Below are 72089 nucleotides of genomic sequence, written 5' to 3' on the forward strand. Positions count from 1 at the left end.
TATTTAGCTCAAGTTTCTTGAACATCTCTAAAAACTTTTCGAAGTTCTTCTCATGTTGTTCTTTCTTCTTATTCCTTGTGGGGAAAGGAAGTTTAACAGCTAGTTTAGGTGTAGCAACTTTTTCTTTGACTACTCCTTCTTCGCCTATGACCTCTTTTCTTACCACCTCATTTTCTTTAATCTCGACATCCACTTCAATCAACATATCCTCATCCTCGGAATTCCTCTCCGGTTTGTCATTGGATTTATTGCTTCTGGTAATTACAGCGTTCACATGATTGTTGTCTCTGGGATTTGTAACCGTGGCACTCGGGAGAGCGCCTTGTGGTTGAGTGTTGGTCATTTGTTGGGCAATCTGACTCATTTGAATCTCTAAGTTCTTGATTGATGCCCCTGTGTTTCTCAAGTTGCTCCTAGTTTCTTCCTGAAATTGAGAGTTTTGAGCTGCCATCTTTTCAATAGCTATCTCCCATTCTGCCTTCTTCGGTACCTGTTGCTGCAATTGTTGAGGTGCTTGAGATTGGAACTGTTGCGGGTGGTGTTGAAATTGCTGCTGATAGGGAACTTGTTGTTGAGGAGGTCTGTATTGTTGTGATTGAGCTGGAGATTGATATTGGGTTGGTCCTTGCTTTTGAAAATTTCCTTGTTGGTCCTTCCATGCAAAATTTGGATGATTTTTCCAACCCGGATTATATGTATTGGCATAAGGATTATTTTGCCTCAACATATGAATCTGTTCCACCTGTTCCTGCGTTGCCACACAATGCATGGCAAAATGCGGTCCACTACATATTTCACATATAACTGAGGCGGTTGGCTCAACCTGTGCTACCTTCTGTTCACTGAGATTCATTTTCTTCAATCTTCTTTCTACTTCAGCTGCAATTTGTTCTTCCATTTTAACCACCTGATCAGCAAGCTTCAAATCAATTTTCCCTTCTGGTTGACTCATAGCGCGGTCATATAACTCAATGTGTTCATTAGCGGCAATCGCTTCTATGATTCTCTTGATACCAGTGGCTGTTGCAAAGTTAGTTGAGCCACCGGCAGCAGTGTCGATAAGCTGTTTTGTCTTGAGTCGGAGACCACTAACAAAAGTCTGCATTTGCTCGGTTGGGTCCATGTTATAAGTAGGACAAGCAACCAAACACCTCTTGAACCTCTTGTATGCATCACCCAGTGATTCTCCTTCTTTCTGCTTGAAATTAACAATATCATATCTTTTTCGAATAAAGACTGATGCAGGGAAATATTCATTAAGGAAAGCCGTTTCCATTTGTTGCCATGTTGTGATGCTTCCAGCTGGAAGTGAGTAAAACCACTCTTCCGCGTCTTCGGATAAAGTGAATGGGAACATCACGAGTCTCTTGGCTTCTTCAGAATGACCTTCAATCTTCAATGATGTTGTTGTGGTGAGGAATCTTTGTAGATGCTTATTTGCATCTTCATTGATTCTTCCCGCAAACGGCTTGCTCTCCAACTGTCGGATAGTTAAAGGATGGAGTTGGAAGTGTGCCACATTGACCGGTTGGTTTACGATGGTCATTCTTCCAAGCGGGGCATTATCCCTTCCATAGTCTCCTAAAAGCCTCTATGGGGGAGGTGGATCAGCTGCCATAGTTTCAGGCTCAGATTCTGACTGCTCGGATGAAATAGATATTCTTTCTTCGTCTTCTGATTCTGAGACTATAGGAGATTCTTCTTTTGAAGCCAGTCTTTTCCGTTTAACTTCGCGGAGTCTTGCTCGCAATAGCCTTTCTGGTTCTGCGTCAAAAAGAAGTTCAGCTGAGGCCTTACCTCGCATACAAGATTAGAGTTGATTAGTTTGAATTAAATAAAATAAAAATAAAATTACACAAATATAAATTCAGCAAAAATAAAATTTTAATTGCAGAGCAATAAAATTTTAATTGACTAGTTAACAATTTATATTTTGGCAATCCCCGGCAACGGCGCCAAAAACTTGATCGGAAAAATAGCAAGTGTACTATTTTCACCGATGTAGTAATAATGGGTTTTACCCCAAGTATCGATCACGAGGATTGCGTGGGAAATACAAATTATTATAAGGAGTCAATTAAACAAAATATCATGGGGGTATTGTTTTTATATTAAAGTATTAGGGTTAAAATAAATCAACTGAAAATAGAGATGAGATTTTCTGAGTATAAAGGTAGAAGAATGCTAGGGTAGGTGTATGATTTCCCTTACAATGACTTTGTAACAACAGATCTCTTCAACAAGTTCATGAAGTGCACTATTTGTTCTTAAGGATGTTTTCCTAAGTCCTTAGTGAAAACCTTTTGGTTTGCAATCCTATTGCCTAAGTCCTTAGAAACAAAGGTTTGTGAACCAAAGATATCAATGATCAAGAATATTCAAATAACCTTACGGTATCCCTAGTCCTAGGTGATAACCCTAAAATCTAATTGTTTAAAAACCTTAACAATTGTAGTCCTACAAATCGTTAACCATAGATCAAACCTTGTTTGTCCGACAAAGCAAGCATAATACTCATTAAACAATTAAGTTTCAAAACATGAATTCTTGATTAAAGAAATGCGTAGATCATAGTCATTACAATAAAAATCAGGGACACCCCCTGGCATTGGGGGGTTTAGCCTCTCATAATATTCAAGAAAACACAATCAGAAAGTTTAGACATTTACAAAAGATTAGGAGAACTCTGATCTTCAATGGTGTCCACCGTTGAATCTCTTAGCCTTCCAAAACCTTGATAAAGCTATCTCGCTCTCTTCTGGAATTCTTCCGTACGATCAAAAGTGTCTCAAAATAACTTAAAACATAAACCTAAATAGTCTCCATACAAGCCTTTAGTAGTACAAAGTCAAAAGTGCCCCTGGAATAAGTTGGAATGTCCCAAGACCCAAATAATGATCATCAATGCGCCTACCAACACGGGCCGTGTTGGTCCCCTGGTTGCTTCCATTGGCAGATGCTGAATACCAACACGGGCCGTGCTCAGGCACACGGGCGGCCGTGTTGGTCCCCTGGAATTTCTATGGCATTGATTCTGTGCTCTAACACGGGCCGTGTGCTGAAGCACGGCCGGCCGTGTTTGCCCCCAGACTTGTGATTTTTCATCTTTTTCTTGCTCTTCATTCTTCCTTGATGCTTTGACACTCAAGATGCTTTGTTCAAACCTGCAACTTGTACACAACTAAACAAAAGGCATAAAAACATCTAGAATTTAACTAAATAAATAAAACCAACAATGAAAAAGATCAAACAAACAAAAAGCAAAAACTTAACAATTTTCTACGAAACTCACACCAAAGTGTTACCAAATTGATAGATATTGACCGAATGCATGATGCAAATTATATGAAAATGGTGACCGATCAATCACTGAACATCTCAAAGTGAACGCCATACAGGTAATGTCGCCACACTTTGAGTGCAAAAACTATTGCAGCAAGCTCAAGATCGTGGGTCGGGTAATTCTCTTCATAAGGTCTCAACTGCTGAGACGCATAAGCTACCACTTGACCATCTTGCATCAATACTCCGCCTAAACCTTTCTTAGAAGCGTCGTAGAACACTTCATAGGATTGGTTTGGATCCGGAATCACTAACACAGGTGCAGTAGTCAGCTTCTTCTTAAGTTTCTAAAAACTCTGCTCACACTCGGAATTCCATTCAAAAGCAACTTCCTTCCGTGTAAGCTTCGTCAACGGTAAGGCTAACTTAGCAAAACCCATAATAAATCTCCGGTAATAACCTGCCAAACCTAGGAAGCTTCTGACTTCAGTCACACTCTTTGGTCGATCCCAATTCACCACCGCTTCTACTTTAGAAGGATCTACTGCCACGCCTCCTCCTGAGATGACGTGACCGAGGAAACTTACTTCGGATAGCCAAAATTCACACTTACTGAACTTGGCATACAATTGCTTCTCTCGAAGAGTAGACAACACAATCCGCAAATGCTCTTCATGATCTTCGGGAGTACGAGAATACACAAGAATATCATCAATGAAGATCACTACAAACTGGTCCAGATATGGTTGAAAAATTCGATTCATGTAATCCATGAAAACTGCCGGAGCATTAGTCACACCAAACGGCATAACTAAAAACTCGTAATGACCATATCGGGTCCTGAATGCAGTCTTAGGTACATCTGAGCTCGTCACTCGGATTTGATGGTATCCTGACCTAAGATCAATCTTCGAGAACACACTGGCTCCTTTCAACTGATCTAGGAGGTCATCAATCTGTGGTAATGGATATTTGTTCTTTATGGTAACTTTGTTCAGCTGACGATAATCGATGCACAAGCTTATACTTCTGTCTTTCTTCTTTACCAAAAGAACAGGAGTTCCCCATAGAGAAACACTGGGTTGAATAAAATGTTTAGCGAGAAGCTCTTCTAACTGACTCTTTAGTTCTCTGAGTTCAATAAGAGACATCCTATAAGGAGTGATAGAAACTGGGGCAGTTCCAGGAACAAGATCAATTGGGAATTCTGCTTCCCTCTCCAGAGGAAGAGAAGTGATATCCTCAGGAAACACATCAGGAAATTCGCACACCACCGGAATCTCAGACAATTCCCCCCTTACAGAAGGTTCCTTAGAAAGAACTAGAAGAAAGGATCTTTCTTGAGAAAAGAGATAATTAACCGCGCTGATCGTACCTTCTATCAACTTGGTAATTGCATCATCGGAAGAAGTCTCTTCTGCAGGAATGAATATGGCCTTCTCTTTGTAACCAATATATACTGAATTAAGAGACAACCAATCCATCCCCAGAATAACATCAAGCCGCTTGAGGGGTAAGCAAATTAGATCAATCGGGAAGTCACGACCATTAAAAGACACCGAACAACCCTTACAAATTAGTCTAGCTTCCACGGTATCATCCGTTGCCGAAGAAATAATCATAGTATTGGGTAATGGAGTAACTTCCAAACCAAGTCAGTTAACACACTCGGTAGAGATAAAAGAATGAGTAGCTCCGCAATCAACTAAAACACACAAAGGTTGGTTGTTAACATAACACGTACCCGCAATTAGATTGTGGTTCCCTTTTGCCTTTCTTGAATCCAAGGTGTAGACACGACCTGCAGTCTTCTCAGTAATCTTCTTCTGTGGACATTGTGGGGCTATGTGGCCCTGCTCGCCACATCCAAAACAAGTCACTGAGGCGTACTTGCACTCCCCGGTATGCTTCTTCTTACACTTGTGACAATAAGGCGGTTGAGCTGATTGGTCACCATAAACCTGCTTCTTATTTGATGGAGGGTTACGGGGCCTCAAGTGTTGAGTAGATCTTCCTTGCTCCCTAAAATTAGTCCTGTTCTGGTTCCTCTCTTCTTGAACCCTCTTCAAATTGTTTTCAGCAACATAGCATTGCCTTAAACATCCAGCATAAGTAGTGAACTCTCTTTGGGATACACTATGAGCAATGTCGGCCCTTAAACCCATCATGAACTGGTCAATCTTCCATAGTTCATCCGGAGCATAAACAGCTTGTCGGAAATAATCAGCTAAGTCCTCGAACTTTTCTGCATATTCTGCAACAAACATGTTGCCTTGCTTGAAGTTCTAGAATTCTCGCTCCTTCTGAGTCCTCACACTGTTAGGGAAATACTTCTCCAAGAATGTTACTTTGAAATGTTGCCAATCCTTAGGAATCTCTTGTGTGGTGAAATAAGTAGATGCAGTGTTCCACCACCTAAGAGTCGGTCCCTTCATCTTCTGAGTAGCAAAAATCACCTTTTCTTCTTCAGTACACTGAATAGCTTGAAACACTCTTTCCATACCAGCTAACCAGTCATGAGCAAATAGAGAATCAAGACCACCAACAAACTCTGGAGGATCCATCCTGAAGAAAGCACGAAAATCTGGTCCAGTTGCAGCTTGAGGAACGGGAACTTGAGTAGGAGGTTGTTGTCCCTGCATGCCTTGCATCATTTGAGCCATCATCTGATTTTGCTACATGGCCACATAACCCCACCATACCGAGCACGCAAGTGTGTCAACGCCAAGTGAGTAAAAGCCCTGTACGGCACTCACGAGCACACTGCTACGGTAGCTCAGATGCACGCCTTATCGAGCAATACACATGATCGTGCTATTCCATTGGACCGCACAGTCCGAGAAGACTCATTGACCACATAGTCGGAGTAGCATCCCAACCTAGCCCTCCGGCCACTTCGACTCAAGCATACGGAAATATGACATAATGTAAGAATCACACACAATACAATCAATTCCAATTGTTTAACCAAAACGACGGTGTCCATAGATTTTATTATTTTGTGTATAACACATAATGGCATAACATAGCAGTTAAGAATAATGAAGTAAATTCAGTCTAACTTATATATAATCCACATGCTATCAGTGTCGCACTTAACTGAAGCTGGGTCATATATATCGAGAAATATTATTTAAACATCAAGGCTAATTTTCCTAGATAGTACACTTTATTAGCTTTCTAACGGTATATGGCACGCGTCAAACGGACACGAAACGAGAGTTACGAATTTTTAAAGATTGCTGATTTTTCCCTTTTGCACCCAGGGTAATCGGTTACTCTGGGACCAGTAACCGATTACTGGCATGAAAAATGCCCAGCCACACAAATTTACACTAGGTAACCGGTTACCCAAATGCCAGTAACCGATTACCCTGAAGCATAATCAACTTTCTGCGTTCTAAGAGCTCTAAACCAGTCCCAAACATCCTATAATTGATTCCCTGCACTCTCAATGCAGTCCCAACGAAATTGCATCATATAAACACATTTAGGAACATCAACATGAAAGGATTATAGCAGAATAAACATAGTTAGCATCATTGATTCCTAATTTACTCACAATCCCTAAACCCCAATTAAATTCCCACATGCAAAACCCCATGGTTCCTAACTAGGGACTCACCTTAAAGCTGAAGATGATGATGATGATGGAGCTGAGAGCAAGATGAAGATTATGACAGGATCAAAGCTTGGACAGATTCTTGTGCATGCAAGTAGGGAGCTTGGACCAAGTTGGAGACTTTCTCCTCTTCCTCTCCCTTTCCACGTTTTCCTTCTTCTTCTACTACTAAAATTCTGGTTTTTGTTCCAAAGTTAGTGACATGAATATCCAAACAATGCCCTAACTTTTATTTAAGAGAGGAAAATATTTTAATTCCCTTAATACACATACACTTAGTTTTGTTTCTCAATGTCACTAAATATATGGTTAATATTAATATAATTCCAAAAGTCCTCCACTTTATAAAGAGTAATAGAGTTTTAGGAAATATTAATACCGGGTATTATAATAGAATTTTTTAATGCACCCTAGAATCTTCTAACGCACTGCACAAAAATACTGTAATACTTTTAGATTTCGAAGATGTATCTTCGGAGGAACTAAATTTCAATTCAAACATAAATTATTTCAGTAATGTATATCCATAACACCTTCAAAGGTATAATTTGGGAAATTTGCGAGGATAAAACAGAACGGAAAAACATTTTTAGGTCGTATTTCATTGCAATTTTTTGTACAAGGAGCATTAGCTTTGGTTAGGATGAGAATTCAACAATTCTCAGTTGCCTCTCTAAATTTTTTCTTTTTATGTATTGTTTACTTCTCTTTAAAATAGGAATAAAACTTTGTATATTTTCTTTGGCTGATTCACTTTTTATTGCATGAGATTTCAGATTTAGTTCCAAAATGCATACTCATACCGTAACAAGATTCCGGGATTGGAGAATTAGTGGTGATTTAAAACTAGTTAAAAATCAAAAGAAAGGAGGTAGTTTTCCGTGCCAAATTTAATTTTTTATTGATATATACTTATCTTTAATTTGAAATAAAGTTGAACTATATTCAACAGTGCAGACTCTTGTTTTGCTTTTGCATCATGTGCGGCAGTCGAATTTCTATATCACCGCCACCTAGATTTTAGACAAAGACTGTTGCTTTCCCCTCAAGATATTTGGAACAATTTAGTTTATATTAATCGAGTAATGGCAGGGGATGATGAGGAAGAGGATGATGGTGGCCGTAACATTGACGTGGCTTTATCCTGGATAAGAGATCATGGCTGTGTATTGGAAGTAGACTCTCCATCCTTGGAAATACTTCAACAACATGTACCATTAAATGAGCGCCAGGTAAAGATATTTTCTATGCTTTCTAATTTAGTTACACTTTCAACATTTTTATATGTTTGTAGCTAATGATTTTTAGTTTAAATATACTTAAATTATGTTTCTAGGTTAAGATGAGAATTGAGACAGTTATACCAGTCCTAAGAAAGAATATGGAGCATGATGTATATCATTAGGGTCCTATAACCGTGGATGTCGATTGGATTGATGAAATGAATAACATAATTGGGGTAAAAAATACATGCAATATATGTTTTAAAGAAAATTCAATTTATTATTTTATTCAATCTTTATTTTTTATAATAACAGGATGTGATATATTGTGGACCTCGTCTTGCATCCGCCGCCTTTGACCTAGAAGTAGTATTAATCCATGTCGTGCTTGTTATAGGTTGTGGAACTAAAAAAAAGTTGGAAATGAACTAGTTTAATATTGGATAATTCAGAATTCTTACGGAACTGAATGTGGCGTAATGGATACGCCAATTTTAGTAAGGCTAAGATACACAATTGGAAAAAAATGTCATTTCAGATATGCATATCCGAAACTTGTTTCATTGCATTTTTTTGTACAAGGAGCATTAGCTTTGGTTAGGATGAGTGTCATACCCCAAAATTTGCCCATACTATTTCTCCTATTCAAATTCAAATCAATATACAAAGTTCCAAGACACACTCTCCGATGCAAGGCTCTGAAACTAGGGTTTGGTCTACTCAAAGGAAAATCAATGAATCAATGGCTCCAAGGCATCTCATGTGGCTCAATATATCTCACACTATCTCTATGACAAGTTTCAAGTTTCAATTCAATGGAATGGTCACTTAAATGTTCAGAAAGTCAACAGTCGACTAAGTTAACCTAAAAGTCAACTGTGGTCAAAGTAAAGTCAAAACTCCTGATTTTTTATCAAGATCCTCATATTGAAGTATCATTCACCATTTGATCAATTATTGATCATGGTTCATCAAGGAAAGATCAAAAATCAACAAATCAAAAAGTTTACAAATTAGGGTTTTTATAAGAGAAAGCCAACTGAACTTTGACCAGCCATAACTCCTACATGGAACATCAGAAATTTTCCATCCAAAGCTCATTTTGAAGGAAATTTAATTCTCTACAATTTTGTCTCTCACATGCCAAGTCTAAAAATGCTTCATTTGGGAGATATGGACCAAAATATTATAGGTCCTTTTCAAAAGTCAACAAAAAGTCACTTTTTTCAAAAGGACACACAAGGAGCATGGAAAATAATTTTGATATGAGACCAAAAACACTGGTTAGAGGACTCTTTAAGGTTTCTAAAAAGTCCTAGATCTCCTTCATACCTCAAAAATTGAGGGAGATAGGTCCTGTCAAAGTTGGACCATTTTGAAGAAAAAATGTGAAGAAAAAAGGGTCAAAATGAATATTTTTACAAAGAGGCCCAAGTTTTGTGATCCAAACTTGTTCCATGATGCCATCCACGACTCATGGTCCATTCAATCCTTTTTTGGTATTTATTATTTATTTTATTTTGAATTTAATCATTTAAATTCAATTTAAATTGAATAAAAATATTAGAAATATTCAAAGATCTTATTTGGTTCCAAATATGATTTAAAATCTCACCAAAAATCAAAGCAAATCTATTGGATTTCATTCAAAGGATAATTGGCTAAATTTGGTATCAATTTAGCAAGGTTTCAATCAAAATTCAATCAAAAAGATTTCATACTCAATCATACCAATTGCAAAGATTTGCATCAATTTTGATGACCTAATGCATCCCTATAAATGCATAAAGATATTCAGAAGCAAAGGAGGGGTTTTGGACGAAAACTGTGCAGCCAAAAGCCATAGTGTAGCTCTTGAAAGTTCAAGAAAAAGTGAGAGATCAAATTCAGAGATAGGGGACAATTCAAGGAGATTTGTGAATCTTAATACATTCCTGAGGACTTACTGAAGCTATTCCCATCGTTGCTCACGATCAAAACCGTCGGAACCACTCCCAGGTGCCTTACGGTTTGTATCATTTTTTTGTTTTCGATTCGGATCAAATACGCATCATAAATCATATGTGAATCCATGGTTGTGTTTAGAATCTTGTTTGAAAGCTATCTGTGCCGTTTAATTCGATTTTGATTGCAGATTATATGATACACCATTGTTAGGTTACACAAGCTCCAATTTGGGGTTTTGAGATTTAGCCAAAATTAAAGGAAACTGAGGGTACCGTTGGACTCAGGGAGCAATTTCCAATCGGTCTATGCCCCGAGATTGAATTTATTATTGGTATTTTCACGCTTGACGTTTTGCAGGTCTATAGCAACGCTTTGGGACTGTAGCCAAAAGTGTGGCCTTTTCCTGAATCGTCCCAACGAAGAAGACGACATACGCGCTCTTTCTTTTTTTTTGTTTCGTTTGTTTTTTATATATTATCATATTGAGTAATCTCTTTAACAGCACAAAAGGCGTGACGCAGTGGAAGAGACGCGAGTGTCAAGGCTTTACATCGCATTGGCAGGTGTTCGATCCCTGCCTCTTGTAGTATTTTTGTGCTCAATTCCTTGTCTAAATTTGCATATGGATCAGGTGCTAGCGCTCTCACCATGATCACAATACACCCCCAGTCCCTGGCCATCAGATCATTGCCTCTCCCAATCCAACGCATGCCAACAAGCAGGTGTACCATGGAACGCATACACCAGCCACACAGGATCAAACAACTAAGTTTTCAATTTTTTTTATTTTATTTTTAATTACATAAATTTATCTTATTTATTATATATATATATATATATATATATATATATATATATATATATATATATATATATATATATATATATATATATATATATATATATATATATATATTGTTATTAATCTTTTTCTTTTTCTTTATTATATTTAAACTATTATATATATTTTCAAAAGAAAAACCTTTTTGTATAGTAATAATTGTTATTTTGTCTTAATTATTTATATAATATTTATCTTTTATTTTATTTTTTTTACATATATATGTTATTTAAATTATTTTCTTTTATTTAGATTATATTTAATTATTTATACTCATTCAAAAATTCGTATTTATTTTATTCTAACTCTAAAAAATCCTAAAAAATATCTTTGTGCTCGATTTGATTTTCTCTTCCCGATTTAATTAATTAGGTTGCGAGACCAATAATTAATTAAATCGTCCGTATTTTCTTATTCAATTCGTACCCTAATCAGGGTTTGCGAAGATCATTCCATACACTGAATATTTCTTTTTCTGTGCCTTTTCAGGGTTGACTCTTCAAATACACTCCGACTACGTGCCACTTCAAATACGAAGCTAAGTATTCAATTCTTTTATTTTTAAAGTCTATTTTGTTTCCTTTTGATTTTAGTGTTTACCATTTATATTTTTTGAATTATGCATACATTCACTCCTTCTTCTGCCCTTGCCTTGCCATTTTCAGGGTTGACCCCGAGGCTTCCTCCGACCGCCAACCATATCAGATCAAATTTAAAAGCTAAGTGCTTATTCATTTATTTATTTATTTTAATTTCTTTATCTCTTTATTTTTTAGGTTTAGCTTTGTTTGCCTCCGAACCGATAATGCACTCACTCTATTTTGCCTTCTTATTTTTCCCGCCTTTTCAGGGTTTGCACATTGCCAAAGCGTCGAATAGTCGGTAACCCTAAACCCTAAACTCTAATATCTTCTGTTTTTAATTGTTATTTATCATCCCGTTGGTTTCAATTCCCCTCTCCTCCGCTGGTTGCAATTTCCCTTCCCCCATTATTATTGTTAATATTAGTTATTGTGGTTAGTAATTATAGGGAGTGCAAGGTTCTAATTAACTTAGAATCACTAATTTATAAGATAATATAACTGAATATAATCACATGATTGTTGCACCCACACACGCTTTTGAGGTAACCTCTCTGTTGCCTGTTGCCTGTTGGCTGTTGCCTTGTTGCCTTGTGTTTTTTGCAGAATAGCCATGTCCCTCGAATACGAGGATACCTCAGCCATGCTGCCTCGATACAAATAAAAGTCATAAGTCCCTAATGATGCTGCTGTCGGTACACGAATATGACTCCGACCCTCGAAAGTTGCCTACGAAAAGGCTGAGGTATCCTCTGGTTGCCTAAACGAAAGGCTATTCTGATCCTTTCCTTAGACTACCTGCCTCTCTATGGCATGGGTCAGTCTTATGGCGAACGATAATGCGATGACCCGTTTACATCCGAACGAAAGGCTTCCTGCCCTCTCATGGCATGGATAGACCCTTTCATCCTGAAAGGCTAAAAGAAACCTATCATCTAAGTTTAAGGTAATTGCTCCTAATTGCCTTGCTCTGGCTAAAACTGTTTTTTCATATTCTTTCTCATAAATCTTCAAAAGGGCTACGCTCATTTACGAGCTAAAGTCCATATTCTTTTCTTCTACATTTCTGAAAACAAAGAGCAAAGCAATTAAGAGCCCATGGAAAACCATGGATGCAAAGGGTGCCTTACACCTTCCCTTTGCATAATTACCCCCCGAACCCTATTTTATTTAAAAGGTTTTTCCTGTTCTTTTAGCCTTTCCAACTTGTTTGGTTAAAATAAAAGTCGGTGGCGACTCTTGCTTTACCGCACATTTCGATTATAAAAGTCAGTTCACCTTATTACAATGAGAATTCAACAATTCTCAGTTGTCTCTCTAAAATTTTTCTTTTCATGTATTGTTTACTTATCTTTAAAATAGGAATAAAACTTTGTATATTTTCTTTGGCTGATTCACTTTTTATTGCATGAGATTTCAAATTAGTTCCAAAATGCATACTCATACCGTAACAAGATTTTGGGATTGGAGAATTAGTGGTGATTTAAAACCAGTTAAAAATCAAGGGAAAGGAGGTAGTTTTCCGTGCCAAATTTAATTTTTTTTATTGATATATACTTATCTTTAATTTGAAATAAAGTTGTACTATATTCAACCGTGCAGACTATTGTTTTGCTTTTGCATCATGTGCGGCAGTCGAATTTCTATATCACCGCCATCCAGATTTTGGACAAAGAGTGTTGCTTTTCCCTCAAGATATTTGGAACAATTTAGTTTATCTGAATCGAGTAATGGCAGGTGATGATGAGGAGGATGATGGTGGCTGTAACATTGACGTGGTTTATCCTGGATAAGAGATCATGGTTGTGTATTGGAAATAGACTCTCCATCCTTGGAAATACTTCAACAATCTGTACCTTTAAATGAGCGCCAGGTAAAGATATTTTCTATGCTTTCTAATTTAGTTACACTTTCAACATTTTTATATGTATGTAGTTAATGATTTTTAGTTTAAATTATGTTTGTAGGTTAAGATGAGAATTGAGACAGTTATACCGGTCCTAAGGAAGAATATGGAGCATGATGTATATCATTATGGACATTATGGACCTGTAATCGTGGATGTCGATTGGAATGATGAAATGAATAACATATCTGGGGTAAAAAATACATGCAATATATGTTTTAATGAAAATTCAATTTGTTATTTCATTCAATCTTTATTTTTTATAATAACAGGATGTGATATATCGTGGACCTCGTCTTGCATCTGTCTTTGACCCAGAACTAGTATTAATCCATGTCGTGCTTGTTATAGGTTGTGGAACTAAAAAAAGTTGGAAATGAACTAGTTTAATATTGGATAATTCAGAATTCTTACGGAACTGAATGTGGCGTAATGGATACGCCAATTTTAGTAAGGCTAAGATACACAATTGGAAAAAAATGTCATTTCAGATATGCATATCCGAAACTTGTTTCATTGCATTTTTTTGTACAAGGAGCATTAGCTTTGGTTAGGATGAGTGTCATACCCCAAAATTTGCCCATACTATTTCTCCTATTCAAATTCAAATCAATATACAAAGTTCCAAGACACACTCTCCGATGCAAGGCTCTGAAACTAGGGTTTGGTCTACTCAAAGGAAAATCAATGAATCAATGGCTCCAAGGCATCTCATGTGGCTCAATATATCTCACACTATCTCTATGACAAGTTTCAAGTTTCAATTCAATGGAATGGTCACTTAAATGTTCAGAAAGTCAACAGTCGACTAAGTTAACCTAAAAGTCAACTGTGGTCAAAGTAAAGTCAAAACTCCTGATTTTTTATCAAGATCCTCATATTGAAGTATCATTCACCATTTGATCAATTATTGATCATGGTTCATCAAGGAAAGATCAAAAATCAACAAATCAAAAAGTTTACAAATTAGGGTTTTTATAGGAGAAAGCCAACTGAACTTTGACCAGCCATAACTCCTACATGGAACATCAGAAATTTTCCATCCAAAGCTCATTTTGAAGGAAATTTAATTCTCTACAATTTTGTCTCTCACATGCCAAGTCTAAAAATGCTTCATTTGGGAGATATGGACCAAAATATTATAGGTCCTTTTCAAAAGTCAACAAAAAGTCACTTTTTTCAAAAGGACACACAAGGAGCATGGAAAATAATTTTGATATGAGACCAAAAACACTGGTTAGAGGACTCTTTAAGGTTTCTAAAAAGTCCTAGATCTCCTTCATACCTCAAAAATTGAGGGAGATAGGTCCTGTCAAAGTTGGACCATTTTGAAGAAAAAATGTGAAGAAAAAAGGGTCAAAATGAATATTTTTACAAAGAGGCCCAAGTTTTGTGATCCAAACTTGTTCCATGATGCCATCCACGACTCATGGTCCATTCAATCCTTTTTTGGTATTTATTATTTATTTTATTTTGAATTTAATCATTTAAATTCAATTTAAATTGAATAAAAATATTAGAAATATTCAAAGATCTTATTTGGTTCCAAATATGATTTAAAATCTCACCAAAAATCAAAGCAAATCTATTGGATTTCATTCAAAGGATAATTGGCTAAATTTGGTATCAATTTAGCAAGGTTTCAATCAAAATTCAATCAAAAAGATTTCATACTCAATCATACCAATTGCAAAGATTTGCATCAATTTTGATGACCTAATGCATCCCTATAAATGCATAAAGATATTCAGAAGCAAAGGAGGGGTTTTGGACGAAAACTGTGCAGCCAAAAGCCATAGTGTAGCTCTTGAAAGTTCAAGAAAAAGTGAGAGATCAAATTCAGAGATAGGGGACAATTCAAGGAGATTTGTGAATCTTAATACATTCCTGAGGACTTACTGAAGCTATTCCCATCGTCGCTCACGATCAAAACCGTCGGAACCACTCCCAGGTGCCTTACGGTTTGTATCATTTTTTTGTTTTCGATTCGGATCAAATACGCATCATAAATCATATGTGAATCCATGGTTGTGTTTAGAATCTTGTTTGAAAGCTATATGTGCCGTTTAATTCGATTTTGATTGCAGATTATATGATACACCATTGTTAGGTTACACAAGCTCCAATTTGGGGTTTTGAGATTTAGCCAAAATTAAAGGAAACTGAGGGTACCGTTGGACTCAGGGAGCAATTTCCAATCGGTCTATGCCCCGAGATTGAATTTATTATTGGTATTTTCACGCTTGACGTTTTGCAGGTCTATAGCAACGCTTTGGGACTGTAGCCAAAAGTGTGGCCTTTTCCTGAATCGTCCCAACGAAGAAGACGACATATGCGCTCTTTCTTTTTTTTTTGTTTCGTTTGTTTTTTATATATTATCATATTGAGTAATCTCTTTAACAGCACAAAAGGCGTGACGCAGTGGAAGAGACGCGAGTGTCAAGGCTTTACATCGCATTGGCAGGTGTTCGATCCCTGCCTCTTGTAGTATTTTTGTGCTCAATTCCTTGTCTAAATTTGCATATGGATCAGGTGCTAGCGCTCTCACCATGATCACAATACACCCCCAGTCCCTGGCCATCAGATCATTGCCTCTCCCAATCCAACGCATGCCAACAAGCAGGTGTACCATGGAACGCATACACCAGCCACACAGGATCAAACAACTAAGTTTTCAATTTTTTTTATTTTATTTTTAATTACATAAATTTATCTTATTTATATATATATATATATATATATTGTTAGAACAAGATTTGTTCTTATCAATTATCTTAGTTTTGATGATAACAATAATATGAATTTTGCTTAAGATAATATGGTACTCTAATCCAATGCAATTTCCCTTTCAGGAAATATATATAAAGAGTACGCATAATTCAGCGCTCAGAAGATGTGTCTCAAATGGTTCAGCGTGCAACATCAGAACATGGTCTGGCAAGACATCAGAAGATGGTCGAAGCAGAATCAGAACATGGGTCTATGGAAGCATCAGAAGAACATGAGATCAGAAGCACTGAAAATCAGAAGATGGTATCACGCTCAGAAGCACTTCAAGGTCAGAAGATCAGAAGATGCTGTGCACCAAGCTGTTTGACTCTGATGATATTCAAACGTCGTATTCACAAACATCAGATCAGAAGGAAGTACACGTGGCAGACTACGCTGACTGACAAAAGGAACGTTAAAGCTACTAAAGGCTACGTCAGTAGACACAGCGTGAACAAGGCTCGAGGTAGTTGACAAAAGCGTATAACATTAAATGCAAAGCTGTACGGAACACGCAAAGCATTAAATGCATTCAACGGTCATCTTCTCAACGCCTATAAATATGAAGTTCTGATGAGAAGCAAGGTTAACGATTCTGCACAAAATCAACTTATATCAAACTTGCTGAAACGCTGTTCAAATCTAAACTCAGAATCTTCATCTTCATCAAAGCTCACTACATTGCTGTTGTAATATCTTAGTGAGATTAAGCTTAAATTGTAAGAGAAATATCACAGTTGTGATTATCGCTTTTAAGAAGCATTTGTAAACTCTTGAATTGATTACATTAAGTTGTAAGGAACTAGAGTGGTCGGTTGATCAGTATACTCTAGGAAGTCTTGGCAGTTGGCTGAGCAGTTTGTAACTAGAGTGATCAGGTTGATCAGAATACTCTAGAGGAAGTCTTAGCAGTTGGCTGAGCAGAAAGTCTTAGGAGTGAACTAAGCCTAGAGTGATCGTGTTGATCAGTAGACTCTAGAAAAAGTCTTAGGAGTGAACTAAGCAGTTGTTCCTGGAGTGATCAGGTTGTGATCAGAAGACTCTGGAAGACTTAGTTGCGGCTAAGTGGAAAACCATTGTAATCCGTGCGATTAGTGGATTAAATCCTCAGTTGAGGTAAATCATCTCTGCGGGGGTGGACTGGAGTAGCTTCGTTAACAGCGAACCAGGATAAAAATATTTGTGCATTTATTTTTATCGTCCAAGATTTAAAGTCACACTTATTCAATCCCCCCCTTTCTAAGTGTTTTTCTATCCTTCAATTGGCATCAGAGCGCCGGTTCTAAGGTGCAAGCACTTAACCGTGTTTAGAAAAGATTCAGGAAGAGAAAAACGCTTCATTTAAAAGATGGTTGATGAAAGTGAAAGGACTATACCTACACCTGCATCTACATCTGGCTCTGCTGAGCAATACAACGGTAACAATGGTTATACTAGACCGCCGGTATTTGATGGTGAAAACTTTGAATACTGGAAAGATAAACTGGAAAGTTACTTTCTGGGTCTAGATGGTGATCTATGGGATCTTCTGATGGATGGTTACAAACATCCTGTAAATGCCAGAGGCGTAAAGCTGTCAAGGCAAGAAATGAATGATGATCAAAAGAAGCTTTTCAGGAATCATCATAAATGTAGAACTGTTTTGCTGAATGCTATCTCTCACGCTGAGTATGAGAAGATATCTAACAGGGAAACGGCCTATGACATATATGAGTCCTTGAAAATGACTCATGAAGGAAATGCTCAAGTCAAGGAGACAAAAGCTCTTGCCTTAATCCAGAAGTATGAAGCCTTCAAGATGGAGGATGATGAAGACATTGAAAAGATGTTTTCGAGATTTCAAACTCTTACTGCTGGATTGAGAGTTCTTGACAAAGGATACACCAAGGCTGATCATGTGAAGAAGATCATCAGAAGCTTACCCAGAAGATGGGGTCCTATGGTGACTGCATTCAAGATTGCAAAGAATCTGAATGAAGTTTCTCTGGAAGAGCTTATCAGCGCCTTGAGAAGTCATGAAATAGAGCTGGACGCAAATGAGCCTCAAAAGAAAGGTAAGTCTATTGCATTAAAATCAAATATCAAGAAATGCACTAACGCTTTTCAGGCCAGAGAAGAAGATCCTGAAGAATCAGAATCTGAAGAAGAAGATGAACTGTCCATGATTTCCAAAAGGCTAAATCAACTCTGGAAGACCAAGCAAAGGAAGTTCAGAGGCTTCAGAAGTTCAAGGAAATTTGAACGTGGAGAATCTTCTGATGAAAGAAGATTTGACAAGAAGAAGGTCATGTGCTATGAATGCAATGAGCCTGGACACTACAAGAATGAATGTCCAAATCTTCAAAAGGAAAGTCCCAAGAAAAAGTTTCATAAGAAGAAAGGTCTTATGGCAACCTGGGATGAGTCAGAAGATGATTCAGAAGATGAGCAGGCCAACTGTGCGCTGATGGCGACAGAAGATGACGGATCAGAATCTACATCAGAATCAGATTCTGAAGAGGTATTTTCTGAACTTACTAGAGATGAGTTAGTTTCCGGTCTAACTGAACTTCTGGAACTCAAGTCTCAGATTAGTCTCAAATACAAAAAGCTGAAAAAGCAATTTGAATTTGAAACAAAGAAGCTTGAGTTGGAGAATTCTGAATTAAAAGAAAAACTTTTAAAATTATCCAATAATGTTGGATCTCCTTCTGATTCAGAAAAATCCACTCCTAGTCTGAACCATATTCTGAAAGAATATGATTTAAGTTTCAGAAAGTTCTTATCTAGAAGTATTGGCAGAAGTCAGCTAGCTTCTATGATATATGCTGTGTCTGGAAACAAAAGAGTTGGCATTGGTTATGAGGGTGAAACCCCATACAAACTTGAACCTGTTGATGAAATGAAAATTACATACAAGCCATTGTATGATCAGTTCAAGTATGGCCACTCTCATGATATTAGGCACACCTCACATGCACAAAATTTTCACATAACACACACTAAGAAGCATGTGACACAACCTAGGAAATATCATGAAACTCACATTAAGAATTATCATGCTGTTCCTCCTATTGCTTACAATGTTAAACCCAAGTTCAATCAGAACTTGAGAAAATCTAACAAGAAAGGACCCAAAAAGATGTGGGTACCTAAGGATAAGATTATTCCTATTGCAGATATCCTTGGCTGCAAGAAGGACAAAGCACAACATGTCATGGTACCTGGACTCTGGATGCTCGCGACACATGACAGGAAGAAGGTCTATGTTCCAAGACCTGGTGCTTAAATCTGGAGGAGAAGTCAAGTTCGGAGGAGATCAGAAGGGCAAGATAATTGGCTCTGGAACTATAAAGTCTGGTAACTCTCCTTCCATTTCTAATGTACTTCTTGTAGAAGGATTAACTCATAACCTCTTATCTATCAGTCAATTAAGTGACAATGGTTATGATATAATCTTCAATCAAAAGTCTTGCAAGGCTGTAAATCAGAAGGATGGCTCAATCCTATTTACAGGCAAGAGGAAGAACAACATTTATAAGACAGATCTGCAAGATCTTATGAGTCAGAAGGTGACTTGTCTTATGTCTGTTTCTGAAGAGTAGTGGGTCTGGCACAGAAGATTAGGTCATGCTAGTTTGAGAAAGATCTCTCAGATTAACAAACTGAATCTTGTCAGAGGACTCCCTAATTTGAAATTCCAATCAGATGCTCTTTGTGAAGCATGTCAGAAGGGCAAGTTCTCCAAACCTGCATTCAAGTCTAAGAATGTTGTTTCTACCTCAAGGCCATTAGAACTCTTGCACATTGATCTGTTTGGCCCAGTCAAAACAGCATCTGTCAGAGGAAAGAAATATGGATTAGTCATCGTAGATGATTATAGCCGCTGGACATGGGTAAAATTCTTGAAACACAAGGATGAGACTCATTCAGTGTTCTTTGATTTCTGCATTCAGATTCAATCTGAAAAAGAGTGTAAAATCATAAAGGTCAGAAGTGATCATGGTGGTGAATTTGAGAACAGACCCTTTGAAGAATTCTTCAAAGAAAATGGCATTGCCCATGATTTCTCTTGTCCTAGAACTCCACAGCAAAATGGGGTTGTAGAACGAAAGAATAGGACTCTTCAAGAAATGGCCAGAACCATGATCAATGAAACCAATATGGCTAAGCATTTCTGGGCAGAAGCAATAAACACTGCATGTTATATTCAGAATAGAATCTCTATCAGACCTATTCTTAATAAGACTCCCTATGAATTGTGGAAGAATAAAAAGCCTAACATTTCATATTTCCATCCTTTTGGATGTGTATGCTTTATTCTGAACACTAAAGATTATCTTGGTAAGTTTGATTCCAAAGCTCAAAAGTGTTTCCTTCTTGGATATTCTGAACGCTCAAAAGGCTACATAGTATACAATACTGAAACATTGGTTGTAGAAGAATCAATCAATATCAGGTTTGATGATAAGCTTGGTTCTGAAAAACCAAAGCAAGTTGATAATTTTGCAGATTTTGATATTGATATATCAGAAGCAGTAGAACCAAGAAGCAAAGCATCAGAAGCAGAGCTTCTCAGAAGCAATGGATCTGAAGATCAAGTATCAGCTTCTCTGGAGGATCTAAGTATTTCTGAAGAACCATCTGTCAGAAGATCATCCAGACTCATCTCTGGTCATTCAGAAGATGTCATTCTTGGAAAGAAGGATGATCCAATCAGAACAAGAGCATTCCTTAGAAACAATGCAGACTGTCAATTAGGTCTTGTATCTTTGATCGAGCCAACTTCTGTTGATCATGCTCTAGAAGATCCAGACTGGATAATTGCTATGCAAGAAGAACTAAATCAGTTTACAAGGAATGATGTTTGGGATTTTGTTCCTAGACCAGTTGGATTCAATATAATTGGTACAAATTGGGTCTTCAGAAACAAGCTCAGAATGAGAAGATGAGAAATTCTTACGTATGAGTATCCTTTGATATGAAATTTTTGTTAAGAAGTTCTGATAGAAATCAATTAGAAATTGTGATTCAGTTATTACTAACGTTTCAGTGTCTAAGTTGATTCAGAATCTCTCTTTAAAGCAAAACAGCTGTAACTGGCTATCCAGATGGTAAACACGTGTTCACTATTCCTGGACAAGCGTGCGTGCAGTTGAGGGGACGTCTACTTAGGTAACTGTGCAAATCACGTCTTTTGTCATTATTATCTCTCCTCATGTCACGTAACATTAAATGCTTTTCATCATTTACTCTCTTTCAGTTTTTTTATATACTCTTCAAACGTTTCTTTTCCCTCTCATATTTCTCTCTCTCTGCATTTGGTTTCTTTTTCATCTCTCTATTTTTCATATCATTAACCCTAGCAGTTTCCAATATCTGAAAATTCATCATGAATCCATCGTCAAACTCTGGAAATCAAGACAATGATAGGAAACAAAAGAGAAAAGCATCTGCTGAACCAAAAACCAAATCTAAAAGAGTTAGGATCTCCTATGACCCTCTCAAAGTGTATCAACCCTTTGACGGTTCCCGTCAATCACCTCCCTCTTCAAAGACCTCCACCACCTCTTCCTCCTCATTCATCCTCTCGGAACCACCTTCTTCACCATCTGATATCTCCTCTCCTTTAACCCTTCCATCAGATATTTCTTCATCCCTCTCATATCCTTTTCCCACCAGAACACCCAATCCCTATAGTGTTGTTCTTCCCGACGCAAGGTTCACTGTCAACCCTCCAACCCCTACCACTCCAACATATCTGGAGCTTTTACATGCTGATGTAAATGGCTGGTTGGAGATTCTTGGTGCTGCTCACCTTAATCATCTGGATGAGTATGCTACAAACAACCTCTGGAATACCTTTCGTCAGGATTTTCTGGAGAAGGCTACAGACACTCAGAGAAGGATTATGTCTGAAGCTCCTGGTGTTCGTGGTCTCCGGTTGGAAGTTGGTGAGAGCAGCCACCACTGTCTCATCAGGAACAGAAGTGTTCTTGAAGAGAAGATACCTGCAGATGAGTTGGAAGAAGAAAATCTCTGCAGAGATATCGTGGTATGGAAACCCCGATCTTCTGTGCTCTGGTTTCCTGTGCTGACTGGAGATTTTCAGTGGCTGTTCAACTGGTTCAGAATGAACCCTTCTGAAAAAGCACCTCACATGGTCTTTCCAGTAGTGGTTTATCGTGCTGATGTTGCTGGTCCTACTCCTCCAACAAACCTAGCAGCTATTCTTCAAGCATTGGAAGATGGAACTTCTGAGCTGCCTGAACCAGAATATGCCAAGGCTCCTTCTGAGTCAGACTCAGATGAGGAAATGGGAGATGCACAAGCTGAAGATCTTCCAGAAGATCACCCTGCTGAGATTGCTGTCCCTCTGGGCAGAAATACTGGTGCTTCTTTTTCTGGTGAAACCTCAGCTCTGATGGAGACCTTGGAAACTCTTCATCAGAATCAAGCTATGCTGGCTTCTCGTTTGGACGCGCAAGAAGCAGCCAATGCTGAGTTTCGTTCCTTCATGACAAGGCAAGCTACAAGCACTGACGGGATTCATGATGTTCTGGCGCGGATTTTGCGTAGGCTAGGATCTTAGTCTTTTGGTCTTTGTAGTTTCCTTTCCTTGTTGCATCTGTTTTCCTGCATTCTTCTTGTAATCCTCTTTTGCTGATCAATGAAAAAGTTTCTTTGTGTTTTACATTCCAGTAAATGTTTTCTTTTGTCGTTTTATACATCTGAATTTTTTTATATATTCTTTTTGATGTTATGACAAAAAGGGGGAGAAAGATAAATGATAAATGATTTGATTAAATCTATCAGTTGCTGGGTAAAGGCTCCCACACATTCACTAACAAGAACTGCAAGTTCTATATGGTTTAAGTGTTTTGCAGGTACAGAGAAGTGAAGTGAATCTTCAAAGCAAACACTAGAAGCAAAACCATGGAAACTGAAGCAAGCTGAGTGCTGTCAAGCTTCAGAGATCAGAAGCAAGAAAGAAGAATGAATCAGAAACACTGATAATAGAATTTGAATATCATTGTCTATCCTGTTATGACAAAATTCTATTTGCCCTGATACATATAATGTTATGGCTCTGATACATTATTTGCTCTGATACATGTTTTTAGCCTAAATGCTCTGATACATTTGGCTCTGATACATATCATGTATTTGAATATACATTTTATGTTCTAACTCGTTCATGCTGACTTTTGTCGTTTAGTTTTTGTTCTGTAACATTTCAGGATGTAGAGATGCTCAGATGATGCTCTGGTACATTCAACGATGTTCTGATACAAATCTAGCATGAAGTGATGTTGATAGACATTCAAAGTTCTGAAGCTATCCGAGGGAAGCAGAAATCAGAAGATGTGAATGTTCAAAAAGATCCAGTAATTCAAGTTCTGAAGCTGTCCTGAATGGAAGCAGAAGTCAGAAGCTGTGAATGTTCTGAAGATCAAAGAAATTCAAGTTCTGAAGCTGTCCAATGGAAGCAGAAGTCAGAAGCTATGAATTCTCTGAAGGCAGAAGCTTATATGATCGTCTCTACCGAAATAATCAGGGAAGTCTTTTATCAAAGTTCTTCGAGTATTTATTTCAGGGGGAGATTATTTATCTCAGGGGGAGATTGTTAATCTCAGGGGGAGACATATTCATATGCTTATGCTATAGCTGTGTAATTTGTCTTTTGCCGTCTACTCTTTCTGATCGCAAATTCATATCATATATATATGTTTTTGTCATCATCAAAAAGGGGGAGATTGTTAGAACAAGATTTGTTCTTATCAATTATCTTAGTTTTGATGATAACAATAATATGAATTTTGCTTAAGATAATATGGTACTCTAATCCAATGCAATTTCCCTTTCAGGAAATATATATAAAGAGTACGCATAATTCAGCGCTCAGAAGATGTGTCTCAAATGGTTCAGCGTGCAACATCAGAACATGGTCTGGCAAGACATCAGAAGATGGTCGAAGCAGAATCAGAACATGGGTCTATGGAAGCATCAGAAGAACATGAGATCAGAAGCACTGAAAATCAGAAGATGGTATCACGCTCAGAAGCACTTCAAGGTCAGAAGATCAGAAGATGCTGTGCACCAAGCTGTTTGACTCTGATGATATTCAAACGTCGTATTCACAAACATCAGATCAGAAGGAAGTACACGTGGCAGACTACGCTGACTGACAAAAGGAACGTTAAAGCTACTAAAGGCTACGTCAGTAGACACAGCGTGAACAAGGCTCGAGGTAGTTGACAAAAGCGTATAACATTAAATGCAAAGCTGTACGGAACACGCAAAGCATTAAATGCATTCAACGGTCATCTTCTCAACACCTATAAATATGAAGTTCTGATGAGAAGCAAGGTTAACGATTCTGCACAAAATCAACTTATATCAAACTTGCTGAAACGCTGTTCAAATCTAAACTCAGAATCTTCATCTTCATCAAAGCTCACTACATTGCTGTTGTAATATCTTAGTGAGATTAAGCTTAAACTGTAAGAGAAATATCACAGTTGTGATTATCGCTTTTAAGAAGCATTTGTAAACTCTTGAATTGATTACATTAAGTTGTAAGGAACTAGAGTGGTCGGTTGATCAGTATACTCTAGGAAGTCTTGGCAGTTGGCTGAGCAGTTTGTAACTAGAGTGATCAGGTTGATCAGAATACTCTAGAGGAAGTCTTAGCAGTTGGCTGAGCAGAAAGTCTTAGGAGTGAACTAAGCCTAGAGTGATCGTGTTGATCAGTAGACTCTAGAAAAAGTCTTAGGAGTGAACTAAGCAGTTGTTCCTGGAGTGATCAGGTTGTGATCAGAAGACTCTGGAAGACTTAGTTGCGGCTAAGTGGAAAACCATTGTAATCCGTGCGATTAGTGGATTAAATCCTCAGTTGAGGTAAATCATCTCTGCGGGGGTGGACTGGAGTAGCTTCGTTAACAGCGAACCAGGATAAAAATATTTGTGCATTTATTTTTATCGTCCAAGATTTAAAGTCACACTTATTCAATCCCCCCCTTTCTAAGTGTTTTTCTATCCTTCATATATATATATATATATATATATATATATTTTTCTTTTTCTTTATTATATTTAAACTATTATATATATTTTCAAAAGAAAAACCTTTTTGTATAGTAATAATTGTTATTTTGTCTTAATTATTTATATAATATTTATCTTTTATTTTATTTTTTTTACATATATATGTTATTTAAATTATTTTCTTTTATTTAGATTATATTTAATTATTTATACTCATTCAAAAATTCGTATTTATTTTATTCTAACTCTAAAAAATCCTAAAAAATATCTTTGTGCTCGATTTGATTTTCTCTTCCCGATTTAATTAATTAGGTTGCGAGACCAATAATTAATTAAATCGTCCGTATTTTCTTATTCAATTCGTACCCTAATCAGGGTTTGCAAAGATCATTCCATACACTGAATATTTCTTTTTCTGTGCCTTTTCAGGGTTGACTCTTCAAATACACTCCGACTACGTGCCACTTCAAATACGAAGCTAAGTATTCAATTCTTTTATTTTTAAAGTCTATTTTGTTTCCTTTTGATTTTAGTGTTTACCATTTATATTTTTTGAATTATGCATACATTCACTCCTTCTTCTGCCCTTGCCTTGCCATTTTCAGGGTTGACCCCGAGGCTTCCTCCGACCGCCAACCATATCAGATCAAATTTAAAAGCTAAGTGCTTATTCATTTATTTATTTATTTTAATTTCTTTATCTCTTTATTTTTTAGGTTTAGCTTTGTTTGCCTCCGAACCGATAATGCACTCACTCTATTTTGCCTTCTTATTTTTCCCGCCTTTTCAGGGTTTGCACATTGCCAAAGCGTCGAATAGTCGGTAACCCTAAACCCTAAACTCTAATATCTTCTGTTTTTAATTGTTATTTATCATCCCGTTGGTTTCAATTCCCCTCTCCTCCGCTGGTTGCAATTTCCCTTCCCCCATTATTATTGTTAATATTAGTTATTGTGGTTAGTAATTATAGGGAGTGCAAGGTTCTAATTAACTTAGAATCACTAATTTATAAGATAATATAACTGAATATAATCACATGATTGTTGCACCCACACACGCTTTTGAGGTAACCTCTCTGTTGCCTGTTGCCTGTTGGCTGTTGCCTTGTTGCCTTGTGTTTTTTGCAGAATAGCCATGTCCCTCGAATACGAGGATACCTCAGCCATGCTGCCTCGATACAAATAAAAGTCATAAGTCCCTAATGATGCTGCTGTCGGTACACGAATATGACTTCGACCCTCGAAAGTTGCCTACAAAAAGGCTGAGGTATCCTCTGGTTGCCTAAACGAAAGGCTATTCTGATCCTTTCCTTAGACTACCTGCCTCTCTATGGCATGGGTCAGTCTTATGGCGAACGATAATGCGATGACCCGTTTACATCCGAACGAAAGGCTTCCTGCCCTCTCATGGCATGGATAGACCCTTTCATCCTGAAAGGCTAAAAGAAACCTATCATCTAAGTTTAAGGTAATTGCTCCTAATTGCCTTGCTCTGGCTAAAACTGTTTTTTCATATTCTTTCTCATAAATCTTCAAAAGGGCTACGCTCATTTACGAGCTAAAGTCCATATTCTTTTCTTCTACATTTCTGAAAACAAAGAGCAAAGCAATTAAGAGCCCATGGAAAACCATGGATGCAAAGGGTGCCTTACACCTTCCCTTTGCATAATTACCCCCCGAACCCTATTTTATTTAAAAGGTTTTTCCTGTTCTTTTAGCCTTTCCAACTTGTTTGGTTAAAATAAAAGTCGGTGGCGACTCTTGCTTTACCGCACATTTCGATTATAAAAGTCAGTTCACCTTATTACAATGAGAATTCAACAATTCTCAGTTGTCTCTCTAAAATTTTTCTTTTCATGTATTGTTTACTTATCTTTAAAATAGGAATAAAACTTTGTATATTTTCTTTGGCTGATTCACTTTTTATTGCATGAGATTTCAAATTAGTTCCAAAATGCATACTCATACCGTAACAAGATTTTGGGATTGGAGAATTAGTGGTGATTTAAAACCAGTTAAAAATCAAGGGAAAGGAGGTAGTTTTCCGTGCCAAATTTAATTTTTTTTATTGATATATACTTATCTTTAATTTGAAATAAAGTTGTACTATATTCAACCGTGCAGACTATTGTTTTGCTTTTGCATCATGTGCGGCAGTCGAATTTCTATATCACCGCCACCCAGATTTTGGACAAAGAGTGTTGCTTTTCCCTCAAGATATTTGGAACAATTTAGTTTATCTGAATCGAGTAATGGCAGGTGATGATGAGGAGGATGATGGTGGCTGTAACATTGACGTGGTTTATCCTGGATAAGAGATCATGGTTGTGTATTGGAAATAGACTCTCCATCCTTGGAAATACTTCAACAATCTGTACCTTTAAATGAGCGCCAGGTAAAGATATTTTCTATGCTTTCTAATTTAGTTACACTTTCAACATTTTTATATGTATGTAGTTAATGATTTTTAGTTTAAATTATGTTTGTAGGTTAAGATGAGAATTGAGACAGTTATACCGGTCCTAAGGAAGAATATGGAGCATGATGTATATCATTATGGACATTATGGACCTGTAATCGTGGATGTCGATTGGAATGATGAAATGAATAACATATCTGGGGTAAAAAATACATGCAATATATGTTTTAATGAAAATTCAATTTGTTATTTCATTCAATCTTTATTTTTTATAATAACAGGATGTGATATATCGTGGACCTCGTCTTGCATCTGTCTTTGACCCAGAACTAGTATTAATCCATGTCGTGCTTGTTATAGGTTGTGGAACTAAAAAAAGTTGGAAATGAACTAGTTTAATATTGGATAATTCAGAATTCTTACGGAACTGAATGTGGCGTAATGGATACGCCAATTTTAGTAAGGCTAAGATACACAATTGGAAAAAAATGTCATTTCAGATATGCATATCCGAAACTTGTTTCATTGCATTTTTTTGTACAAGGAGCATTAGCTTTGGTTAGGATGAGTGTCATACCCCAAAATTTGCCCATACTATTTCTCCTATTCAAATTCAAATCAATATACAAAGTTCCAAGACACACTCTCCGATGCAAGGCTCTGAAACTAGGGTTTGGTCTACTCAAAGGAAAATCAATGAATCAATGGCTCCAAGGCATCTCATGTGGCTCAATATATCTCACACTATCTCTATGACAAGTTTCAAGTTTCAATTCAATGGAATGGTCACTTAAATGTTCAGAAAGTCAACAGTCGACTAAGTTAACCTAAAAGTCAACTGTGGTCAAAGTAAAGTCAAAACTCCTGATTTTTTATCAAGATCCTCATATTGAAGTATCATTCACCATTTGATCAATTATTGATCATGGTTCATCAAGGAAAGATCAAAAATCAACAAATCAAAAAGTTTACAAATTAGGGTTTTTATAGGAGAAAGCCAACTGAACTTTGACCAGCCATAACTCCTACATGGAACATCAGAAATTTTCCATCCAAAGCTCATTTTGAAGGAAATTTAATTCTCTACAATTTTGTCTCTCACATGCCAAGTCTAAAAATGCTTCATTTGGGAGATATGGACCAAAATATTATAGGTCCTTTTCAAAAGTCAACAAAAAGTCACTTTTTTCAAAAGGACACACAAGGAGCATGGAAAATAATTTTGATATGAGACCAAAAACACTGGTTAGAGGACTCTTTAAGGTTTCTAAAAAGTCCTAGATCTCCTTCATACCTCAAAAATTGAGGGAGATAGGTCCTGTCAAAGTTGGACCATTTTGAAGAAAAAATGTGAAGAAAAAAGGGTCAAAATGAATATTTTTACAAAGAGGCCCATGTTTTGTGATCCAAACTTGTTCCATGATGCCATCCACGACTCATGGTCCATTCAATCCTTTTTTGGTATTTATTATTTATTTTATTTTGAATTTAATCATTTAAATTCAATTTAAATTGAATAAAAATATTAGAAATATTCAAAGATCTTATTTGGTTCCAAATATGATTTAAAATCTCACCAAAAATCAAAGCAAATCTATTGGATTTCATTCAAAGGATAATTGGCTAAATTTGGTATCAATTTAGCAAGGTTTCAATCAAAATTCAATCAAAAAGATTTCATACTCAATCATACTGTAGCGGTAAAAATGTGACTCGACGCGTTTCGCGCGCTCGAAGTACAACAGAGTCGCCACCGAACTTTATTTATTCCAAAAGGAAAGGGAAAATATCGATAAAACCCACGGATAAAAAGAAAACGGATAAGATGGTCATTGCAACCAAATTAGGGTTCGGGAGTCGGTTAAGCAAGGGGAAGGTATTAGCACCCCTCACCTCCATCGTACTCGATGGGACCCATTTAGTTAGTTTCGTGTTTGAGTGTTAGCGTGATGTTTGTGTTCTTTAGCTTACTGATCGAGAAAAGATAAAAGAAAGAGTTTTTAGGGTTTTTATTATTATGAAGAAAAAGAAAAGATTTTTTATTATTATGCTCGCCAAGACGTTTGTATCTTGTGCCTACGTATTCCCTAGTGCAATGGGAAAGTCAGAGCAATCATAGTTCGGGCTAGGAACCACGAAATGTTTGTTGGTTGATTTTAGCGAGAGGTACTCAATTGCTTTCAAATGGAAATACTACGCGCACATGGATATGAGATCACTACAAGAATGGATGACTAAATCAGGAGTGAGACAAGATTTTGGCCATCATCGCATTCGAGTGGAAGGTATTCGACCTTCACATGTGGAAGTATGTTCGTATTGAAAATTGACTAAGTGTCTTGTTTATGAGAAAGAGTTTTAAAAGCCCTAAGGCAAAAAGGTTGAATGAAATTGAGATTGTGTTTTAAAGGGACGTTTAGCAAAGGATTGAGCATAGGTGTTCACCTAGCGCGTCTTTACCCAAGGTATTGAACAGGAGCGAGCCCCATTGTCACTTGTTGTCCTTGTAAATTAATGTATTCAAAAGATCAAGGTATTCAAGAGGTGTGCACCCCTTGTCACTTAACCTCTTGGTTTGCTTAAAGTGTTTTAATTCAAAAGATCAAGGTGTTCAAGAGGTGTGCACCCCTTGTCACTTAATCTTTTGATTTGATTAAAAAAGATTCGAAAGATCAAGGTATTCAAGAGGTGTGCACTTCTTGTCACAGGATCTTTCGATTTGATTAATGTTTTTTGGTTCAAAAGACCAAGGTATTCAAGAGGTGTTCACCCCTTGTCACTTAACCTTTTGGTTTGATTAAAGAAAAGTTCAAAAGATCAAGGTATTCAAGAGGTGTTCACCCCTTGTCACTTAATCTCTTGATTTTATTAATGTGTTTTGATTCAAAGGATCAAGGTATTCAAGAGGTGTGCACCCCTGGTCACTTGATCACTTTGATTTGTTTAATGTATTTTAATTCAAAAGATCAAGGTATTCAAGAGGTGTTCACTTCTTGTCACTTGATCGTTTTGATTTGATTAAGAAAGGTTTTTTAAAAAAAGTGTTAATCCGAAAGAATCGAGGTATTCAAGAGGTGTACACTTCTTGTCACTCGATCTTTCGATATGGTTTAAAGAAAGGTTTTTGAAAGGATGAAACTCGACATTGGATCGAGAAATTATGTGAATCGCCTTGGCGTTGGACCAAGATTTATTGACTTTTGGATCGAGATTAATCTAATATTTTTGCATTTTTTATAATAAAAATAGAAGTTAAATATATAAACATATTTTTGTATTTTTAAATAGGAAATTGAAACAATTATATAACTAAAATTGAAACAAGTGAAATAATATAATAAAATAGACTAAAAGCAAAGCAAAACATGGGGGTGTAAACAGAATGGGGGACTGTTCATGGTGGAATTTCGTTGATGCTGGTATAATTAGGCCCTAAGTCACTTGAAGACTTAGTTCAAGGGTGCTGAGGATCAGAATAGGGGTGATGACATAGCAAGTCGAATTGGGCCTAAATACAACAAGCCCATATCACACTTAAACACAAAACCCTAATAACAACAAAAAGACATCCATCTCTTTCAACGCTCATCCCTCACCTCTCAGCCTCACGATCTCTGCTACTCAGTCAACGAAAACAAAAACAAAACGAAACTCTTCACCTTTCTCGATCTCTCGCGATATCTTGCTTCGTCGCGCTCTCACCTCTGTTTCGAAGCTCTCACGATCTCACACTCTCTCATTCAAAATCTCTCTGTGTTCATCTCAAACATTCGAGCATTCACACAAAAACAACAAATACAAATCGAAAGATTGATCCTGGTTTGAGGTTCACACGGAAGGAAATCACAACAACTACATATCAAGCATGGGATATAAGCATAAAAAATTTAAAGAATTCAAACCGATATGGAGCTCGTTGATTGAAGATGATGGAATGCCGCTCAATGCTCTTGTTGTTTCGATTTGTGATGCGATGTCAGTGTTGGTTCTGAGTTGATGTCATGGAGCTATCTCGGATCGGAGAGCGCTGAAGGTTTGTTTGGTTCAGTGAGGTGAGAAGTTTCAGTGAGTTTATGGTTATTGGAGGATTCTGATGTGATTATGAAGTGAAAGTTGAATGGTGTGGAGAACGTATGTAGGCTATCTGTGTTCAGTGGAGGTTATGAGTGGTGGTGAGGTAGTTTGTGAATATGAGTAGCTTCGAAGGTGAGTGTGGGGTTTAAGGGCTCGGTGAAGTTTGTGGGAATTTTGGAGGAAGAGTGCTATGTTTTCAATAGAGTTTTCAGTGCATATTTTTCTCCTCTGTTTTTCTCGCTGTGGCCCTCCCCTTTTGTATTGCTCCATGTCTCTTTTTATACCCTGAGATTAGGGTTTGGGAAGAGATTTGAAGAGGTTTTTTGAATCACATTTGGTATGCTGTCCTCTTTCTTTTGGATGCAGGTTTTGTGTATGAACAAATTGATGCAAGGTAGCAGGTTGGCGGCAGATTTTGGAGTGTTGTGTTTGGCATGGGATAGCAGAGATGGTGCAGAGTTTTGGAGGGACCAATTAGTGAAATCTTTGGCTTGTATTGGACAGCAAAATGCAGGGTAGTGCTTAGGGTAGTGCTTAGATGTAGCAGAAACCGTGAAAACCCCTTTTTTGTTTCTTTGTGTACTATTTTTTGTTTGACTTGTTAAAAAAAAAGGAATAATACTAATAATAATAATAATAATAATAATAATAATAATAATAACAAAAAAGAGGTTAATAATAATAAAAAATAAAAATGAAATAAAAAATTATCTAAATTAAACCTAAACTAAAAATAAAAATTAAATTTTAATCTAAACTATTAAAAGGCTAATTTTTATTGACTTTAATAAAAGTCTGATTTTTTTTAAAATATGCAATGATGCGACGATTGAACTATGAATGCAGATGAAATAAAATTCGACAAGTCAAAAATGAATGAAATAAGCGGGTCAAAAATTGGGGTGCGACACATACCAATTGCAAAGATTTGCATCAATTTTGATGACCTAATGCATCCCTATAAATGCATAAAGATATTCAGAAGCAAAGGAGGGGTTTTGGACGAAAACTGTGCAGCCAAAGCCATAGTGTAGCTCTTGAAAGTTCAAGAAAAAGTGAGAGATCAAATTCAGAGATAGGGGACAATTCAAGGAGATTTGTGAATCTTAATACATTCCTGAGGACTTACTGAAGCTATTCCCATCGTCGCTCACGATCAAAACCGTCGGAACCACTCCCAGGTGCCTTACGGTTTGTATCATTTTTTTGTTTTCGATTCGGATCAAATACGCATCATAAATCATATGTGAATCCATGGTTGTGTTTAGAATCTTGTTTGAAAGCTATCTGTGCCGTTTAATTCGATTTTGATTGCAGATTATATGATACACCATTGTTAGGTTACACAAGCTCCAATTTGGGGTTTTGAGATTTAGCCAAAATTAAAGGAAACTGAGGGTACCGTTGGACTCAGGGAGCAATTTCCAATCGGTCTATGCCCCGAGATTGAATTTATTATTGGTATTTTCACGTTTGACGTTTTGCAGGTCTATAGCAACGCTTTGGGACTGTAGCCAAAAGTGTGGCCTTTTCCTGAATCGTCCCAACGAAGAAGACGACATACGCGCTCTTTCTTTTTTTTTGTTTCGTTTGTTTTTTATATATTATCATATTGAGTAATCTCTTTAACAGCACAAAAGGCGTGACGCAGTGGAAGAGACGCGAGTGTTAAGGCTTTACATCGCATTGGCAGGGGTTCGATCCCTGCCTCTTGTAGTATTTTTGTGCTCAATTCCTTGTCTAAATTTGCATATGGATCAGGTGCTAGCGCTCTCACCATGATCACAATACACCCCCAGTCCCTGGCCATCAGATCATTGCCTCTCCCAATCCAACGCATGCCAACAAGCAGGTGTACCATGGAACGCATACACCAGCCACACAGGATCAAACAACTAAGTTTTCAATTTTTTTTATTTTATTTTTAATTACATAAATTTATCTTATTTACATATTAATATTAATATATATATATATATATATATATATATATATATATATATATATATATATATATTGTTATTAATCTTTTTCTTTTTCTTTATTATATTTAAACTATTATATATATTTTCAAAAGAAAAACCTTTTTGTATAGTAATAATTGTTATTTTGTCTTAATTATTTATATAATATTTATCTTTTATTTTATTTTTTTTACATATATATGTTATTTAAATTATTTTCTTTTATTTAGATTATATTTAATTATTTATACTCATTCAAAAATTCGTATTTATTTTATTCTAACTCTAAAAAATCCTAAAAAATATCTTTGTGCTCGATTTGATTTTCTCTTCCCGATTTAATTAATTAGGTTGCGAGACCAATAATTAATTAAATCGTCCGTATTTTCTTATTCAATTCGTACCCTAATCAGGGTTTGCGAAGATCATTCCATACACTGAATATTTCTTTTTCTGTGCCTTTTCAGGGTTGACTCTTCAAATACACTCCGACTACGTGCCACTTCAAATACGAAGCTAAGTATTCAATTCTTTTATTTTTAAAGTCTATTTTGTTTCCTTTTGATTTTAGTGTTTACCATTTATATTTTTTGAATTATGCATACATTCACTCCTTCTTCTGCCCTTGCCTTGCCATTTTCAGGGTTGACCCCGAGGCTTCCTCCGACCGCCAACCATATCAGATCAAATTTAAAAGCTAAGTGCTTATTCATTTATTTATTTATTTTAATTTCTTTATCTCTTTATTTTTTAGGTTTAGCTTTGTTTGCCTCCGAACCGATAATGCACTCACTCTATTTTGCCTTCTTATTTTTCCCGCCTTTTCAGGGTTTGCACATTGCCAAAGCGTCGAATAGTCGGTAACCCTAAACCCTAAACTCTAATATCTTCTGTTTTTAATTGTTATTTATCATCCCGTTGGTTTCAATTCCCCTCTCCTCCGCTGGTTGCAATTTCCCTTCCCCCATTATTATTGTTAATATTAGTTATTGTGGTTAGTAATTATAGGGAGTGCAAGGTTCTAATTAACTTAGAATCACTAATTTATAAGATAATATAACTGAATATAATCACATGATTGTTGCACCCACACACGCTTTTGAGGTAACCTCTCTGTTGCCTGTTGCCTGTTGGCTGTTGCCTTGTTGCCTTGTGTTTTTTGCAGAATAGCCATGTCCCTCGAATACGAGGATACCTCAGCCATGCTGCCTCGATACAAATAAAAGTCATAAGTCCCTAATGATGCTGCTGTCGGTACACGAATATGACTCCGACCCTCGAAAGTTGCCTACGAAAAGGCTGAGGTATCCTCTGGTTGCCTAAACGAAAGGCTATTCTGATCCTTTCCTTAGACTACCTGCCTCTCTATGGCATGGGTCAGTCTTATGGCGAACGATAATGCGATGACCCGTTTACATCCGAACGAAAGGCTTCCTGCCCTCTCATGGCATGGATAGACCCTTTCATCCTGAAAGGCTAAAAGAAACCTATCATCTAAGTTTAAGGTAATTGCTCCTAATTGCCTTGCTCTGGCTAAAACTGTTTTTTCATATTCTTTCTCATAAATCTTCAAAAGGGCTACGCTCATTTACGAGCTAAAGTCCCTATTCTTTTCTTCTACATTTCTGAAAACAAAGAGCAAAGCAATTAAGAGCCCATGGAAAACCATGGATGCAAAGGGTGCCTTACACCTTCCCTTTGCATAATTACCTCCCGAACCCTATTTTATTTAAAAGGTTTTTCCTGTTCTTTTAGCCTTTCTAACTTGTTTGGTTAAAATAAAAGTCGGTGGCGACTCTTGCTTTACCACACATTTCGATTATAAAAGTCAGTTCACCTTATTACAATGAGAATTCAACAATTCTCAGTTGTCTCTCTAAAATTTTTCTTTTCATGTATTGTTTACTTATCTTTAAAATAGGAATAAAACTTTGTATATTTTCTTTGGCTGATTCACTTTTTATTGCATGAGATTTCAAATTAGTTCCAAAATGCATACTCATACCGTAACAAGATTTTGGGATTGGAGAATTAGTGGTGATTTAAAACCAGTTAAAAATCAAGGGAAAGGAGGTAGTTTTCCGTGCCAAATTTAATTTTTTTATTGATATATACTTATCTTTAATTTGAAATAAAGTTGTACTATATTCAACCGTGCAGACTATTGTTTTGCTTTTGCATCATGTGCGGCAGTCGAATTTCTATATCACCGCCACCCAGATTTTGGACAAAGAGTGTTGCTTTTCCCTCAAGATATTTGGAACAATTTAGTTTATCTGAATCGAGTAATGGCAGGTGATGATGAGGAGGATGATGGTGGCCGTAACATTGACGTGGTTTATCCTGGATAAGAGATCATGGTTGTGTATTGGAAATAGACTCTCCATCCTTGGAAATACTTCAACAATCTGTACCTTTAAATGAGCGCCAGGTAAAGATATTTTCTATGCTTTCTAATTTAGTTACACTTTCAACATTTTTATATGTATGTAGTTAATGATTTTTAGTTTAAATTATGTTTGTAGGTTAAGATGAGAATTGAGACAATTATACCGGTCCTAAGGAAGAATATGGAGCATGATGTATATCATTATGGACCTGTAATCGTGGATGTCAATTGGAATGATGAAATGAATAACATATCAGGGGTAAAAAATACATGCAATATATGTTTTAATGAAAATTCTATTTGTTATTTCATTCAATCTTTATTTTTTATAATAACAGGATGTGATATATCGTGGACCTCGTCTTGCATCCGCCTTTGACCCAGAACTAGTATTAATCCATGTCGTGCTTGTTATAGGTTGTGGAACTAAAAAAAGTTGGAAATGAACTTGTTTAATATTGGATAATCAGAATTCTTATGGAACTGAATTGGGCGTAATGGAGACGCCAGATTTAGTAGGGCTAAGATACACAATTGGGAAAAATGTCTTTTCAGATATGCATATTCGAAACATTTTTAAAATGTGAAGAGGGTGTGTTCGGATATGAATAGATGAAGGGTATTTTCGGGTTATCGAGGGTATTTTTATCCCTATATGGAGACGCCAGATTTAGTAGGGCTAAGATACACAATTGGGAAAAATGTCTTTTCAGATATGCATATTCGAAACATTTTTAAAATGTGAAGAGGGTGTGTTCGGATATGAATAGATGAAGGGTATTTTCGGGTTATCGAGGGTATTTTTAACCCTATATGGGTGCACCGAAAAATTTCTTATAATTTCTTTCTCAAATATATAGGTCCATTGGGCATGATAAAAATGTATAGAATTTTTTAATGCACCCTAGAATCTTCTAACGCACTGCACAAAAATACTGTAATACTTTTAGATTTCGAAGATGTATCTTCGTAGGAACTAAATTTCAATTGAAACATAAATTATTTCAGTAATGTATATAAGTAACACCTTTAAAGGTATGATTCTGGAAATTTGCGAGGCAAAAACAGAACGGAAAAACATTTTTAGGTCGTATTTCATTGCATTTTTTTGTACAAGTAGCATTAGCTTTGGTTAGGATGAGAATTCAACAATTCTCAGTTGCCTCTCTAAATTTTTTCTTTTCATGTATTGTTTACTTCTCTTTAAAATAGGAATAAAAATTTGTATATTTTCTTTGGCTGATTCACTTTTTATTGCATGAGATTTCAGATTAGTTCCAAAATGCATACTCATACCGTAACAAGATTCTGGGATTGGAGAATTAACGGTGATTTAAAACCAGTAAAAAATCAAGGGAAAGGAGGAAGTTTTCCGTGCCAAATTTAATTTTTTATTGATATATTCTTATCTTTATTTTGAAATAAAGTTGTATTATATTCAACGGTGCAGACTCTTGTTTTGCTTTTGCATCATGTGCGGCATTCGAATATCTATATCACCGCCACCCATATTTTGGACAAAGAGTGTTGCTTTCCCACCAAGATATTTGGAACACTTGAGTTTATCTGAATCGACTAATGGTAGGTGATGATGAGGAGGATGTTGGTGGCCGTAACATTGACGTGGCTTTATCCGGGATAAGAGATCATGGTTGTGTATTGGACTTAGACTCTCAATCTCTGAAAATACTTCAACAACCTATACCTTTAAATGAGCACCAGGTAAAGATATTTTCTATGCTTTCTAATTTAGTTACACTTTCAACATTTTCATATGTATGTAGTTCATGATTTTTAGATTAAATATACTTAAATTATGTTTGTAGGTTAAGATGAGAATTGAGACAGTTATACCCATCCTAAGGAAGAATATGGAGCATGATGTATATCATTATGGACCTGTAATCGTGGATGTCGATTGGAATGATGAAATGAATAACATATCTGGGGTAAAAAATACATGCAATATATGTTTTAATGAAAATTCAATTCGTTATTTCATTCAATCTTTATTTTTTATAATAACAGGATGTGATATATCGTGGACCTCGTCTTTCATCCGCCTTTGACCCAGAACTAGTATTAATCCATGTCGTGCTTGTTATAGGTTGTGGAACTAAAAAAAGTTGGAAATGAACTTGTTTAATATTGGATAATCAGAATTCTTATGGAACTGAATGGGGCGTAATGGAGACGCCAGATTTAGTAGGGCTAAGATACACAATTGGGAAAAATGTCATTTCAGATATGTATATTCGAAACATTTTCAAAAAGTGAAGAGGGTGTGTTCGGATATGAATAGATGAAGGGTATTTTGGGGTTATCGAGGGTATTTTTAACCCTATATGGGTGCACAGAAAAATTTCTTATTATTTCTTTCTCAAATATATAGGTCCATTGGGCATGATAAAAATGTATAGAATTTTTTAATGCACCCTAGAATGTTCTAACGCACTGCACAAAAATACTGTAATACTTTTAGATTTCGAAGATGTATCTTCGGAGGAACTAAATTTCAATTGAAACATAAATTATTTCAGTAATGTATATAAGTAACACCTTTAAAAGGTATGATTCTGGAAATTTGCGAGACAAAAACAGAACGGAAAAACATTTTTAGGTCGTATTTCAATGCATTTTTTTGTACAAGGAGCATTAGCTTTGGTTAGGATGAGAATTCAACAATTCTCAGTTGCCTCTCTAAATTTTTTCTTTTCATGTATTGTTTACTTCTCTTTAAAATAGGAATAAAAATTTGTATATTTTCTTTGGCTGATTCACTTTTTATTGCATGAGATTTCAGATTAGTTCCAAAATGCATACTCATACCGTAACAAGATTTTGGGATTGGAGAATTAGTGGTGATTTAAAACCAGTTAAAAATCAAGGGAAAGGAGGTAGTTTTCCGTGCCAAATTTAATTTTTTTTATTGATATATACTTATCTTTAATTTGAAATAAAGTTGTACTATATTCAACGGTGCAGACTCTTGTTTTGCTTTTGCATCATGTTCGGCAGTCGAATTTCTATATCACCGCCACCCAGATTTTGGACAAAGAGTGTTGCTTTCCCCTCAAGATATTTGGAACAATTTAGTTTATCTGAATTGAGTAATGGCAGGTGATGATGAGGAGGATGATGGTGGCCGTAATATTGACGTGGATTTATCCTGGATAAGAGATCATGGCTGTGTATTGGAAGTAGACTCTCCATCCTTGGAAATACTTCAACAATCTGTACCTTTAAATGAGTGCCAGGTAAAGATATTTTCTATGCTTTCTAATTTAGTTACACTTTCAATATTTTTATATGTATGTAGTTAATGATTTTTAGTTTAAATTATGTTTGTAGGTTAAGATGAGAATTGAGACAATTCTACCGGTCCTAAGGAAGAATATGGAGTATGATGTATATCATTATGGACCTGTAATTGTGGATGTCGATTGAATTGATGAAATGAATAACATATTGTGGTAAAAAATGCATGCAATATATTATTTCATTCAATCTTTATTTTTTATAATAACAGGATGTGATATATCATGAACCTCGTCTTGCATCCGCCTTTGACCCCGAACTAGTATTAATCCATGTCGTGCTTGTTATAGGTTGTGGAACTAAAAAAAAGTTGGAAATGAACTTGTTTAATTTTGGATAATCAGAATTCTTATGGAACTGAATGGGGCGTAATGGAAACGCCAGATTTAGTAGGGCTAAAATACACAATTGTGAAAAATGTCATTTCAGATATGTATATTCGAAACATTTTTAAAATGTGAAGAGGGTGTGTTCGGATATGAATAGATGAAGGGTATTTTGGGGTTATCGAGAGTATTTTTAACCCTATATGGGTGCACAAAAAAATTTCTTATTATTTTTTTCTCAAATATATAGGTCCATTGGGCATGATAAAAATGTATAGAATTTTTTAATGCACCCTATAATCTTCTAACGCAATGCACAAAAATACTGTAATACTTTTAGATTTCGAAGATGTATCTTCGGAGGAACTAAATTTCAATTGAAACATAAATTATTTCAGTAATGTATATACGTAACACCTTTAAAGGTATGATTCTGGAAATTTGCGAGGCAAAAACGGAACGGAAAAACATTTTTAGGTCGTATTTCATTGCATTTTTTTGTACTAGGAGCATTAGCTTTGGTTAGGATGAGAATTCAACAATTCTCAGTTGCCTCTCTAAATTTTTTCTTTTCATGTATTGTTTACTTCTCTTTAAAATAGGAATAAAAATTTGTATATTTTCTTTGGCTGATTCACTTTTTATTGCATGAGATTTTAGATTAGTTCCAAAATGCATACTCATACGTAACAAGATTTTGGGATTGGAGAATTAGTGGTGATTTAAAACCAGTTAAAAATCAAGGGAAAGGAGGTAGTTTTCCGTGCCAAATTTAATTTTTTTATTGATATATACTTATCTTTAATTTGAAATAAAGTTGTACAATATTCAACGGTGCAGACTCTTGTTTTGCTTTTGCATCATGTGCGGCAGTCGAATTTCTATATCACCGCCACTCAGATTTTGGACAAAGAGTGTTGCTTTCCCCTCAAGATATTTGGAACACTTGAGTTTATCTGAATTGAGTAATGGCAGGTGATGATGAGGAGGATGATGGTGGCCGTAACATTGACGTGGCTTTATCCGGGATAAGAGATCATGGCTGTGTATTGGAAGTAGACTCTCAATCTCCGAAAATACTTCAACAATATATTCCTTTAAATGAGCACCAGGTAAATATATTTTCTATGCTTTCTAATTTAGTTACACTTTCAACATTTTCATATGTATGTATTTCATGATTTTTAGTTTAAATATACTTAAATTATGTTTGTAGGTTAAGATGAGAATTGAGACAGTTATACCCATCCTAAGGAAGAATATGGAGCATGATGTATATCATTATGGACCTGTAATCGTGGATGTCGATTGGAATGATGAAATGAATAACATATCAGGGGTAAAAAATACATGCAATATATGTTTTAATGAAAATTCAATTTGTTATTTCATTCAATCCTTATTTTTTATAATAACAGGATGTGATATATCATGGACCTCGTCTTGCATCCGCCTTTGACCCAGAACTAGTATTAATCCATGTCGTGCTTGTTATAGGTTGTGGAACTAAAAAAAAGTTGGAAATGAACTTGTTTAATATTGGATAATCAGAATTCTTATGGAACTGAATGGGGCATAATGGAGACGCCAGATTTAGTAGGGCTAAGATACACAATTGTGAAAAATGTCCTTTTAGATATGTATATTCGAAACATTTTTAAAATGTGAAGAGGGTGTGTTCGGATATGAATAGATGAAGGGTATTTTGGGGTTATCGAGGGTATTTTCAACCCTATATGGTGCACAGAAAAATTTCTTATTATTTCTTTCTCAAATATATAGGTCCATTGGGCATGATAAAAATGTATAGAACTTTTTAATGCACCTTAGAATCTTCTAACGCAATGCACAAAAATACTGTAATACTTTTAGATTTCGAAGATGTATCTTCGGAGGAACTAAATTTCAATTGAAACATAAATTATTTCTGTAATGTATATACGTAACACCTTTAAAGGTATGATTCTGGAAATTTGCGAGGCAAAAACGGAACGGAAAAACATTTTTAGGTCGTATTTCATTGCATTTTTTTGTACTAGGAGCATTAGCTTTGGTTAGGATGAGAATTCAACAATTCTCAGTTGCCTCTGTAAATTTTTTCTTTTCATGTATTGTTTACTTTTCTTTAAAATAGGAATAAAAATTTGTATATTTTCTTTGGCTGATTCACTTTTTATTGCATGAGATTTCAGATTAGTTCCAAAATGCATACTCATACCGTAACAAGATTTTGGGATTGGAGAATTAGTGGTGATTTAAAACCAGTTAAAAATCAAGAGAAAGGAGGTAGTTTTCCGTGCCAAATTTAATTTTTTTATTGATATATACTTATCTTTAATTTGAAATAAAGTTGTACTATATTCAACGGTGCAGACTCTTGTTTTGCTTTTGCATCATGTGCGGCAGTCGAATTTCTATATCACCGCCACTCAGATTTTGGACAAAGAGTGTTGCTTTCCCCTCAAGATATTTGGAACAATTTAGTTTATCTGAATTGAGTAATGGCAGGTGATGATGAGGAGGATGATGGTGGCCGTAACATTGATGTGGCTTTATCCGGGATAAGAGATCATGGCTGTGTATTGGAAGTAGACTCTCAATCTCCGAAAATACTTCAACAATATATTCCTTTAAATGAGCACCAGAAAAATATATTTTATATGCTTTATAATTTAGTTACACTTTCAACATTTTCATATGTATGTATTTCATGATTTTAGTTTAAATATACTTAAATTATGTTTGTAGGTTAAGATGAGAATTGAGACAGTTATACCCATCCTAAGGAAGAATATGGAGCATGATGTATATCATCATGGACCTGTAATCGTTGATGTCGATTGGAATGATGAAATGAATAACATATCAGGGGTAAAAAATACATGCAATATATGTTTTAATGAAAATTCAATTTGTTATTTCATTCAATCTTTAATTTTTATAATAACAGGATGTGATATATCATGGACCTCGTCTTGCATCCGCCTTTGACCCAGAACTAGTATTAATCCATGTCGTGCTTATTATAGGTTGTGGAACTAAAAAAAAGTTGGAAATGAACTTGTTTAATATTGGATAATCACAATTCTTATGGAACTGAATGGGGCGTAATGGAGACGCCAGATTTAGTAAGGCTAAGATACACAATTGTGAAAAATGTCATTTCAGATATGTATATTCGAAACATTTTTAAAATGTGAAGAGGGTGTGTTCGGATATGAATAGATGAAGGGTATTTTAGGGTTATCGAGGGTATTTTTAACCCTATATGGGTGAACAGAAAAATTTCTTATTATTTCTTTCTCAAATATATAGGAATATATAGGTCCATTGGGCATGATAAAAATGTATAGAATTTTTTAATGCACCTTAGAATCTTCTAACGCAATGCACAAAAATACTGTAATACTTTTAGATTTCGAAGATGTATCTTCGGAGGAACTAAATTTCAATTGAAACATAAATTATTTCAGTAATGTATATATGTAACAATTTTAATGGTATGATTCTGGAAATTTGCGAGGCAAAAACGGAACGGAAAAACATTTTTAGGTCGTATTTCATTGCATTTTTTTGTACTAGGAGCATTAGCTTTGGTTAGGATGAGAATTCAACAATTCTCAGTTGCCTCTCTAAATTTTTTCTTTTCATGTATTGTTTACTTTTCTTTAAAATAGGAATAAAAATTTGTATATTTTCTTTGGCTGATTCAATTTTTATTGCATGAGATTTCAGATTAGTTCCAAAATGCATACTCATACCGTAACAAGATTTTGGGATTGGAGAATTAGTGGTGATTTAAAACCAGTTAAAAATCAAGGGAAAGGAGGTAGTTTTCCGTGCCAAATTTAATTTTTTTATTGATATATACTTATCTTTAATTTGAAATAAAGTTGTACTATATTCAACGGTGCAGACTCTTGTTTTGCTTTTGCATCATGTGCGGCAGTCGAATTTCTATATCACCACCACTCAGATTTTGGACAAAGAGTGTTGCTTTCCCCTCAAGATATTTGGAACAATTTAGTTTATCTGAATTGAGTAATGGCAGGTGATGATGAGGAGGATGATGGTGGCCGTAACATTGATGTGGCTTTATCTGGGATAAGAGATCATGGCTGTGTATTGGAAGTAGACTCTCAATCTCCGAAAATACTTCAACAATATATTCCTTTAAACGAGCACCTCGTAAATATATTTTCTATGCTTTCTAATTTAGTTACACTTTCAACATTTTCATATGTATGTATTTCATGACTTTTAGTTTAAATATACTTAAATTATGTTTGTAGGTTAAGATGAGAATCGAGACAGTTATACCCATCCTAAGGAAGAATATGGAGCATGATGTATATCATTATGGACCTGTAATCGTGGATGTCGATTGGAATGATGAAATGAATAACATATCAGGGGTAAAAAATACATGCAATATATGTTTTAATGAAAATTCAATTTGTTATTTCATTCAATCTTTATTTTTTATAATAACAGGATGTGATATATCATGGACCTCGTCTTGCATCCGCCTTTGACCCAGAACTAGTATTAATCCATGTCGTGCTTGTTATAGGTTGTGGAACTAAAAAAAGTTGGAAATGAACTTGTTTAATATTGGATAATCAGAATTCTTATGGAACTGAATGGGGCGTAATGGAGACGCCAGATTTAGTAGGGCTAAGATACACAATTGTGAAAAATGTCATTTCAGATATGTATATTCGAAACATTTTTATTGATATATACTTATCTTTAATTTGAAATAAAGTTGTACTATATTTAACGGTGCAGACTCTTGTTTTGCTTTTGCATCATGTTCGGCAGTCGAATTTCTATATCACCGCCACCCAGATTTTGGACAAAGAGTGTTGCTTTCCCCTCAAGATATTTGGAACAATTTAGTTTATCTGAATTGAGTAATGGCAGGTGATGATGAGGAGGATGATGGTGGCCGTAATATTGACGTGGCTTTATCCTGGATAAGAGATCATGGCTGTGTATTGGAAGTAGACTCTCCATCCTTGGAAATACTTCAACAATCTGTACCTTTAAATGAAGGCCAGGTAAAGATATTTTCTATGCTTTCTAATTTAGTTACACTTTCAATATTTTTATATGTATGTAGTTAATGATTTTTAGTTTAAATTATGTTTGTAGGTTAAGATGAGAATTGAGACAATTTTACCGGTCCTAAGGAAGAATATGGAGTATGATGTATATCATTATGGACCTGTAATTGTGGATGTCGATTGAATTGATGAAATGAATAACATATTGTGGTAAAAAATGCATGCAATATATTATTTCATTCAATCTTTATTTTTTATAATAACAGGATGTGATATATCATGAACCTCGTCTTGCATCCGCCTTTGACCCCGAACTAGTATTAATCCATGTCGTGCTTGTTATAGGTTGTGGAACTAAAAAAAAGTTGGAAATGAACTCGTTTAATATTGGATAATCAGAATTCTTATGGAACTGAATGGGGCATAATGGAGACGCCAGATTTAATAAGGCTAAGATACACAATTGGGAAAAATGTCATTTCAGATATGCATATCCGAAACATTTTTAAAATGTGAAAAGGGTGTGTTCGGATATGAATAGATGAAGCGTATTTTGGGGTTATCGAGGGTATTTTTAATCCTATATAAGTGCACAGAATGATAAAAATGTGAAGAATTTTTAATTCACCCTAGAATCTTCTAACGCACTGCACAAAAATACAGGTAATACTTTTAGATTTCGAAGATGTATCTTCGTAGGAACTAAATTTCAATTGAAACATAAATTATTTCAGTAATGTATATACGTAACACCTTTAAAGGTATGATTCTGGAAATTTGCGAGGCAAAAACAGAACGGAAAAACCTTTTTAGGTCGTATTTCATTGCATTTTTTTGTACAAGGAGCATTAGCTTTGGTTAGGATGAGAATTCAACAATTCTCAGTTGCCTCTCTAAATTTTTTCTTTGTAAATTTTCTTTGGCTGATTCACTTTTTATTGCATGAGATTTCAGATTAGTTCCAAAATGCATACTCATACCGTAACAAGATTTTGGGATTGGAGAATTAGTGGTGATTTAAAACCAGTTAAAAATCAAGAGAAAGGAGGTAGTTTTCCGTGCCAAATTTAATTTTTTTATTGATATATACTTATCTTTAATTTGAAATAAAGTTGTACTATATTCAACGGTGCAGACTCTTGTTTTGCTTTTGCATCATGTGCGGCAGTCGAATTTCTATATCACCGCCACTCAGATTTTGGACAAAGAGTGTTGCTTTCCCCTCAAGATAATTGGAACACTTGAGTTTATCTGAATTGAGTAATGGCAGGTGATGATGAGGAGGATGATGGTGGTTGTAACATTGACGTGGCTTTATCCGGGATAAGAGATCATGGCTGTGTATTGGAAGTAGACTCTCAATCTCCGAAAATACTTCAACAATATATTCCTTTAAATGAGCACCAGGTAAATATATTTTCTATGCTTTCTAATTTAGTTACACTTTCAACATTTTCATATGTATGTATTTCATGACTTTTAGTTTAAATATACTTAAATTATGTTTGTAGGTTAAGATGAGAATCGAGACAGTTATACCCATCCTAAGGAAGAATATGGAGCATGATGTATATCATTATGTACCTGTAATCGTGGATGTCGATTGGAATGATGAAATGAATAACATATCAGGGGTAAAAATTACATGCAATATATGTTTTAATGAAAATTCAATTTGTTATTTCATTCAATCTTTATTTTTTATAATAACAGGATGTGATATATCATGGACCTCGTCTTGCATCCGCCTTTGACCCAAAACTAGTATTAATCCATGTCGTGCTTGTTATAGGTTGTGGAACTAAAAAACGTTGGAAATGAACTTGTTTAATATTGGATAATCAGAATTCTTATGGAACTGAATGGGGCGTAATGGAGACGCCAGATTTAGTAGGGCTAAGATACACAACTGTGAAAAATGTCATTTCAGATATGTATATTCGAAACATTTTTAAAATGTGAAGAGGGTGTGTTCGGATATGAATAGATGAAGGGTATTTTGGGGTTATCGAGGGTATTTTTAACCCTATATGGGTGCACCGAAAAATTTCTTATTATTTCTTTCTCAAATATATAGGTCCATTGGGCATGATAAAAATGTATAGAATTTTTTAATGCACCTTAGAATCTTCTAACGCAATGCACAAAAATACTGTAATACTTTTAGATTTTGAAGATGTATCTTCGGAGGAACTAAATTTCAATTGAAACATAAATTATTTCAGTAATGTATATACGTAACAACTTTAAAGGTATGATTCTGGAAATTTGCGAGGCAAAAACGGAACGGAAAAACATTTTTAGGTCGTATTTCATTGCATTTTTTTGTACTAGGAGCATTAGCTTTGGTTAGGATGAGAATTCAACAATTCTCAGTTGCCTCTCTAAATTTTTTCTTTTCATGTCTTGTTTACTTCTCTTTAAAATAGGAATAAAAATTTGTATATTTTCTTTGGCTGATTCACTTTTTATTGCATGAGATTTCCGATTAGTTCCAAAATGCATACTCATACGTAACAAGATTTTGGGATTGGAGAATTAGTGGTGATTTAAAACCAGTTAAAAATCAAGGGAAAGGAGGTAGTTTTCCGTGTCAAATTTAATTTTTTTATTGATATATACTTATCTTTAATTTGAAATAAAGTTGTACTATATTCAACGGTGCAGACTCTTGTTTTGCTTTTGCATCATGTTCGGCAGTCGAATTTCTATATCACCGCCACCCAGATTTTGGACAAAGAGTGTTGCTTTCCCCTCAAGATATTTGGAACAATTTAGTTTATCTGAATTGAGTAATGGCAGGTGATGATGAGGAGGATGATGGTGGCCGTAATATTGACGTGGCTTTATCCTGGATAAGAGATCATGGCTGTGTATTGGAAGTAGACTCTCCATCCTTGGAAATACTTCAACAATCTGTACCTTTAAATGAGTGTCAGGTAAAGATATTTTCTATGCTTTCTAATTTAGTTACACTTTCAATATTTTTATATGTATGTAGTTAATGATTTTTAGTTTAAATTATGTTTGTAGGTTAAGATGAGAATTGAGACAATTTTACCGGTCCTAAGGAAGAATATGGAGTATGATGTATATCGTTATGGACCTGTAATTGTGGATGTCGATTGAATTGATGAAATGAATAACATATTTTGGTAAAAAATGCATGCAATATATTATTTCATTCAATCTTTATTTTTTATAATAACAGGATGTGATATATCATGAACCTCGTCTTGCATCCGCCTTTGACCCCGAACTAGTATTATTCCATGTCGTGCTTGTTATAGGTTGTGGAACTAAAAAAAAGTTGGAAATGAACTTGTTTAATATTGGATAATCAGAATTCTTATGGAACTGAATGGGGCATAATGGAGACGCCAGATTTAATAGGGCTAAGATACACAATTGGGAAAAATGTCATTTCAGATATGCATATCCGAAACATTTTTAAAATGTGAAAAGGGTGTGTTCGAATATGAATAGATGAAGCGTATTTTGGGGTTATCGAGAGTATTTTTAATCCTATATAAGTGCACAGAATGATAAAAATGTAAAGAATTTTTAATGCACCCTAGAATCTTCTAACGCACTGCACAAAAATACAGGTAATACTTTTAGATTTCGAAGATGTATCTTCGTAGGAACTAAATTTCAATTGAAACATAAATTATTTCAGTAATGTATATACGTAACACCTTTAAAGGTATGATTCTGGAAATTTGCGAGGCAAAAACAGAACGGAAAAACCTTTTTAGGTCGTATTTCATTGCATTTTTTTGTACAAGGAGCATTAGCTTTGGTTAGGATGAGAATTCAACAATTCTCAGTTGCCTCTCTAAATTTTTTCTTTGTAAATTTTCTTTGGCTGATTCACTTTTTATTGCATGAGATTTCAGATTAGTTCCAAAATGCATACTCATACCGAAACAAGATTCTGGGATTGGAGAATTAGTGGTGATTTAAAACCAGTTAAAAATGAAGGGAAAGGAGGAAGTTTTCCGTGCCAAATTTAATTTTTTATTGATATATTCTTATCTTTATTTTGAAATAAAGTTGTACTATATTCAACGGTGTAGACTCTTGTTTTGCTTTTGCATCATGTGCGGCAGTCGAATATCTATATCACCGCCACCCAGATTTTGGACAAAGAGTGTTGCTTTCCCACCAAGATATTTGGAACACTTGAGTTTATCTGAATCGACTAATGGTAGGTGATGATGAGGAGGATGTTGGTGGCCGTAACATTGACGTGGCTTTATCCGGGATAAGAGATCATGGCTATGTATTGGAATTAGACTCTCAATCTCCGAAAATACTTCAACAACCTATACCTTTAAATGAGCACCAGGTAAAGATATTTTCTATGCTTTCTAATTTAGTTACACTTTCAACATTTTCATATGTATGTAGTTCATGATTTTTAGTTTAAATATACTTAAATTATGTTTGTAGGTTAAGATGAGAATTGAGACAGTTATACCATTCTAAGGAAGAATATGGAGCATGATGTATATCATTATGGACCTGTAATCGTGGATGTCGATTGGAATGATGAAATGAATAACATATCAGGGGTAAAAAATACATGCAATATATGTTTTAATGAAAATTCAATTTGTTATTTCATTCAATCTTTATTTTTTATAATAACAGGATGTGATATATCGTGGACCTCGTCTTGCATCCGCCTTTGACCCAGAACTAGTATTAATCCATGTCGTGCTTGTTATAGGTTGTGGAACTAAAAAAAGTTGGAAATGAACTTGTTTAATATTGGATAATCAGAATTCTTATGAAACTGAATGGGGCGTAATGGAGACGCCAGATTTTGTAGGGCTAAGATACACAATTGGGAAAAATGTCATTTCAGATATGTATATTCGAAACATTTTTAAAATGTAAAGAGGGTGTATTCGGATATGAATAGATGAAGGGTATTCTGGGGTTATCGAGTGTATTTTTAACCCTATATGGGTGCACAGAAAAATTTCTTATTATTTTTTTCTCAAATATATAGGTCCATTGGGCATGATAAAAATGTATAGAATTTTTTAATGCACCCTAGAATCTTCTAACGCAATGCACAAAAATACATTAATACTTTTAGATTTCGAAGATGTATCTTCGGAGGAACTAAATTTCAATTGAAACATAAATTATTTCAGTAATGTATATACGTAACACCTTTAAAGGTATGATTCTGGAAATTTGCGAGGCAAAAACGGAACGGAAAAACATTTTTAGGTCGTATTTCATTGCATTTTTTTGTACTAGGAGCATTAGCTTTGGTTAGGATGAGAATTCAACAATTCTCAGTTGCCTCTCTAAATTTTTTCTTTTCATGTATTGTTTACTTCTCTTTAAAATAGGAATAAAAATTTGTATATTTTTTTTGGCTGATTCACTTTTTATTGCATGAGATTTCAGATTAGTTCCAAAATGCATACTCATACGTAACAAGATTTTGGGATTGGAGAATTAGTGGTGATTTAAAACCAGTTAAAAATCAAGGGAAAGGATGTAGTTTTCCGTGCCAAATTTAATTTTTTTATTGATATATACTTATCTTTAATTTGAAATAAGGTTGTACTATATTCAACGGTGCAGACTCTTGTTTTGCTTTTGAATCATGTGCGGCAGTCGAATTTCTATATCACCGCCACTCAGATTTTGGACAAAGAGTGTTGCTTTCCCCTCAAGATATTTGGAACACTTGAGTTTATCTGAATTGAGTAATGGCAGGTGATGATGAGGAGGATGATGGTGGCCGTAACATTGACGTGGCTTTATCCGGGATAAGAGATCATGGCTGTGTATTGGAAGTAGACTCTCAATCTCCGAAAATACTTCAACAATATATTCCTTTAAATGAGCACCAGGTAAATATATTTTCTATGCTTTCTAATTTAGTTACACTTTCAACATTTTCATATGTATGTATTTCATGATTTTTAGTTTAAATATACTTAAATTATGTTTGTAGGTTAAGATGAGAATTGAGACAGTTATACCCATCCTAAGGAAGAATATGGAACATGATGTATATCATTATGGACCTGTAATCGTGGATGTCGATTGGAATGATGAAATGAATAACATATCAGGGGTAAAAAATACATGCAATATATGTTTTAATGAAAATTCAATTTGTTATTTCATTCAATCTTTATTTTTTATAATAACAGGATGTGATATATCATGGACCTCGTCTTGCATCCGCCTTTGACCCAGAACTAGTATTAATCCATGTCGTGCTTGTTATAGGTTGTGGAACTAAAAAAAGTTGGAAATGAACTTGTTTAATATTGGATAATCAGAATTCTTATGGAACTGAATGGGGCGTAATGGAGACGCCAGATTTAGTAGGGCTAAGATACACAATTGTGAAAAATGTCATTTCAGATATGTATATTCGAAACATTTTTAAAATGTGAAGAGGGTGTGTTCGGATATGAATAGATGAAGGGTATTTTGGGGTTATCGAGGGTATTTTTAACCCTATATGGTGCACAGAAAAATTTCTTATTATTTCTTTCTCAAATATATAGGTCCATTGGGCATGATAAAAATGTATAGAATTTTTTAATGCACCTTAGAATCTTCTAACGCAATGCACAAAAATACTGTAATACTTTTAGATTTCGAAGATGTATCTTCGGAGGAACTAAATTTCAATTGAAACATAAATTATTTCAGTAATGTATATACGTAACACCTTTAAAGGTATGATTCTGGAAATTTGCGAGGCAAAAACGGAACGGAAAAACATTTTTAGGTCGTATTTCATTGCATTTTTTTGTACTAGGAGCATTAGCTTTGGTTAGGATGAGAATTCAACAATTCTCAGTTGCCTCTCTAAATTTTTTCTTTTCATGTATTGTTTACTTCTCTTTAAAATAGGAATAAAAATTTGTATATTTTTTTTGGCTGATTCACTTTTTATTGCATGAGATTTCAGATTAGTTCCAAAATGCATACTCATACGTAACAAGATTTTGGGATTGGAGAATTAGTGGTGATTTAAAACCAGTTAAAAATCAAGGGAAAGGAGGTAGTTTTCCGTGCCAAATTTAATTTTTTTATTGATATATACTTATCTTTAATTTGAAATAAAGTTGTACTATATTCAACGGTGCAGACTCTTGTTTTGCTTTTGCATCATGTGCGGCAGTCGAATTTCTATATCACCGCCACTCAGATTTTGGACAAAGAGTGTTGCTTTCCCCTCAAGATATTTGGAACACTTGAGTTTATCTGAATTGAGTAATGGCAGGTGATGATGAGGAGGATGATGGTGGCCGTAACATTGACGTGGCTTTATCCGGGATAAGAGATCATGGCTGTGTATTGGAAGTAGACTCTCAATCTCCGAAAATACTTCAACAATATATTCCTTTAAATGAGCACCAGGTAAATATATTTTCTATGCTTTCTAATTTAGTTACACTTTCAACATTTTCATATGTATGTATTTCATGATTTTTAGTTTAAATATACTTAAATTATGTTTGTAGGTTAAGATGAGAATTGAGACAGTCACTACAACATTTAGGCTCTCCAGCAACACTTGAAAAATGTTGCCAAAACTTTGGAAAATGTTGCCTAAAAGAAAAGGGGACGTTTTTTAAGTGTCTCCTGTGCAGGCGTTGCCTATTCTCTAAGGCGACGTTTTTCAATGGTCTTTGGGCACGCTTTTCAAAAACGTCGCCTAAACCGAAGGAATAGGGGACGATTATTAGCGGCCTCAAAGGCGACGTTTTTAAGTGTTCTTTGGGCACGCTTTTAAAAAGCGTTGCCTAACCAAAAAAGAATAGGGGACGATTATTTGTGTCCTATTAGGGGACGCTTTTTAAGTGTTGCCAGATGTGGCTACAATTTACTAATTGTTCCCTTAAATCTGAATAAGGAGGAACGTTTTCAAAGTGTAGCCATAAGTTATAGGCTGTTCTTTTAGATTGTCCCCATAAAATATATTATTTTGTAATTATTTTCTTGATAATATAGTCGATGATGACTAATTTAAAAAAAATGTCGATAATAACATAAACAAGATCAAATTTAAACGTACATCCATAAAAGTTATATTATAATAAAATCTAGTTCTAACATTAATTCAAGATAGTAGCCAATACATAAAATACCTAATGTAATAATACTTATAATATTACGTTTAAAACTTTAAACTATGACCCTAGCAAAATAACAAAAAACATAGTTCAACAAAAAACAAGTTCAAGTTTAATGCTTTCAACTACAAGTAAAAAAAATCCATCATCCAACTCATTTAAGTTTTTCTTCTTCGAATTCATCACCCACATCGTCTTTTTGAAATTCATCACACATGTCTTCTTCCAAGAATTCTTCATCTACGTCTTCCTCTTGAAATTCACCATCTATATCGTCCTCTTGAAATTCATCATCTAGATCTATGTCGTCCTCTTGAAATTCATCATCTAGATTTGTGTCGTCCTCTTGAAATTCGTCACCTACACCGTCCTCTTGAAATTCGTCATCTACGTCGTCCACTTGAATTTCACTATCTACGTCGTCCTCTTGAATTTCATCATTGATATCATCATTTTCTACATCTTCATTGATACCTTGCTGTATAAGTAAATAAAATAAAATACATCAACAAGAGTTAAACCTCGCATAAATAAAAACTCAAAAAAATGAGTAACACACTCAATTATGAATTATCAAACCCTTTTTCAATTTATGTTTTCCAATTATGGAACGCAAAAATAGAAACTAATAATGCAGAGAACACAAGTTTGTACAAAAAACACAAATTGAAGAAACAAAGTTTATACATGAAATCAATCTCCGTATGTGTAAAATTATATCATGCTCCAAGGACTACATATAATACTCTGTCAAGTGAATTTATTTATAATGTTAGAAACCTGTGATTATTATAATCAACAAGCTAGATTGACACCTTTAAATTATACTAAATATATATAATATAGTCCTAAATGGATTAAACCCATCACTTGCCAACCCAAGTCTTATGTTACGAGTTTCACAAGCAAAATCTGAATGTTTGGCATCAAAGTCTTTCCATGCTTGGGCATCGGCCGGATGCCTTAACTTCCCATCCCTTGAACGATGCTCGGCATGCCATCTCAATGTGTCGGCTGTCTTTGAACACATAAAAAGTCTTTTCAATCTTGGAATCAAAGGAAAATGTCTTAGAACTTTGGCAGGAACCTTGTGAGCTTTTATAGATTCTTCAAGATCATTAGCAACTTCAGGATATTCAATCCACCTTGATGCTCCACAAATATGACATGAATCATCTTTCCCATGATCTTTCCAAAATAACATGCAATTGTTGGGACATGCATCAATCTTTTTATAGTCTAAGCCCAAATCTTTTATCATAGATTTTGTTTTATTGAAAGAGACAGGGATGTTCAAATCTGGCATAGCCTCTTTCAACAACTCTAAGAGAGCAGTGAACGATGCATTGCTCCATCCATGGAGACATTTCAACAAATAAATTCTAATAGTGAATGATAACGAGGAAAACTTTTCACAACCAGGATACAACTCTTGATTTGCATCATCAACTAGTTTATAAAATTTCTTTGCATCTTCATTTAGCCCTTCATGTACTCCACCTCCTTCAGCCGCATCTTTAAATGTCTCAAATAGCAACCCATCAATATCATCATGAGATGATGTTTCATCATTACTATCACCATCCAGATCCATAAGGCTTTCATCTTCACCATGATAAATCCATTCAGTGTATCCCTTTACAAATCCTTTGCTACATAAATGGTCATACACTACATCTCTTACTTCCCAACTATCATTGCAACATACAGCACAAGGACACAAAATCTCTTCTTCTTCAACCTTTCCTTTGGTGAATGCAATATCCAAAAAGTAATTGACACCATCCTTGTAACCTTGACTGTGTGGAGGCAACTCCACCCAATCCTTTTTTATCATGTTTGGTTTACTAAAATGAAATAAATTATATACATTTTAGACATTCTTAAATTGGAAATTACTAGATAAAATAGTAGAGTACCCTTTCAATTATTAACTAAAATACAAGCTGTCATATGCCATGGTGAGACTTGAGAAAATACGTGAATATATAAAACATTTTTATTCTTAATAACTAAGCTTTATTAGTGATATATTTTTAATTCTAATTTAAAAGAAAAATTAGTTTAAGCGATGACTCTACAACTTTTTCATATATGCACTGTATTATTGAACTAGAAAGAGACTAACGGGAAAAAGCCAAGCATTTGTTGTTTCGGTTTCTATATAAAAAAAGGAAAATTCAAACACATTCTAATATATATTATATTTTCTATTCCTTTATTCCTTGAAAAGCTATACTCATTTTTTTAAAAATAGACAAGATATAGTATTCATGTCTTATACACATGCATTGTTAGTTTCTCATGTAAATTGTTAGAGTTTTTCTATCACATAGCCATGTGCTCTTAATTTGGTTAAAAAGTAGTGAGATTAATCATTTCTCTTTTGTCAAAAATTACAACTTTTTTATCCTAAAAAACTGATCATTATTCGGTGAAGGTGAAGAAATAGAAAGAAAACTCTTATTTAATATTTTTTTTAGTATTTATATATTTAATAGAAAGAAAACTATAAATACTCTTTCTAGCTTTACATAGAAACAAATGTTTTCTTAATTTGAATTAGAATGATTATTTTATTAAAAAAATTATAAAAGAATATATCTAAGATAAAACAACTGATGTACAGTGGATACCCTTTCAATTATTAACTAAAATATAAGCTGTAGCAAAATTAAAACAGAAGCAAATATTTTCATTTTTAAGAAAGCTAAAGCTAAAGCAAAATATAATATATTAAGCCTGTATGAAACATATAAGCAAATAAGTTTAAAAATTTACCTGAACACACCAACACAAGGAAGCAAGAACGCAAGAACGTCAAAAATGTTGAAACGCAGAACGTGTCGAAAGCGATGCTGCAACCAATTGTTCAAAGAAGTTAATTAACTTAAGCTATGTGACTTGTAATAAACCAAAATGAAAATGTAGGAAACATGAGGGAAAAGGCCTTGAGGATGGGTATTTTTTCTTTTCAAGCTATTTCACAGGATGGTAAAGAATTACTGCCTAATATCACTTTAAGTATAAAAAACTTGTGCTTAAAAACTGTTTAATTAAATATTTGAGATCAACTAGTTTTGCATTTTCACCAATTGTAGCTACAGTCATTTCTTGAATTTGTGTGTTCTTAGTGTGCAACGAACTCTTTTGATCTATTTCATTTCTATTACCTTCCACTATTTCCAAAATAATAATTTATTTCTCCTAGAGTTTTCTAACTGAGAGAGTTCTTGACCTGCTTTTTGTTCATTGGATTTGCTATAATTGGCACAAGAATATCGTTTCATGAATATAGGTTTATCAGTATTGTATATGATACCTGCACTTTCATGCAGTTTTTGTATGATATAAATTGCAATATGATATTTGTGTTATGACCTTAGAGTACCCATGTTCAATAATTGAAGAAGGTATGTTTCTTATAAGTGTTTGTGATATTCAGTTCTGTCTCAGTATGAAGTTCTAAAGTTATTGTTTCAGATTGGTAGACTGCTGGACTGATGAAGAGATAAAAACTGCAACCGGTGATTCTGAGCGCCACTTGGCTGTGCATCCATTAAAGCTGAATAGTTCGTATGCCACTGTCAATGTACCTAATCATTCTTTTGTAGCCTACTTTTTATATTAGTTTTCATATTCCTTCTCATGGTAAATGATAAACCTTTTTCAGGGTTCAGCTAGTACCAGGGGATTCAATGGGGAGCCCTTGGCAACTTCCTATCACGCAAAGTTTATTGGTACTGTAGATTATTTATGGTAATGAAACTCCTTCTTTAGTTCTGACAGTTTAGGTTATGTAAAATATGATGTTTAAGGTCTTAATGATGACAATTACCCAATAATAATAATAATAATAATAATAATAATATCTGAGCGGGATAGTTTCAACCTAGAGGAAGAAATTCTGAAGAAAAAGAAACGTAATACTTATGACAAAGACAAACAAATCCTTGTTGTTGATCCAAGTTCTCCATTCTACATTAGTTTTTTAGACAACCTAGGAACTCCATTGGTGTCGGCTGTTTTCAACGGCGAAAACTACAAAACAGGGTCACGATAAATGACGATGCTTCAAACAAAAAAGAAATTTGGTTTTATTGATGAACAATAACAAATTTGGTTTTATTGATGAATAATAACAAATTTGGTTTTATTGATGAACAATAACAAATTCTGAAACTCTCGACCTCAACGGTAATACTTGCTAACTCGGCATGGTCATTGGGAGAGACAAAGAGCTTACAAGGGTTTTACTTTGGTTGTCGACGACAAACCGGAACCCAAACGCATGAAATTAACCAGAATATAAGAAACATTCAGAAAATGATAAAAAATCTAACCTTTCGAATCGACTACTTTTTCTTGAAAGTTCACAGTTGTAACTGGGGCTTCACTCTCTGCTTCTATTCACCATATCAGCATAGACACTTGAACCAAAACCTAATCCATAAAATGGTTAACAAACACATTAAAATAAGCTTTTTTTTCAAAATACATACAATTTATTTATAAAAAATGATGAAACGCGTGGAAGATGAAGAAGAGAAGAAGAGTTACAGAATGAGATTGGGATTGAGGAAGATGGGCAACAAGAAACTCTTCTAGGGATTGAGCACTCTGTGAGATTGGGATTTAAGGTAGTGATTTAGGGTTTGAGGAACGATTGGGATTGTGGTTTCGATTTAAGACGGATTTGATGAGCGATTTGAAGAATTACGATGCAATTGGGATTTTGGTTTGATTTGGGATTCTGGTTCAATTTGAAGAATTATGGAAAGCATTAGATTTGAGGTGCGACTTGAAGACTTGCGGAACGAGTTTCATGAAGGTGAAAGGTTTTTGAGGAGCATATTCTTCGATATAGGTTTTTTTTGACGTACAATATGAAAAGGGTACACGTATGGTTTTGGTGATGATACTGAAAAGTTTAATGAATAAAAAATTATTTCTATAATGTTTAAGATGATTTTTTATATTAGTATATTATCTGTTAGATGCATTTTTATATTTAAATTTTTTCTAATAATGTTTCAAGGAAATTTTTTGTTTTTTTAGTTTATAAGTTTGGAGGGAAGATTGCCACCAAAAATTTGATGTTGAAATTTTTTTTTTGTAACTTGAAGAGATGTAGCCTTTAATTAAAAATAAGATAACACTCTAAAAATGACCCCAAAAATATTTAAGGGGACAATTATTAAACATTGCTAAAGAAATTGTCTAATGACATTCCAAAATCGTCCCCAAAGTATTTAAGGGGACAATTATCAAACATTAATAAAGAAATACTATAATAACGCTCCAAAAACGTCCCCAAAAGTATTTTAGGCAACAATTATCAATGGTTGCAAATATATTTTTGGCAACAATCATAAATCGTTGCCTACATGAATTTTAGGCAACAATTTTTAAATGTTACTTAAAAAAGTGTTGCTAGAGACAACAAATGTTGTAGTGAGTTATACCCATCCTAAGGAAGAATATGGAGCATGATGTATATCATTATGGACCTGTAATCGTGGATGTCGATTGGAATGATGAAATGAATAACATATCAGGGGTAAAAAATACATGCAATATATGTTTTAATGAAAATTCAATTTGTTATTTCATTCAATCTTTATTTTTTATAATAACAGGATGTGATATATCATGGACCTCGTCTTGCATCCGCCTTTGACCCAGAACTAGTATTAATCCATGTTGTGCTTGTTATAGGTTGTGGAACTAAAAAAAGTTGGAAATGAACTTGTTTAATATTGGATAATCAGAATTCTTATGGAACTGAATGGGGCGTAATGGAGACGCCAGATTTAGTAGGGCTAAGATACACAATTGTGAAAAATGTCATTTCAGATATGTATATTCGAAACATTTTTAAAATGTGAAGAGGGTGTGTTCGGATATGAATAGATGAAGGGTATTTTGGGGTTATCGAGGGTATTTTTAACCCTATATGGTGCACAGAAAAATTTCTTATTATTTCTTTCTCAAATATATAGGTCCATTGGGCATGATAAAAATGTATAGAATTTTTTAATGCACCTTAGAATCTTCTAACGCAATGCACAAAAATACTGTAATACTTTTAGATTTCGAAGATGTATCTTCGGAGGAACTAAATTTCAATTGAAACATAAATTATTTTAGTAATGTATATACGTAACACCTTTAAAGGTATGATTCTGGAAATTTGCGAGGCAAAAACGGAACGGAAAAACATTTTTAGGTCGTATTTCATTGCATTTTTTTGTACTAGGAGCATTAGCTTTGGTTAGGATGAGAATTCAACAATTCTCAGTTGCCTCTCTAAATTTTTTCTTTTCATGTATTGTTTACTTCTCTTTAAAATAGGAATAAAAATTTGTATATTTTTTTTGGCTGATTCACTTTTTATTGCATGAGATTTCAGATTAGTTCCAAAATGCATACTCATACCGTAACAAGATTTTGGGATTGGAGAATTAGTGGTGATTTAAAACCAGTTAAAAATCAAGGGAAAGGAGGTAGTTTTCCGTGCCAAATTTAATTTTTTTTATTGATATATACTTATCTTTAATTTGAAATAAAGTTGTACTATATTCAACGGTGCAAACTCTTGTTTTGCTTTTGCATCATGTGCGGCAGTCGAATTTCTATATCACCGCCACTCAGATTTTGGACAAAGAGTGTTGCTTTCCCCTCAAGATATTTGGAACACTTGAGTTTATCTGAATTGAGTAATGGCAGGTGATGATGAGGAGGATGATGGTGGCCGTAACATTGACGTGGCTTTATCCGGGATAAGAGATCATGGCTGTGTATTGGAAGTAGACTCTCAATCTCCGAAAATACTTCAACAATATATTCCTTTAAATGAGCACCAGGTAAATATATTTTCTATGCTTTCTAATTTAGTTACACTTTCAACATTTTCATATGTATGTATTTCATGATTTTTATTTAAATATACTTAAATTATGTTTGTAGGTTAAGATGAGAATTGAGACAATTATACCCATCCTAAGGAAGAATATGGAGCATGATGTATATCATTATGGACCTGTAATCGTGGATGTCGATTGGAATGATGAAATGAATAAAATATCAGGGGTAAAAAATACATGCAATATATGTTTTAATGAAAATTCAATTTGTTATTTCATTCAATCTTTATTTTTTATAATAACAGGATGTGATATATCAAGGACCTCTTCTTGCATCCGCCTTTGACCCAGAACTAGTATTAATCCATGTCGTGCTTGTTATAGGTTATGGAACTAAAAAAAGTTGGAAATGAACTTGTTTAATATTGGATAATCAGAATTCTTATGGAACTAAATGGGGCGTAATGGAGATGCCAGATTTAGTAGGGCTAAGATACACAATTGGGAAAAATGTCATTTCATATATGCATATTCGAAACATTTTTAAAATGTGAAGAGGGTGTGTTCGGATATGAATAGATGAAGGGTATTTTGGGGTTATCGAGGGTATTTTTAACCCTATATGGGTGCACAGAAAAATTTCTTATTATTTCTTTCTCAAATATATAGGTCCATTGGGCATGATAAAAATGTATAGAATTTTTTAATGCACGTTAGAATCTTCTAACGCAATGCACAAAAATACTGTAATACTTTTAGATTTCGAAGATGTATCTTCGGAGGAACTAAATTTCAATTGAAATATGAATTATTTCAGTAATGTATATACGTAACTGTCATACCCCAATTTTTGACCTAAGATACCACCTCATATCATTTGCATATGCATCATTTGCATCTCTAACAAATTGCATAGCTTGTGTTTGCTACTTGTGACTCAGCAGGATTTGATCAAGAAATCACTCATCAGTACAAGTACAAATCAATTAGGGTTTTGTTCTCCCTTCATCTCAAAAGAATTATCTTCATCAATAATCAACATTTGGTCCTCAGAGATTCATTTCAACAATCTCAAAGGCTCTGAACTAACCAAGTTAGGGTTTTGACTGAAGATAGCATACTCCTGACTTTTGCTCAGGATTTGACTTAATGACTAGGGACATGACCTCAAGACCTCAAGTGCATCATTTTGACCTAATCCATTGGCTCATAACATCTCCTACACAAAGATTGATCAGACAAATCCTCAGATCAAGGTTTTGAACTATCAGGGACTGAAATCAGGGATCACATTTGGGAAACCCTAAAAATCCCCAGGAAGTCAATCAAAGGTTTCAATCATCTTCAAATAATCCCTATGACAACATCCAATGGAAATTACATCTCAATTCAAGATCCACAGTCATCAATTTCATCTGGTCGACAATTAGGGTTTTTGACCTAATTCACTGAACAACTGACTTTTTAATCAGAACATGGTGCCACAACTCAAACCATGGCTCAATATCCTCTAATGCTTCAATGTGATCCATTCATACCATTCATTTGATGAGGATAGCCTGTTTCATTTGAAATATCCAGAAACGCGATTCGTCTGAAAAAGTCAACTGTACAAGATCACCATTGAATTTTGGGGAATTTTGGTCAACCATGACTTTTGAAGTTTTGAATCATCAATATATGATATATGAAGTCATTTGATCAAGGAAAATCAAGAAAATCAATCAAGAATCAAAAAGTCAAAAGTTTGACTTTTCATACTTAGAAAAATTTCTAAGTGTTTTTCATGGTTTTTTCCAAACTTTGAAAGGGAATTTCTCAAAATTTCACCTACAAACTGAAAAAAAACTTCCAACATGAAAGTTGTAGATTTTGATCCAATGAACAACTTTGACACATATAATTTTTTTCCATAAGATCAACCATTTAAGAGATATGGAGCTTCAAAGTTGGTACTTTTTGAAAACTTCACTTAAAATCTCACTTTCTTCAAAGTTCATGGAACTTTTTCACCCATTTCCTTAAGAGACTTGAGGAAGCTTTCAACTAGGCTTTTGAAGTATGTAACATGAGCTTTCCAAAATGTCAAAGAGCATGAAAAAATATGGAGTGTAGCCATGGTTTTGAATTTTGGCATTAGTGAACTTTTCACTTGAAATTACATGCCATTTTCACTAAGTTATGAACCATTTTGCCAAATGATCCAAGTAATGATTCATAGAAGCAATAATTGAGAGATATTTTCTGATATGAGATCAGAATGGAAGAGGATAAGAAGCTTGGGATTTAACCATGGTTTAGTAACTTTTAACCACATGCATTAAATGTAAAAGATTCCTTTCTATCCCTTAAGCCAAATCATCAAACTTTGAAGCAAGTTGCAAAGCTCTGAGTGCAGACTCTTTGGCCTATAAATAGAGGTCCAAACTCCATTCAAAATCACACCAAAGTCACACAAATTATAGGCTTTCTCTTTCTTTCTTAGAATGCAAGTTTCTTAAGTTTCAAAGAGGTAAAATGCTCAACCTCTAAACCTTTGAATTTCTGACCAAAGTGATGCTTCCCACAAACCACAAACATCATATGGGATGTGTTTGATCCACTCACACACTCCAAAAACATCTCAAACTCAAAATCACTACCTCACTTCTCAAATATGCATAATCTAAGCCTTATCATGCCAAAATCCATTCAAGATCATTTCTGTCCAAAATAACACTTCTAACACCTCACATATATCACATATGAACTATCCAAACACTCACATATGATCTGTAACCTCATAATCTTCAGATTCGATTCACACTCCAAGGTTATGCAGATCGGGTACCACAGCTTAGCACAGATGAATTCATATGGTTCCAAGCATCCAGACACCTTCCATAATCATCATTGAAGCTATTCAGATTGATACAAAGCATCTGTAACATCTCCAGATCAAAATCCAATTCTCAGTTTGGCCGTTTTTGAGGTAAGTGCACTTGAACTTCAAACTCATACTTGCACGCATCATAAATGAAATATGAGTATACCATCTTGTTTCTGCACCTATGAGGATCATTAACCCTCAATCAATTGCATCATAACATGATCATACACGATTTCACATTGAATTTCAGTTCTAGGGTTCTTCGTGTTCATCAGAAAATTGATAGTCTTAGAGTGAAAATAAATGAAATTAAATGCTATCATCATGTTCCTCGTCCAAAACCGAGCAAGATAGACCCTTCACTTGATCAATTTGGTTCAGTTTCAAGGATTTTCAAAATCAAATGGGGATGTTGTTCTTGGCGCCATTTTCTGTTCATAAAATTCAAATATCAGTTTTCAAATATAATTAAACGAAGTTGTTATAATAACAAGCTGCGCGCGCAGCTGGGTTGGCAAGTGTTTTGGCTGGTAAACACAAGGGCGTGGGTTCAACACCTCTAGGGACCAAAACCTTTTTTTACAACTATTTTTCTTTCATTTTTTAACAAACTTCAATTAATTATTTAAATAACCAAATCAATTCATTTTTCATTCATTTTTTACACACCTCTCATTTAATATATATATTTTAAGAATATCAAAAAAAATCATCAAAAAATATTTATTTGATACATTTTTAAATAGTTTTAAAATGACTTGTTTTTAAGTAATTTTAATACTTTTAAATACTATTTTTCATTTGATTTTCAAACTTAGTAACTTGTAAATATTTTTTGAAGCAAATCCTAATCATCTAAGTGTTAATTGAGGATGATCTTTTGATTAAATTGACTTCTTTCAAAATTCAAATCGTTTTAAAACGAGCGATCGCGATTTTTTTTTTTTTTCAAAAACAATAAACCATTTCTTTTTGAAACTTTTGATTAAATCTTTTAATTGATCAATTGATTTTCAAAACGATGTGGGGCCTCTCGAATATTAGAGAGTATAAGACCCACTCCTTTTTCTTTATACAGTTTTTCTTTGTACATAAAACTTCTTTCAAAACAATACTTTTCAAACTGTTTTCAAAACGACGAAACCTCGCGTCTGTAAATAAAACCATCCACCATGTTTTATAAAATAAAACACGGGCCTCCACGTAGGTATAAGTCCCAAGCCCCTTTTGTACATACCCATTCCAGTACATGAAATTAGGTATTTCATTGTGCGCCTTTTGTACATATCTCAATCAATGCGTTTTTAAACTTTGAATAACAAACCAAAAACGAAGGTTTCTTTAAATCTTCCCAAAAATATACCACGGGCCTCCATGTAGGTATAAGTCCCAAGCCCCTTGTAAATACCTGTTTACATAGCTTTGAATAAACTCAAGTGGACTTCTCCCCGAGTATGAGTCCCGAGCCCCCGTGTATACAAATGGATCATGCTTACAGGTATATTTCCTTCATAAACTCCATTATATACACACACTTTGTCATATATGTATAACTGTTCATATTTGTTCATGTACTTGTGCATATTTGTTCGTACTTGTTCATACTTGTGATTGTGTTATATATTTGTTCAACTTAGTACAACACTAGGTTCCCCATAGCCTCCTATTGGGCTTCGTGCAAAGAATCTCCCTAGTTTAGGTTAGGACATAGAGTATGGTTTCCCGGTGAAATCGCTCTAAGAGCTCAAACCAACTATACCATGCCTCCCCTTGGGCTTTGTACAAACGAGTGACCCTCCCATAGCCTCCTCTTGGGCTTACAATGCAAGGACCCTCGATAGTCCCTCCCATAGCCTCCTCTTGGGCTTACAATGCAAGGAACCTCGAATAGCCTCCTCTTGGGCTTCGTACAAGGACCCACGGGCTTCTTATAAGCATCCCCAATATCCAAATCAAACACCCTAGGAGATTAGGCATTTTTCATCTCTATGCTAGGAGTATCTCTTATATATCATCACAAACAATCAATCAATCAAAAATCAAACTTTTTGCCACAAGGGTGGCTAATCAATCAAACTTTTTTGCCACAAGGCTGGCTAATCATTCAAACTGTTTTACCACCGTACTGGATGATTAATCAAAGTTTTTGTCACAAGGCTGACTTCATTGAAACTTTTGCCACAAGGCTGGCTGATTAATCAAAACTTTTTGTCACAAGGCTGACTTCATTGAAAGTTTTTGTCGCAAGGCTGGTTAAACAAACAAAAATCAAATAGATGTATGTGATGATATAGATTAGATACATCTAGCATTTAGACGACATTTGTCTATTTTCCTTTGCTTCCACTAGCATAGGTGGGAACTACGATTGCTCTGACTTTCTCAACATCCCTTTGAGAATACGTAAGCACAAGGTCGATCCTTGGCGAGCAAAACAAAACAAAAAAACCATTCAAACCTTAGCACCCGTAGACCCCGAGCTACAGATGCTCTGATTCCCTCTAAGGGATATGTATGCAGAGGATCGCGATGATCTTTGCGAGCATAATCAAACAAACACCTTAGGTCCCACCTATTTCACAAGAACCTCCACCATAACAATAATGGAATAAACAAAACAAAGAAACCTATAGAGTACTATAGATACGTTGGGTGCTAATACCTTCCCTTCGTATAACCAACCCTCTTACCCAAGATCTTTCCCCACTTTTAAGGTTATTGCAGCTTTTTTCCTTTTCCTCTTTTGGAAACAATAAAAAGTTTGGTCCGTACAAAAGAAAAATCATTTTTTTGAGCACTCGAGCCCCAAAGAAGGCATCAGGTGTCTCATCCCGAAAAAGACAACGATTTTTCGCCCGCGACTGTAACACCTTTAAAGGTATGATTCTGGAAATTTGTGAGGCAAAAACGGAACGGAAAAATATTTTTAGGTCGTATTTCATTGCATTTTTTTGTACAAGGAGCATTACTTTGGTTAGGATGAGAATTCAACAATTCTCATTTGCCTCTCTAAATTTTTTCTTTTCATGTATTGTTTACTTCTTTTTAAAATAGGAATAAAAATTTGTATATTTTCTTTGGCTGATTCACTTTTTATTGCATGAGATTTCAGATTAGTTCCAAAATGCATACTCATACCGTAACAAGATTTTGGGATTGGAGAATTAGTGGTGATTTAAAACCAATTAAAAATCAAGGGAAAGGAGGTAGTTTTCCGTGCCAAATTTAATTTTTTTATTGATATATACTTATCTTTAATTTGAAATAAAGTTGTACTATATTCAACGGTGCAAACTCTTGTTTTGCTTTTGCATCATGTTCGATAGTCGAATTTCTATATCACCGCCACCTAGATTTTGGACAAAGAGTGTTGCTTTCCCCTCAAGATATTTGGAACAATTTAGTTTATCTGAATTGAGTAATGGCAGGTGATGATGAGGAGGATGATGGTGGTCGTAACATTGGCGTGGCTTTATCCTGGATAAGAGATCATGGTTGTGTATTGGAAGTAGACTCTCCATCCTTGGAAATACTTCAACAATCTGTACCTTTAAATGAGTGCCAGGTAAAGATATTTTCTATGCTTTCTAATTTAGTTACACTTTCAATATTTTTATATGTAGGTAGTTAATGATTTTTAGTTTAAATTATGTTTGTAGGTTAAGATGAGAATTGAGACAATTATACCGGTCCTAAGGAAGAATATGGAGTATGATGTATATCATTATGGATCTGTAATTGTGGATGTCGATTGGATTGATGAAATGAATAACATATTGTGGTAAAAAATGCATGCAATATATTATTTCATTCAATCTTTATTTTTTATAATAACCGGATGTGATATATCATGAACCTCGTCTTGCATCCTCCTTTGACCCCGAAAAGTATTAATCCATGTCATGCTTGTTATAGGTTGTGGAACTAAAAAAAAGTTGGAAATGGACTTGTTTAATATTGGATAATCAGAATTCTTATGGAACTGAATAGGGCATAATGGAGACGCCAGATTTAATAGGGCTAAGATACACAATTGGGAAAAATGTCATTTCAGATATGCATATCCGAAACATTTTTAAAATGTGAAAAGGGTGTGTTCGGATATGAATAGATGAAGGGTATTTTGGGGTAATCGAGGGTATTTTTAATCCTATATAAGTGCACAGAATGATAAAAATGTAAAGAGTTTTTAATGCACCCTAGAATCTTCTAACGCAGTGCACAAAAATACTGTCATAGTTTAAGATTTCGAAGATGTATCTTCGTAGGAACTAAATTTCAATTGAAACATAAATTATTTCAGTAATTTATATACGTAACACCTTTAAAGGTATGATTCGGGAAATTTGCGAGGCAAAAACAGAACGGAAAAACCTTTTTAGGTCGTATTTCATTGCATTTTTTTTGTACAAGGAGCATTAGCTTTGGTTAGGATGAGAATTCAACAATTCTCAGTTGCCTCTCTAAATTTTTACTTTGTATATTTTCTTTGGCTGATTCACTTTTTATTGAATGAGATTTCAGATTAGTTCCAAAATGCATACTCATACCGTAACAAGATTTTGGGATTGGAGAATTAGTGGTGATTTAAAACCAGTTAAAAATCAAGGGAAAGGAGGTAGTTTTCCGTGCCAAATTTAATTTTTTTATTGATATATACTTATCTTTAATTTGAAATAAAGTTGTACTATATTCAACGGTGCAGACTCTTGTTTTGCTTTTGCATCATGTGCGGCAGTCGAATTTCTATATCACCGCCACTCAGATTTTGGACAAAGAGTGTTGCTTTCCCCTCAAGATATTTGGAACAATTTAGTTTATCTGAATTGAGTAATGGCAGGTGATGATGAGGAGGATGATGGTGGCCGTAACATTGACGTGGCTTTATCCGGGATAAGAGATCATGGCTGTGTAATTGAAGTAGACTCTCAATCTCCGAAAATACTTCAACAACCTATACCTTTAAATGAGCACCAGGTAAAGATATTTTCTATGCTTTCTAATTTAGTTACACTTTCAACATTTTCATATGTATGTAGTTCATGATTTTTAGTTTAAATATACTTAAATTATGTTTGTAGGTTAAGATGAGAATTGAGACAGTTTTACCCGTCCTAAGGAAGAATATGGAGCATGATGTATATCATTATGGACCTGTAATCGTGGATGTCGATTGGAATGATGAAATGAATAACATATCAGGGGTGAAAAATACATGCAATATATGTTTTAATGAAAATTCAATTTGTTATTTCATTCAATCTTTATTTTTTATAATAACAGGATGTGATATATCGTGGACCTCGTCTTGCATCCGCCTTTGACCCAGAACTAGTATTAATCCATGTCGTGCTTGTTATAGGTTGTGGAACTAAAAAAAGTTGGAAATGAACTTGTTTAATATTGGATAATCAGAATTCTTATGGAACTGAATGGGGCGTAATGGAGACGCCAGATTTAGTAGGGCTAAGATACACAATTGGGAAAAATGTCATTTCAGATATGCATATTCGAAACATTTTTAAAATGTGAAGAGGGTGTGTTCGGATATGAATAGATTAAGGGTATTATGGGGTAATCGAGGGTATTTTTAACCCTATATGGGTGCACCGAAAAATTTCTTATTATTTCTTTCTCAAATATATAGGTCCATTGGGCATGATAAAAATGTATAGAATTTTTTAATGCACCCTATAATCTTCTAACGCACTGCACAAAAAAACTGTAATACTTTTAGATTTCGAAGATGTATCTTCGGAGGAACTAAATTTCAATTGAAACATAAATTATTTCAGTAATGTATATACGTAACACCTTTAAAGGTATGATTCTGAAAATTTGCGAGGCAAAAACAGAACGGAAAAACCTTTTTAGGTCGTATTTCATTGCATTTTTTTTGTACAAGGAGCATTAGCTTTGGTTAGGATGAGAATTCAACAATTCTCAGTTGCCTCTCTAAATTTTTACTTTGTATATTTTCTTTGGCTGATTCACTTTTTATTGAATGAGATTTCAGATTAGTTCCAAAATGCATACTCATACCGTAACAAGATTTTGGGATTGGAGAATTAGTGGTGATTTAAAACCAGTTAAAAATCAAGGGAAAGGAGGTAGTTTTCCGTGCCAAATTTAATTTTTTTATTGATATATACTTATCTTTAATTTGAAATAAAGTTGTACTATATTCAACGGTGCAGACTCTTGTTTTGCTTTTGCATCATGTGCGGCAGTCGAATTTCTATATCACCGCCACTCAGATTTTGGACAAAGAGTGTTGCTTTCCCCTCAAGATATTTGGAACAATTTAGTTTATCTGAATTGAGTAATGGCAGGTGATGATGAGGAGGATGATGGTGGCCGTAACATTGACGTGGCTTTATCCGGGATAAGAGATCATGGCTGTGTAATTGAAGTAGACTCTCAATCTCCGAAAATACTTCAACAACCTATACCTTTAAATGAGCACCAGGTAAAGATATTTTCTATGCTTTCTAATTTAGTTACACTTTCAACATTTTCATATGTATGTAGTTCATGATTTTTAGTTTAAATATACTTAAATTATGTTTGTAGGTTAAGATGAGAATTGAGACAGTTTTACCCGTCCTAAGGAAGAATATGGAGCATGATGTATATCATTATGGACCTGTAATCGTGGATGTCGATTGGAATGATGAAATGAATAACATATCAGGGGTGAAAAATACATGCAATATATGTTTTAATGAAAATTCAATTTGTTATTTCATTCAATCTTTATTTTTTATAATAACAGGATGTGATATATCGTGGACCTCGTCTTGCATCCGCCTTTGACCCAGAACTAGTATTAATCCATGTCGTGCTTGTTATAGGTTGTGGAACTAAAAAAAGTTGGAAATGAACTTGTTTAATATTGGATAATCAGAATTCTTATGGAACTGAATGGGGCGTAATGGAGACGCCAGATTTAGTAGGGCTAAGATACACAATTGGGAAAAATGTCATTTCAGATATGCATATTCGAAACATTTTTAAAATGTGAAGAGGGTGTGTTCGGATATGAATAGATTAAGGGTATTATGGGGTAATCGAGGGTATTTTTAACCCTATATGGGTGCACCGAAAAATTTCTTATTATTTCTTTCTCAAATATATAGGTCCATTGGGCATTATAAAAATGTATAGAATTTTTTAATGCACCCTATAATCTTCTAACGCACTGCACAAAAAAACTGTAATACTTTTAGATTTCGAAGATGTATCTTCGGAGGAACTAAATTTCAATTGAAACATAAATTATTTCAGTAATGTATATACGTAACACCTTTAAAGGTATGATTCTGAAAATTTGCGAGGCAAAAACAGAACGGAAAAACCTTTTTAGGTCGTATTTCATTGCATTTTTTTGTACAAGGAGCATTAGCTTTGGTTAGGATGAGAATTCAACAATTCTCATTTGCCTCTCTAAATTTTTTCTTTTCATGTATTGTTTACTTCTTTTTAAAATAGGAATAAAAATTTGTATATTTTCTTTGGCTGATTCACTTTTTATTGCATGAGATTTCAGATTAGTTCCAAAATGCATACTCATACCGTAACAAGATTTTGGGATTGGAGAATTAGTGGTGATTTAAAACCAGTTAAAAATCAAGGGAAAGGAGGTAGTTTTCCGTGCCAAATTTAATTTTTTTATTGATATATACTTATCTTTAATTGGAAATAAAGTTGTACTATATTCAACGGTGCAGACTCTTGTTTTGCTTTTGCATCATGTTCGGCAGTCGAATTTCTATATCACCGCCACCCAGATTTTGGACAAAGAGTGTTGCTTTCCCCTCAAGATATTTGGAACAATTTAGTTTATCTAAATTGAGTAATGGCAGGTGATGATGAGGAGGATGATGGTGGCCGTAACATTGACGTGGCTTTATCCTGGATAAGAGATCATGGCTGTGTATTGGAAGTAGACTCTCCCTCCCTGGAAATAGTTCAACAATCTGTTCCTTTAAATGAGTGCCAGGTAAAGATATTTTCTATGCTTTTATAATTTAGTTACACTTTCAATATTTTTATATGTATGTAGTTAATGATTTTTAGTGTAAATTATGTTTGTAGGTTAAGATGAGAATTGAGACAATTATACCGGTCCTAAGGAAGAATATGGAGTATGATGTATATCATTATGGACCTGTAATTGTGGATGTCGATTGGATTGATGAAATGAATAACATATTGTGGTAAAAATGCATGCAATATATTATTTCATTCAATCTTTATTTTTTATAATAACAGAATGTGATATATCATGAACCTCGTCTTGCATCCGCCTTTGACCCAGAACTAGTACTAATCCATGTCGTGCTTGTTATAGGTTGTGGAACTAAAAAAAAGTTGGAAATTAACTTGTTTAATATTAGATAATCAGAATTCTTATGGAACTGAATGGGGCATAATGGAGACGCCAAAATTAATAGGGCTAAGATACACAATTGGGAAAAATGTCATTTCAGATATGCATATCCGAAACATTTTTAAAATGTGAAAAGGGTGTGTTCGGATATGAATAGATGAAGGGTATTTTGGGGTAATCGAGGGTATTTTTAATCCTATATAAGTGCACATAATGATAAAAATGTAAAGAGTTTTTAATGCACCCTAGAATCTTCTAACGCATTGCACAAAAATACAGTAATACTTTTAGATTTCGAAGATGTATCTTCGTAGGAACTAAATTTCAATTGAAACATAAATTATTTCAGTAATGTATATACGTAACACCTTTAAAGGTATGATTCTGGAAATTTGTGAGGCAAAAACAGAACGGAAAAACCTTTTTAGGTCGTATTTCATTGCATTTTTGGAACAATTTAGTTTATCTGAATTGAGTAATGGCAGGTGATGATGAGGAGGATGATGGTGGCCGTAACATTGACGTGGCTTTATCCGGGATAAGAGATCATGGCTGTGTATTGGAAGTAGACTCTCAATCTCCGAAAATACTTCAACAACCTATACCTCTAAATGAGCACCAGGTAAAGATATTTTCTATGCTTTCTAATTTAGTTACACTTTCAACATTTTCATATGTATGTAGTTCATGATTTTTAGTTTAAATATACTTAAATTATGTTTGTAGGTTAAGATGAGAATTGAGACAGTTATACCCGTCCTAAGGAAGAATATGGAGCATGATGTATATCATTATGGACCTGTAATCGGGGATGTCGATTGGAATGATGAAATGAATAACATATCAGGGGTAAAAAATACATGCAATATATGTTTTAATGAAAATTCAATTTGTTATTTCATTCAATCTTTATTTTTTATAATAACAGGATGTGAAATATCGTGGACCTCGTCTTGCATCCGCCTTTGACCCAGAACTAGTATTAATCCATGTCGTGCTTGTTATAGGTTGTGGAACTAAAAAAAGTTGGAAATGAACTTGTTTAATATTGGATAATCATAATTCTTATGGAACTGA

The 72089-nt window shown here is 34.7% G+C and overlaps 3 protein-coding genes across 3 annotated transcripts; 2 read left to right on the forward strand and 1 right to left on the reverse strand.

The window, feature by feature from the left end:
- The first annotated feature begins 12928 nt into the window (after positions 1 to 12928).
- On the forward strand, positions 12929 to 13782 carry LOC131642693 (uncharacterized). Its single transcript, XM_058912913.1, has 5 exons — positions 12929 to 13010; positions 13099 to 13260; positions 13317 to 13369; positions 13464 to 13595; positions 13675 to 13782. Exons 1-5 carry the CDS (start codon positions 12929 to 12931, stop codon positions 13780 to 13782), a joined length of 537 nt encoding a protein of 178 aa, XP_058768896.1.
- A 21863-nt stretch (positions 13783 to 35645) lies between these two features.
- LOC131642694 (uncharacterized) lies at positions 35646 to 37613 on the forward strand. Its single transcript, XM_058912914.1, has 7 exons — positions 35646 to 35727; positions 35815 to 35949; positions 36033 to 36085; positions 36180 to 36302; positions 36382 to 36432; positions 37314 to 37385; positions 37494 to 37613. Exons 1-7 carry the CDS (start codon positions 35646 to 35648, stop codon positions 37611 to 37613), a joined length of 636 nt encoding a protein of 211 aa, XP_058768897.1.
- Positions 37614 to 53039: 15426 nt separating this feature from the next.
- LOC131642695 (uncharacterized) lies at positions 53040 to 54722 on the reverse strand. Its single transcript, XM_058912916.1, has 2 exons — positions 53760 to 54722; positions 53040 to 53363 (listed from the first exon to the last, which is right to left on the reverse strand). Exons 1-2 carry the CDS (start codon positions 54720 to 54722, stop codon positions 53040 to 53042), a joined length of 1287 nt encoding a protein of 428 aa, XP_058768899.1.
- Between the last annotated feature and the right edge of the window lie 17367 nt (positions 54723 to 72089).

Source organism: Vicia villosa, unplaced genomic scaffold (assembly GCF_029867415.1).
Source record: "Vicia villosa cultivar HV-30 ecotype Madison, WI unplaced genomic scaffold, Vvil1.0 ctg.005623F_1_1, whole genome shotgun sequence".
NCBI lineage: Eukaryota > Viridiplantae > Streptophyta > Magnoliopsida > Fabales > Fabaceae > Vicia > Vicia villosa.

Coding starts and splice junctions, on each gene's coding strand:
- LOC131642693 (XM_058912913.1), top strand. CDS start 12,929: ATGCATACTCATACCGTAACAAGATTTTGGGATTGGAGAATTAGTGGT. Junction 13,011..13,098: donor TAAAAATCAAGGGAAAGGAG/GTAGTTTTCCGT, acceptor TCAACCGTGCAG/ACTATTGTTTTGCTTTTGCA. Junction 13,596..13,674: donor AAATGAATAACATATCTGGG/GTAAAAAATACA, acceptor TTATAATAACAG/GATGTGATATATCGTGGACC.
- LOC131642694 (XM_058912914.1), top strand. CDS start 35,646: ATGCATACTCATACCGTAACAAGATTTTGGGATTGGAGAATTAGTGGT. Junction 35,950..36,032: donor TCTGAATCGAGTAATGGCAG/GTGATGATGAGG, acceptor TATTGGAAATAG/ACTCTCCATCCTTGGAAATA. Junction 36,433..37,313: donor CCGCCTTTGACCCAGAACTA/GTATTAATCCAT, acceptor ATGAGATTTCAG/ATTAGTTCCAAAATGCATAC.
- LOC131642695 (XM_058912916.1), bottom strand. CDS start 54,722: ATGATAAAAAAGGATTGGGTGGAGTTGCCTCCACACAGTCAAGGTTAC. Junction 53,364..53,759: donor GTAACATAAGACTTGGGTTG/GCAAGTGATGGG, acceptor TTACTTATACAG/CAAGGTATCAATGAAGATGT.